This window comes from Ricinus communis, chromosome 9, assembly GCF_019578655.1.
Source record: "Ricinus communis isolate WT05 ecotype wild-type chromosome 9, ASM1957865v1, whole genome shotgun sequence".
NCBI lineage: Eukaryota > Viridiplantae > Streptophyta > Magnoliopsida > Malpighiales > Euphorbiaceae > Ricinus > Ricinus communis.
Window position 1 is genome coordinate 22,629,232 of NC_063264.1, and position 72,089 is coordinate 22,701,320.

The window sequence follows — 72,089 nt, forward strand, 5'->3', positions numbered from 1 at the left end:
TCTTCTGTACATACAAAAAGTATACAAAGAAGACATAATCATCATGCTTTTATACTCGTGGACGTAAACAATTAGACTTTTCCTAACCATTTTTCTATCTTTTCATTTTTCTTAAAAAGTTTATTATGTGCAGTTGATTTTTTTATATTTAATATTTAATAAATTAGTAATTAAAATATCTTTTAGAAATTAACCTAGTCTTTTATTGGATAGTTAATAATTTTATTATCCAATAATTAATAAAGTCTAAGAAACAAAATTTCTGAATATTTAACCATTATTGCAGTTGAAGATCTCTAGTCTATGGTGTCACTAAGTAGTTTAGGGAAGACAATTGAATTTAACCTTGGTCCCTTAATTGGCTTTGACTCCTTCCGGTATTTGGATTCTAGTGAAATGAATATCATTTCTCCTAATAAATTGATTAATGTAAATGAAAAAGAAAATATTACATTGAAAAAAGTGTTGTAATACTCGCCATATCTGCTAAGAGAAAATAAGGCAAAAACAAATCAATTTCAAAAACTTATTCTCAAAGCTTGCAACTATGAGAATTGTTGGCCATCCAAGCATCTTTGAAGTACGCAGAAGGTACAAGCAAGATGAACGGCTCGACAGTGATTTGAGAAGACTGATAGTTCCTGCTAATGTTGAACAAATTCAGGCGTTGGTGATTCAGGAGGCAAATTGAATTTGATTTGCTTGGTAATTTATTACCTGGCCCTGGCGGGGACAATGTTCCCGTTTCTTTCTTTTTTCCTTTTTCTTTTGGCTGCCTTTTTTTTTTTAAACATGATAAATTTACTCGTAAAAATTAATATTATACTGAAAAATTATATAGGTAGAGGTAAATAAAAATTTTTCAAAAATTTAAAAAAAATGTGTTAATGATAGAACAAATTATTTATTAAAATTAATAATATAATCTTTAGAAAGTCTTTATATCCTAAAAAATACATTATTAGTGAATGAAATTAAGAATTTCATCTATATCTAATTGATAATTCCATAATAAAAAGTATTATATTTTTATGATGAGCATCAGTATTCATATTCATAGGCATGATATTAATTGTTTATTATAATAATATTTATTTGTTATTTCATCAGTTTTTAGATGTTCATTGTTTTAGTGAATAATGTTCATTATTGACTGACACATTTGATAAATTAATCATCCATATCTAATTGATAATTTCATAACTAAAAGTATTACATTTTTATAATGGACATCAATATTCATATTCATAGGCACATTATTTAATGTCGTTCATTTTTTATTCCGTCAACTTTTAGATGTTCATTGTTTTAGTAAATAGTATTCATCATATACTATCTGCATGTTCATAATTTAACTTTGTTAATTCAATAGTTATTACTTTATATATGTTCTTTATATCATTATGAGACATTATTTTTATATGAAAATGATGTTGATTCTTTATGAAAGTTAGACTCACTATTTTTGTGATGGATATCGAAATATTTTTATGATTGACATAAGCACTCATCATTCATAGACATAATATTTATTAATTGATTCAAATGGACATGTATAACATACAGATAATATCAATTGTCCTTACAGTTACTAAACAAAAAAAATTTGTCAAGCTAAAGTTATAATGTCAATTGTCCTTGCAGTTAGTAAACAAAAAAATGTCAAGCTAAAGTTATACTACAAATATTTATATTGTCAGATAAATATCTTTTCAATAAAATAAAGTTGGCAAACAATGAATATGTAATGTTTAAACAATCGACACCCGATGCAGGTTTAATAAACATAAGTTAATGAACATTGTATAGATTTAATGGCATAAATAATTTTAAAAAAGACGTGCGCCAGTGTTTCTGACGCACATGTGGTGTTTGGGTCAGATCACAATACCCTATAGTCCAAGGCTCAGATATAAAGCCCCAATTTAATTAAGGCGAGAGTCAAATGAATGAAAAGTGTAGAGTCCAACTAATAGAATTGGACTTGAATTTAACCAATACTAAAATGATTAGAATTAACTCTTTAGTTAGTTGGGTATAAACTTTTATAAATTATTTGCATTATTTATTCTTTTAGTGATCTATAATCACTAACACATACAACCCTTGATGAAACGTACTGATTCGGAAAAGATCGATCACCAACTCTCTCGGAAAGAATCACATGAATCCCAATAATAGAGATGAAATTTTAATGTTTGAATATGGCTTATCCTATTTTGGTATATTACTACCACTTTAACTCTTGGTCCGATACAAAATTAGTTATATATAAATTTTTAGGAATTTTTTTAAGTATAATGATTAATTAATAGTTCAAATTGAAAATAATTTTAGGTTTAGTTCAACTGTTCTAAATTTTATTTTAAAAAAGAAGGGTTTGATTATTCCAAAGTGAATATTTTAATTGATTTTTCTAAAAAGTCCAAATTTTCTTTTTGGCTTTGTGCTAAAAAATAGTACTGTTTTAGTAAATTTTCATTGGTTTTCGGGCTCTCACCCAAATAAATGGTATTAGAATTTTAAATGTTCTGAAAAAAGTATAAAATTAAAATTTCTTTAGATAGATTCAGTCTCACACATTATCTATAGACTAAGTTAATTGTATAATGACATGTGATTTTATTTATTAATTGTTACATTTTTTATTATTGGTTTTTAGTTGTGAGTTTTTAATGGCAATAAATGAATCAATGAATACAAATACAATAATTAATAAGTAATGTCATATATAATTATGTAATTTATATATGACAAGGCTGTCGTGTGCCTATAAAAAAATAACCTAACTAGACCTTCTAACTATGTAGTCGGGCAAGCAAGGGTCGAATCCCTAGAGACTGAAGTAGTAAAAACTAGCTAATCTTGACTTCAATTAGTACTAAGTAAGTAACCAAATCAACAATTGAGGAAGAATTAATCTAAGTCAAATTAATACAATTAATAATAATGAGAATAAATTCAAGGATAAAAAGCACCTAGAGTTAAGGATCCCCACTAGCACAATTAACGCAAAAATAAGTTCCTACCCTAAACTAATTAAATAAATGTTCATAAGGAAAGGTAAACCCTATAAAATACCATAGATCTCTCCCGAGTATCAATGGCTTCCCTAATATGCAATCAAAACCTACTCCCGTGGAATCATGCAAATTAAAGACATTAAGCTCAATACTCTGACTTCCTAACAATCCATCCTACCTACTCCCGTGGAGAATTTCATGTCCTTAATTGAAATATTCAAATCCGTCAAAACCCAACTCCCGTTGTGATAAAGACAATGGAATCATAACAATACTAATTATCCCTAATCTAGTATTGGAATATGCACAATCAATTAAGCAAGAGCAATTAAACAATTAATTTGAAGAATTAAAGGAACAAATCATATATCAATCATGGCTAGGGTTCACTTAACCCTAGATTAGAAAACTACTCACTCATGATAGTTAAATAAATAAAATAGATTATAAAAGAAAATATAATTAATAACAACTTAAAAAGGAAAATACTTGGATTGATAATTGAATGATGAGATCTTTAATAAATCTTCAAAGTACAAAGAAAAGTAACATAAAATAGAGAAAGAAAACACAGCCTAAAACTAAGGAGAAAATGAGAAGGGGGCTCTCCTTTCAAGTTCTTTTCACAATCTATTTATATTATAGGATATCCAGGAGTTTGGCTAGGTTTTCACCTTAAAAATTCAAGTAGACAGGTATCCAAAATGCAGTTTAATAGATCCAGCCACGGCCAGGCCGTAGCATCGTATTGTAGGCCGCGAGTAGGGGGCGGAGTGGATTGTTTCTTTGCTTTATCGTTGGCCTTGAAACCCAAGTCGCAGAGTGGCCGCAGGATAGCTTCCCTTGCTCGTTTCGCGATATAAGATCCTCCTAAGCATGAGTATCTCTTTGACATCGTGTTTGACCATGAATGACTCTAAAAAAATCCTCGCCAAGGCCTAGCAACTCGAGCTAATTCCTACAAAAATAAAAAAATAAACCCGAGGAGAGAAATATCGAAAGCAACGAATAATAGCTCTAAAAGATTAAAAATATGAAGATAACATGAAGAACAACGTATATATATAGCATATAAATGCGTATATTATTGCGTTATCAAATTCTCCCACACTTAACCTTTACTCGTCTTCGAGGAAACAAAATAAAAATAAGAAAAACTATACTAATAAAGCAATAAAATCCTAACTCACTGTCGTAGGAATCACGGTTGCACTTAGCATGTGCAACAAACCCTTTAAACCCCTAGGTTACCCTAGCGGACGAGTAAGGTCTCGTGAAGGTTTTCAGATGGCCTACCTACAAAGATGAATAATGAACATCCAAACCAATAAATTCAATCAAGTAACAACTACGAAAACTTAAAATCATTTTAGGAACTATGTTAATGTCACAAATCAACGAACATGGAATGAGACAGTAAGTCGATAACACTCTTCAATGGCCAACTAATCTTACCGCTTCCTTCCCCTAACTCAGTCATATGCATGTAGCTTCTCACTTTAGTTATGTAAAAGAAAACAAATTGAGTCTCTCATGTGTTTAAAAAGGTAGCAGCATCATCACTCAACCTATTCTTCATTCACGCGTGTCGACACTTTTGTAGTCTTCCTCTTTAGACTTGCCTCTCGTCTTTCTCCACTTATTTTGGGGTGGCACAAACACGGGGGTCATGAGTTCCTTGTAATAGGGTAGGCTTGGTTAAAATAGGGTAAGACAACGTTATCTAGGGATGTGATGCTCAAATCCTAATAAAAGAAAATAAAATCTACTCCGACCAACACAACTATTTCCAAATGTTAGGTTCATTTTCTTTTTTCTTTTTTTTCTTTTCTTTTTTTTATTGGGAAATTATGTGCTTCTTTCCCGAACTTTTTCACTTACTTCTTTTCTGTCTTTTTTTTTTATTTTCTTTCTTTTTTTTATATCGGGAAATTATGTGCTTCTTTCCCGAACTTTTCACTTTTCTTTTTTGAAAATAAACTAACATTTTATTTGAGTAACAAACTTTACAACTTTTCTTTCGTATCACAATCTCCATATTGACATATAAAGTATACATTGTAGTAGCATACTCCACAAAATCCAAACAAAACATACAAAAGGGCTTTAAGGCATGTAATTTAGGGCGTCAAGAAATGGGATTGAAGCTCAACATGGTTCAGCCCAGAGGGGAATGTAAAATAAAAAGAAAAACGAGCGAATAATCCTAATCCTAAAATTTGAGGCTCTAACTACCTAAAGGAATCTTCAGTCATCCCCCCATATATGTGTCACAAAGTCTCGAATAGAACCAAGACAAGTCTAAGAATCGTACTACATAAGAGGAAAATATCTAATCACAGATGAAAAGCAGAGACTGATTCAGATGTGTCAATCTATATGGCTCAAATTCCTCACAAGTTACTCAAGATACATGCATTAGTCGAGTCGGGTGCCTGGAAGATAATTCTAGCCACAACCCATTGCCAAGAAAGGATTTACACATCATTACTGAATTATTCAATCCAGTGTCAATCAACTTATGACAAGAACTATAGAAAAATATTTTTCTTTTGAAATTACTTGCTTCATAAATTGGCTTGGAATGTTCAAAATTCTTTTTCTTTTCATTTATTTTTTTAGCAACACCAAAAAACTAATACATACACTAATACCCTTCCCCACACTTGAATGTTGCAGTGTCCACAGTGCAAAAGCAAAATATAAACATAAGTAAAAGGGGAGAGGTACTTACAAAACCTCACTGAAGAAGGGGACGAGGGTTCGAAAACCCTTGTGACTTCATCCAAGTATTTAGATTCTCCAGAGCTACAAACATGGATGACAAACTTTCCTTGAGTTTCTTTAGCTTGTCCTTGATATCATCAACTGAATTTTGGAGCTTTTCAAGGGCTCTCTTGATCGACGTAGATGAGGAAATAGCACCCTCAGAAGTACTAGGTACAATTGGTGCCTTGGGAAGAATAGGCGGTGGTAAATGCTCAATGACCTCTATCTTAGCCCTGTCAACGTCGATGCCCTTGTCAGAAACAACATGACCCAGAACGACACCCTCAAGAGGCGTAGTACTCTCTTTAGACTCCCTTGGTTTCAACACTTCCTTGATAAGCTCATCAGCTGCTAGCACTCGTGTCTTCTCCAAGAGCCTCTTGTACTCTCTTGTTTCCCAATCCTCTTCATCTGCAACCCTCGTTAAGACCATCTGCAATGAATCATCGAGTTGTAAATCCACGGCCTTAGCTTCCACTACTTCATCTAAAGCATCCACCCTATAGATTGTTTCCTCCTTAGAAGGAGAACCTATAGAACTTGCGAGTGAATACTCCATCTTCTCATCACCCACTTCAAAGGTGATTTTCCCATTCTTCATGTCAATAGTGGCTCAAGCAGTGGCCAAGAGGGGTCTCCCTGGAATGATAAGGACTTGCTCATCTTCTTCCATCTCCATAACCATAAAATCACAAAGGATAAAGAATTTCCCAACTATAAGTGGCACATCCTCAAGAATACCGAAAGGAAATCTCACCGATCTGTTTGCCAATTGTAGGGAGATGCGCGTGGGTTTTAATTCACCCATCTGAAGTTTCTTACAAATTGATAGTGGCATAAGACTGACACTTGCCCCTAGATCATATAAAGCCTTCTTTATTTCGATGTCACCTAGCTTGACTGGAATGGAATAGCTCCCTGGATCTCCTAGCTTCTTTTGAAGCTTATTCTGCAATATAGCACTGCATTCAGCTGTAAGTGAGACCGTTGCATTCTCTTCAATTTTCCTCTTGTTAGAGAGCATGTCCTTCAGGAATTTAGCATAGGAGGGCATCTCTGAGATTGCATCCAAGAATGGGATGTTGATCGGCAACTTCTTTAGAATGTCTAGGAATTTCCCATACTTCTTTTCTAGCTTTGCTTGTGCCAATCGTTGTGGGAAAGGTACAAGTGGCTTGTAAGGTTCAATGACATTGGGCTTCTTTTTCTCTTCAATTTTCTCTTTTTCTATCATCTTCTCATCTTTAACCATCACTTCCTCTACTGCAACTGTTTTCTTTTGAACTACTTTCCGTGGAAGGTCTTCTAGCTCTCTACCATTCCTCAAAGTTACAACATTAATTTGACCCTTAGGTGGTTGCTCGGTGTTACAAGGAAAATGACCGGAACCTTTGAAGATTGACCCACTTGTTGAGCAAGTTGGCTCATCTGATTCTCCATGAGCTTGGTTTGAGCTTGAATCTATTGAACTGTAGCAGTAAGGAGACAATTCTGTTTTAACTGCTCTTCCCAATACTTGTCTTGCTTAGCCTGTGAGGCTGCAAGAGTTTCAACCAAAGCTTCTAGATTGGACTTAGGTTGTGGTTGTGGTTGTGGTGAGGGAGGCTATTGATTGTAGTTTTGATGATTGAAGGGTGGTCTATTTTGAAAACCTGGAGGATGATTGAAGTTGTTGCGAGGTAGTGGTGGGTTCAACTGATTTTGAGTGTTCTTGTAAGAGAACGCTGAGTTTTGTTTCCAACCTTCATTATAAGTGTTGGAGTAGGTATCATAGGGTCTCCTTTGCTGGTTGTTGTTATAGAGAGCGTTAGCTTGCTCCATTAATATCTCAGCATATTGACACTCACTTGCAATATGTTCCTGTACTCCACATGTCTTACAAGATGCTACCACAGATGGCCCTGCTCGAAGTTGATCAACCTTAAGTGACAAAGCCTGCACATTACTAGTCAAGAGAGTCATTGCATCAACATCATGTTTACCCCCTTTCTTTGCACTGTTTCTCCCACCTGACTGAAAGTTATCATTAGCAGCCATTTTCTCAAGCAATGCCTTAGCCTTAGTAGGGACCTTTTCAATAAAATTACTATCCAACACAGCGTCAATGTAAATCATGTACTCATATGTCAACCAATTGTATAAGGTCTGAATCAATAACCACTCTTGAATTCCATTATAAGGGCACTTTCTCTGCAGACGCTTGAACCTTCTCCAATACTCATATAACGACTCATCATCTAGTTGACGAAGAGTGCTCAACTCAGTCCTTAGTCTTGTAGTTTTCTTTTGACCTAAGAACTTGGCCAAAAATGCCTTTACTAGCTTGTCCCATGAATCAAAAGTACCAATGCCTTCATCTTTTAGCCACTCCTTTGCCCTATCCCTCAGAGAAAAAAGGAAAAAGGCGAAGTCTAATTGCATCATCACTGACATTATTAAGCTTAAAAGTGTCACACTTCTCTAAAAAACTATCAATATGATTAACAGGACAGTCATTAACTCCCTCTAAAAAGGAATCATTGGAGATTAACTGAATAAACTGAGGTTTCAGTTCGAAGTGTGTTACAGTAACTGCAGGTCTAAAAATGCTAGACATCGTAGCGGTAGTTGCATCCGGTACACCATACTTCCAAAGAGGTTTAGTAGCCGGTGGTTCAACCATTGTTTCCTGTTGCTTGTTCTTATTGCTTCTCCTTTTACTTCCTTGCTTACGTACAGTAGCCTCGATCTCAAGATCAATAGAGATTAAATCTCTTGAACCTATTCGTCTAGTTTGCATGCAATAAGAAGGAAAACTAGAAACAAAAGATCAAGAGCACAAGGAATAATAGCCGAAGCACTACAAAACCCAAAGCTTAGCAAAAATAAATCAAAATTAACTATTTTAATACCGTCAGACCCCTGCAACGGCGCCAAAATTTGACAAGGCTGTCGTGTACCTATAAAAAATAACCTAATTAGACCTTTTAACTATGTAGTCGGGCAAGCAAGGGTCGAATCCCTAGAGACTAAAGTAGTAAAAACTAGCTAATCTTTACTTCAATTAATGCTAAGTAAGTAACCAAATCAACGATTGAAGAAGAATTAATCTAAGTCTAATTAATGCAATTAATAATAATGAGAATAAATTCAAGGATAAAAAGCACCTAGAGTTAAGTATCCCCACTAGCACAATTAACGCAAACATAAGTTCCCACCCTAAACTAATTAAATAAATGTTTATAATGAAAGGTAAACCCTATAAAATACCATAGATCTCTCCCGAGTATCAATGGCTTCCCTAATATGCAATCAAAACCTACTCCTGTGGAATCATGCAAATTAAAGACATTAAGCTCAATACTCTGACTTTCTAACAATCCATTCTACCTACTCCCATGGAGAATTTCATGTCCTTAATTGAAATATTCAAATCCGTCAAAACCCAACTCCCGTTTTGATAAAGACAATGGAATCATAATAATACTAATTATCTCTAATCTAGTATTGGAATATGCACAATCAATTAAGCAAGAGCAATTAAATAATTAATTTGGGAAATTAAAGGAACAAATCATACATCAATCATGGCTAGGGTTCACTTAACCCTAGATTAGAAAACTACTCACTAATGATAGTTAAATAAACAAAATAGATTATAAAAGAAAACATAATTAATAACAACTTAAAAAGGAAAAGGAAAATACTTGGATTGATAATTGAATGATGAGGTCTTTGATAAATCTTCAAAGCACAAAGAAAAGTAACATAAAATAGAGAAAAAAAACACAACCTAAAACTAAGGAGAAAAGGAGAAGGGGGCTCTCCTTTCAAGTTCTTTTCACAATCTATTTATATTATAGGATATCCAGGAGTTTGGCTAGGTTTTCACTATAAAAATTCGACTAGACAAGTGTCCAAAATGCAGTTTTGCAGATCCAGCCACGGGCAGGCCATGGCGTGGCATTGTAGGCCACGAGTAGGGGGCGGAGTGGACTGTTTCTTTGCTTTATTGCTGGTCTTGAAAGCCAAGTCGCGGAGTGGCCGCAGGATAGCTTCCCTTACCCATTTCTCGATATAAGATCCTCCTAGGCATGAGTATCTCTTTGACATCGTGTTTGACCATGAACGACTTTACAAACATCCTCACCAATGCCTAGCAACTTGAGCCAATTCCTACAAAAACAAAACAAAATGAACCCGAGAAGAGAAATATCGAACACAACGAATAATAGCTCTAAGAGATTAAAAATGCAAAGATAACATGAAGAACAACATATATATATAGCATATAAAATGCATATATTATTGCGTTATCAACACATAATGTAGTAAATTGAATCTATCTAGAAATTACCAATTTTTTAATATAAGGCGCGTTAGCGCTTTCGTTTTCAATAAGGACATTTAGGGTGTAAATAGGTGTACAAAATAAAATATAACTGTGGTGGAACGATTGAAAGAAACAAGGCTAGGTTAGTAGCAAAAGGGTTCACCCAAACTTATGACATTGATTACCAAGAAACCTTTACACCAATAGCAAAAATGAACATTGTCCATATTCTACTATCTATAGCTACTAATTCAGGATAGGATCTATTTCAAATGGACGTTAAAAATGCATTTCTTCAAGGGACCTTGGAAGAAGAGGTTTATATGACTCTTCCCCCGCGCCACAAATCCACTTCAGATCCTTCTTTGATATGCAAACTAAAAAAGGCGATCTACAGACTAAAGCAATCTCCAAGAGATATTTATCAATTCGAGAAAACGACCCCGTAAGAGGGGTATATTTGTCAATATGAGAAAACAACCCCGTAAGAGGGGTGTATTTGTCAATATTAGAAAACAACCCCGTAAGAGGGGTATATTTGTCAATATTAGAAAACAACCCCGTAAGAGGGGTATATTTATCAACATTAGAAAACAACCCCAAAAAAGTGGTATATTTTTTAATATGAGAAAACAACCCCGTAAGAGGGGTATATTTGTCAATATTAGAAAACAACCCCGTAAGAGGGGTATATTTGTCAATACGAGAAAACAACCTTATTAGAGGGGTAGATTTATCAATATTAGAAAACCACCCCGTAGGTGGGGTATATTTGTCAATTTGAGAAAACAACCCAATTAGTGGGGTATATTTGTGAATATGAGAAAACAACACCGTAAGAGGGGTATTTTTATCAATATTAGAAAACAACCCCTTAAGAGGGGTATATTTGTCAATATTAGATAACAACCCTAAAAAGTGATATATTTTTAATATGAGAAAACAACCCCGTAAGAGGGGTATATTTGTCAATACGAGAAAACAACCCCGTAAGAGGGGTATATTTGTCAATATGAGAAAACAACCCCGTAAGAGGGGTCTATTTGTCAATATTAGAAAACAACCCCATAATAGGGGTACATTTGTCAATATTAGAAAACAACCCTGTAAGACGGGTATATTTGTCAATATTACAAAACAACCCCGTAAGAGGGGTATATTTATCAATATTAGAAAACAACCCCAAAAAAGTGGAATATCTTTTAATATGATAAAAAAACCCCATAAGACGAGTATATTTGTCAACATTAGAAAACAACCCCGTAAGAGGGATATATTTGGCAATAGGAGAAAACAACCCCGTTAGAGGGGTACATTTGTCAATTTTAGAATACCACCCCATAAGTGGGGTATATTTGTCAATATGAAAAAAACAACCATGTTAGTAGGGTATATTTGTCAATATGAGAAAACAACACCGTAAGAGGGGTGTTTTTGTCAATTTTGGAAAACAACCCCGTAAGAGGGGTATATTTGTCAATACTAGAAAACTACCCCAAAAAAGTGATATATTTTTTAATATGGGAAAACAACCCCGTAAGAGGGGTATATCTATCAATAAGAGAAAACAACCCCGTAAGAGGGGTATATTAGTCAATTCGAGAAAACAACCGTAAGTGGGGTATATTTGTCAATATTAGAAAACAACCCCATAAGAGGGGTATATTTGTCAATATTAGAAAACAACCCCGTAAGAGGGGTATATTTGTCAATACGAGAAAACAACCCCGTAAGAGGGGTATATTTGTCAATATGAGAAAACAACCCCGTAAGAGGGGTGTATTTGTCAATATTAGAAAACAACCCCGTAATAGGGGTATATTTGTCAATATTAGAAAACAACCCTGTAAGAGGGGTATATTTATCAATATTAGAAAACAACCCCGTAAGAGGGTATATTTATCAACATTAGAAAACAACCCCAAAAAAGTGGTATATTTTTTAATATGAGAAAACAACCCCATAAGACGAGTATATTTGTCAACATTAGAAAACAACCCCGTAAGAGGGGTATATTTATCAATAAGAGAAAACAACCCTGTTAGAGGGGTATATTTGTCAATATTAGAAAACCACCCCGTAAGTGGGGTATATTTGTCAATTTGAGAAAACAACCCCATTAGTGGGGTATATTTGTGAATATGAGAAAACAACACCGTAAGAGGGGTATATTTGTCAATATTAGAAAACAACCCCGTAAGAGGGGTATATTTATCAACATTAGAAAACAACCCCAAAAAAGTGGTATATTTTTTAATATGAGAAAACAACCCCATAAGAGGGGTATATTTGTCAATACGAGAAAATAACCCCGTAAGAGGGGTGTATTTGTCAATATTAGAAAACAACCCTGTAAGACGGGTATATTTGTCAATATTACAAAACAACCCCGTAAGAGGGGTATATTTATCAATATTAGAAAACAACCCCAAAAAGTGGTATATCTTTTAATATGATAAAACAACCCCGTAAGACGAGTATATTTGTCAACATTAGAAAACAACCCCGTAAGAGGGATATATTTGGCAATAGGAGAAAACAACCCCGTTAGAGGGGTACATTTGTCAATATTAGAAAACCACCCCATAAGTGGGGTATATTTGTCAATATGAGAAAACAACCACGTTAGTGGGGTATATTTGGTAATATGAGAAAACAACACCGTAAGAGGGGTGTTTTTGTCAATATTAGAAATCAACCCCGTAAGAGGGGTATATTTGTCAATATTAGAGAACTACCCCAAAAAAGTGATATATTTTTTAATATGGGAAAACAACCCCGTAAGAGGGGTATATCTGTCAATAAGAGAAAACAACCCCGTAAGAGGGGTATATTAGTCAATTCGAGAAAACAACCGCGTAAGTGGGGTATATGTGTCAATATTAGAAAACAACCCCATAAGAGGGGTATATCTGTCAATATTAGAAAACAACCCCATAAGAGGGGTATATCTGTCAATATTAGAAAACCCCCCGTAAGAGGGGTATATTTGTCAATATGGGAAAACAACCCCGTTAGTGGGGTATATTTGTCAATATGAGAAAACAACACTGTAAGAGGGGTATTTTGTTAATAATGGAAAACAACCCCGTAAGAGGGGTATATTTGTCAATATTAGAAAATAACCCTAAAAAAGTAATATATTTTTTAATATGAGAAAACAACCCCGTAAGAGGGGTATATTTGTCAATAAGAGAAAACAACCCCATAAGAGGGGTATACTAGTAAAGACGAGAAAACAACAGCGTAAGTGAGGTATATCTGTCAATATTAGAAAATAACCCTGTAAGAGGGGTATATTTGTCGGTATGAGAAAACAACCCTAAAAAAGTGGTATATTTTTTAATATGAGAAAACAACCCCGTAAGACGAGTATATTTGTCAATATTAGAAAACAACCACGTAAGAGGGGTGTATTTGTCAATATTATAAAACATCCCGTAAGAGGGGTATATTTTATCAATATGAGAAAACAACCCCGTTAGTGGGGTATATTTGTCAATATGAGAAAATAACACTATAAGAGGGGTATTTTGTTAATATTGGAAAATAACCCCGTAAGAGGGGTATATTTGTCAATAATAGAAAACAACCCTAAAAAAGTGATATATTTTTTAATATGAGAAAACAACCCCGTAAGAGGGGTATATTTGTCAATAAGAGAATACAATCCCGTAAGAGGTGTATATTAGTCAATACGAGAAAACAACCGCATAAGTGGGGGTATATTTGTCAATATTAGAAAACAACCCCATAAGAGGGGTATATCTATCAATATTAGAAAAGAACCCGATAAGAGGGGTATATCCGTCAATATTAGAAAATAACCCCGTAAGAGGGATATATTTGTCAATATGAGAAAACAACCCCAAGAAAGTGGTATAGTTTTTAATATGATAAGACAACCCCATAAGAGGGGTACATTTGTCAACATTAGGGAGATCCCCGCTAGAGGGGTATAATTCTCAATACGAGAAAACAACCCCGTAAGAGAGGTATATTTGTCCAGACGAGAAAATAACCCTGTAAGAGGGATATATTTGTCAGTATTAGAAAACAATCCCAAAGAAGTGGTATATTTTTTAATATGAGAAAAAAACCCCTTAAGAATGGTTTATTTTTTAATATGAGAAAACAACCCCATAAGACGGTTATATTTGTCAATATTAGAAAACAACCCCGCAAGAGGGGTATATTTGTCAATATTAGAAAATAACCAAAATCAGAGCGGTATATTTGTCAATATGAGAAAATAACCCCGTAAGAGGGGTGTATTTGTCAATGTTAGAAAACAACCCCGTAATAAGGGTATATTTGTCAATATGAGAAAACAACCCCGCATGAAGGGTATATTGGTCAATATTAGAAAACAACCCCGTAAGAGGGGTATGTTTGTCAATATTAGAAAAGAACCCCGTCAGAGCGGTATATGTGTCAATATGAGAAAACAACCCCGTAAGAGGGGTATATTTGTCAATATTAGAAAATAACCTAGTAAGAGAGGTGTATTCTTCATTATTAGAAAACAACCCCGAAATAGGGGTATATTTGCCAATATGCAAAAACAACCCCGTAAGAGTGGCGTATTTGTCAAAATGAGAAAACAACCCCGTAAGACCGGTATATTTGTCTATATTAGAAAATGACCCCGTAAAAGGGGTATATTTATCAATATGAGAAAATAATCCCGTTAGAAGGGTATATTTTTCAATATTAGAAAACAACCCCCTAAGAGGGGTATATTTGTCAATATGAGAGAAAACACCGTAAGAGGGGTATTTTTATCAATATTAGAAAATAACTCCGTAAGAGAGGTATATTAGTCGGTATTAGAAAACAACCCCAAAAAAGTAGTATATTTTTTAATATGAGAAAACAACCCCGTAAGAGGTGTATATTTGTCAGAAAACAACTCTATAAGAGGGGTATATTTGTCAATATGAGAAAACAACTCCAAAAAAGTGGTCTATTTTTTAATATGAGAAAACAACCCAGTTTGAGGGGTATATTTGTGAATATTAGAAAACAACCCTGTAAGAGGGGTATATCTTTCAAAATGAGAAAACAGCCCTAAAAAAGTGGTTTATTTTCTAATATGAGAAAACAACCCCATAAGAGGGGTATATTTATCAATATGAGAAAACAACCCCGTAGGAGGGGTATATTTGTCCTTATTATAAAACAACCCCGTAATAGGGGTATATTTGTCAATATCAGAAAACAACCCGTAAGAGGGGTATATTTGTCAATATTAGAAAATAACCCAGTAAGAGAGCTATATTTATCAATATTAGAAAACAACCCCATAAGAGAGGTATATTTGTTAATATTAGAAAATAACCCAGTAAGAGAGCTATATTTATCAATATTAGAAAACAATCTGGTAAGATGTGTATATTTGACAATATTAGAAAACAACCCCGTAAGAGGGGTATATTTGTCAATATTAGAAAATAACCCCTTAAGATTGGAATATTTTTTAAATGAGAAAATAACCCCGTAAGACGGGTATATTTATCAATATTAGAAAATAACCCCGTAAGAGGGGTATATCTGTCAATATGAGTAAACAACCCAGTAAGAGTGGTATATTTTTTAATATGAGAAAACAACCCCGTAAGAGTAGTATATTTGTCAATATTAGAAAACAATACCAAAAAAGTGGTATATTTGTTAATATGAGAAAACAACCCAGTCAGAAGAATATATTTGTCGATAAGAGAAAACAACCCCGTAAGACTGGTATATTTGACAATATTAGAAAACAACCACAAATAAATGGTATATTTGTCAATATTAGAAAACAACTCCGGAAGAGGGTTATATTTCTCAATATTAGAAAACAATCTAAAAAAAGTGGTATATTTGTCAATATGAGAAAACAACCCAGTCAGAGGAGTATATTTGTCAATAAGAGAAAACAACCCCATAAGATGGGTGTATTTGACAATATTACAAAACAACCACAAAAAAGTGGTATATTTGTCAATATTAGAAAACAACTCCGTAAGAGGGGTATATTTGTCAAAATCAGAAAACAATTCCAAAAAAGTGGTATATTTGTCAATATGACAAAACAACCCAGTCAGAGGGGTATATTTGTCAATAAGAGAAAACAAACCCGTAAGAGGGGTGTATTTGACAATATTACAAAACAGACACAAGAAGTGGTATATTTGTCAATATAAGAAAACAACCCCGTAAGTGGGGCATATTTGTCAATATTATAAAACTATCCCAAAAAAGTGGTATATTTTTATTATGATAAAACAACCTCGTAAGAGGAGTATATTTGTCACCCGTAAGAGGGGTATATTTGTCAATATGAGTAAACAACCCCGTAAGAGTGATATATTTTTAATATGAGAAAACAACCCCGTAAGATGGGTATATTTGTCAATATTAGAAAACAATCCCAAAAAAGTGGTATATTTGTCAATATGAGAAAAGAACCCAGTCAGAGGAGTATATTTGTCAATAAGAGAAAACAACCCCATAAGAGGGGTATATTTGACAATATTAGAAAACAACCACAAAAAAGATGGTATATTTGTCAATATGAGAAGACAACCGCGTAAGAGGGTCATATTTATCAATATTAGAAAACAATCCCGTAAGAGGGGTGTATCTTTCAAAATGAGAAAACAACCACAAAAAAGTGGTATTTTTTTTAATATGAGAAAAAAACCCCGTAAGATGGGTATGTTTGTCAATATTACAAAACAATCCCGTAAGAGGGGTATATTTATCAATATTAGAAAACAATCTAATAAGAGAGCTATTTTTGTCAATATTAGAAAATAACCCTGTAAGAGAGGTATATTTCTCAATACCAGAAAACAATCCCGGAAGAGGGGTATATTTGTCAATATTAGAAAACAACCCCATAAGAGGTATATTTGTCCATATTAGAATACAACCCCGTAAGAGGTGTATATTAGTCAATACTAGAAAACAACTGACAAATGGGGGTATATTTGTCAATATTAGAAAACAACCCCATAAGAGGGGCATATCTGTCAATATTAGAAAACAACCCCATAAGAGGGGTATATCCGTCAATATTAGAATATGTGTCAATATTAGAAAACAACCACATAAGAGGGATATATCTGTCAATATTAGAAAACAACCCCATAAGAGGGGTATATCCGTCAATGTTAGAAAACAACCCCGTAAGAGGGGTATATTTGTCAATATGAGAAAACAACCCCAAGAAAGTGGTATAGTTTTTAATATGATAAGACAACCCCGTAAGACGGGTACATCTGTCAACATTAGAAAGAACCCCCGCTAGAGGGGTATAATTCTCAATATGAGAAAACAACCCCGTAAGAGAGGTATATTTGTCAAGACGAGAAAACAACCCCGTAAGAGGGGTATATTTGTCAGTATTAGAAAACAACCTCATAATAAGGGTATATTTGTCAATATTAGAAAATCACCCCGTAAGAGAGGTATATTTGTCAATATTAGAAAACAACTCCGTAAGAGGGGTATATTTATCAATATTAGAAAACAATGCCAAAAAGTATATTTTTTAATATGAGAAAACAACCCCTTAAGAATGGTATATTTTTAAATATGAGAAAACAACCTCAGATGTATATTTGTCAATATTAGAAAACAAACCCGTAAGAGGGGCAGATTTGTCAATATTAGAAAACAACCTCGTAAGAGGAGTATAATTGTCAATTTTAGAAAACAACCCCGTAAGAGGGGTATATTTGTCAATATTAGTAAACAACCCCATCAGAGTTATATTTGTCAATATTAGAATACAACCCCGTAAGAGGTGTATATTAGTCAATACTAGAAAACAACCGCGTAAGTGGGGGTATATTTGTCAATATTAGAAAACAACCCCATAAGAGGGGTATATCTGTCAATATTAGAAAATAACCCCATACTCCGTCAATATTAGAAAATAACCCCGTAAGAGGGGTATATTTGTGAATATTAGAAAATAACCCCATAAGAGGGGTATATCTGTCAATATTAGAAAACAACCCCTAAAGAGGGGTATATTTGTCAATATTAGAAAACAAACCCGTAAGAGGGGCAGATTTGTCAATATTAGAAAACAACCCCGTAAGAGGAGTATAATTGTCAATTTTAGAAAACAACCCCGTAAGAGGGGTATATTTGTCAGTATTAGAAAACAACCTCAAATAAGGGTATATTTGTCAATTTGTCATTATATTAGAAAACAACCCCGTAAGAGGGGTATATTTATCAATATTAGAAAACAACCCCAAAAGTATATTTTTAATATGAGAAAACAACCCCTTAAGAATGGTATATTTTTTAATATGAGAAAACAACCCCGTATGACGGGTATATTTGTCAATATTAGAAAACAACCCCGTAAGAGGGGTATATTTGTCAATATTAGAAAACAACCCAGTAAGAGGGGTATATTTGTCAATATTAGAAAACAACCCCGTAAGAGGGGTATATTTGTCAATATTAGAAAACAACCCCGTAAGAGGTGTATATTTGTCAATATTAGAAAACAACCCACAATATTAGAAAATAACCCCATACTCCGTCAATATTAGAAAATAACCCTGCAGAGGGGTATATTTGTGAATATTAGAAAATAACCCCATAAGAGGGGTATATCTGTCAATATTAGAAAACAACCCCTAAAGAGGGGTATATTTGTCAATATTAGAAAACAAACCCGTAAGAGGGGCAGATTTGTCAATATTAGAAAACAACCCCGTAAGAGGAGTATAATTGTCAATTTTAGAAAACAACCCCGTAAGAGGGGTATATTTATCAATATTAGAAAACAATCCCAAAGAAGTGGTATATTTTTTAATATGAGAAAACAATCCCTTAAGAATGGTTTATTTTTTAATATGAGAAAACAACCCCGTAAGAGGGGTATATTTATCAATATGAGAAAACAACCCCGTAGGAGGGGTATATTTGTCCTTATTATAAAACAACCCCGTAATAGGGGTATATTTTTCAATATCAGAAAACAACCCCGTAAGAGGGGTATATTTGTCAATATCAGAAAACAACTCGTGAGAGGGGTATATTTGTCAATATTAGAAAATAACCCAGTAAGAGAGCTATATTTATCAATATTAGAAGACAACCCCATAAGAGAGGTATATTTGTCAATAGTATAAAATAATCCCGGAAGAGGGGTATATTTGTCAATATTAGAAAACAACCCCATAAGAGTTATATTTGTCAATATTAGAATACAACCCCGTAAGAGGTGTATATTAGTCAATACTAGAAAACAACCGCGTAAGTGGGGGTATATTTGTCAATATTAGAAAACAACCCCATAAGAGGGGTATATATGTCAATATTAGAAAACAACCCCATACTCCGTCAATATTAGAAAACAACCCCGTAAGAGGGGTATATTTGTCAATATTAGAAAACCACCCCCTAAGAGGGGTATATCTGTCAATATTAGAAAACAACCCCATAAAAGGGGTATATCCGTCAATATTAGAAAACAACCCCGTTAGAGGTGTATATTTTTCAATATGAGAAAACAACCCCAAGAAAGTGGTATAGTTTTTAACATGATAAGACAACCCCGTAAGAGGGGTACATCTGTCAACATTAGAAAGAACCCCCGCTAGAGGGGTATAATTCTCAATATTAGTCAATATTAGAAAACAACCCCCGCTAGAGGGGTATAATTCTCAATATTAGTCAATATTAGAAAACAACCCCCGCTAGAGGGGTATAATTCTCAATATTAGTCAATATTAGACCACCCCGTAAGAGAGGTATATTTGTCAATATTAGAAAACAACCCCGTAAGAGGGGTATATTTATCAATATTAGAAAACAATGCCAAAAAGTATATTTTTTAATATGAGAAAACAACCCCTTAAGAATGGTATAGTTTTAAATATGAGAAAACAATCTCGTAGGACGGGTATATTTGTCAATATTAGAAAACAAACCCGTAAGAGGGGCAGATTTGTCAATATTAGAAAACAACCCCGTAAGAGGAGTATAATTGTCAATTTTAGAAAACAACCCCGTAAGAGGGGTATATTTATCAATATTAGAAAACAATCCCAAAAAAGTGGTATATTTGTCAATATGAGAAAACAACCCAGTCAGAGGAGTATATTTGTCAATGAGAGAAAACAACCCCGTAAGAGGGGTATATTTGATAATATTAGAAAACAACCACAAAAAAGATGGTATATTTGTCAATATGAGAAGACAACCCCGTAAGAGGGTTATATTTATCAATATTAGAAAATAATCCCATAAGAGGGGTATATCTTTCAAAATGAGAAAACAACCACAAAAAAGTGGTACTTTTTTTAATATGAGAAAAAAACCCCGTAAGATGGGTATGTTTGTCAATATTACAAAACAATCCCGTCCGAGGGGTATATTTATCAATATTAGAAAACAATCTAATAAGAGAGCTATTCTTGTCAATATTAGAAAATAACCCTGTAAGAGAGGTATATTTCTCAATACTAGAAAACAATCCCGGAAGAGGGGTATATTTGTCAATATTAGAAAACAACCCCATAAGAGGTATATTTGTCCATATTAGAATACAACCCCGTAAGAGGTGTATATTAGTCAATACTAGAAAACAACCGCGTAAATGGGGGTATATTTGTCAATATTAGAAAACAACCCCATAAGAGGGGCATATCTGTCAATATTAGAAAACAACCCCATACGAGGGGTATATCCGTCAATATTAGAATATGTGTCAATATTAGAAAACAACCACATAAGAGGGATATATCTGTCAATATTAGAAAACAACCCCATAAGAGGGGTATATCCGTCAATGTTAGAAAACAACCCCGTAAGAGGGGTATATTTATCAATATTAGAAAACAATGCCAAAAAGTATATTTTTTAATATGAGAAAACAACCCCTTTAAGAATGGTATAGTTTTAAATATGAGAAAACAACCTCGTAGGACGGGTATATTTGTCAATATTAGAAAACAAACCCGTAAGAGGGGCAGATTTGTCAATATTAGAAAACAACCCCGTAAGAGGAGTATAATTGTCAATTTTAGAAAACAACCCCGTAAGAGGGGTATATTTATCAATATTAGAAAACAATCCCAAAGAAGTGGTATATTTTTTAATATGAGAAAATAGATATTTTTTAATATGAGAAAACAATCCCTTAAGAATGGTTTATTTTTTAATATGAGAAAACAACCCCGTAAGAGGGGTATATTTATCAATATGAGAAAACAACCCTGTAGGAGGGGTATATTTGTCCTTATTATAAAACAACCCCGTAATAGGGGTATATTTTTCAATATCAGAAAACAACCCCGTAAGAGGGGTATATTTGTCAATATTAGAAAATAACCCAGTAAGAGAGCTATATTTATCAATATTAGAAGACAACCCCATAAGAGAGGTATATTTGTCAATAGTATAAAATAATCCCGGAAGAGGGGTATATTTGTCAATATTAGAAAACAACCCCATAAGAGTTATATTTGTCAATATTAGAATACAACCCCGTAAGAGGTGTATATTAGTCAATACTAGAAAACAACCGCGTAAGTGGGGGTATATTTGTCAATATTAGAAAACAACCCCATAAGAGGGGTATATATGTCAATATTAGAAAACAACCCCATACTCCGTCAATATTAGAAAACAACCCCGTAAGAGGGGTATATTTGTCAATATTAGAAAATCACCCCCTAAGAGGGGTATATCTGTCAATATTAGAAAACAACCCCATAAAAGGGGTATATCCGTCAATATTAGAAAACAACCCCGTTAGAGGTGTATATTTTTCAATATGAGAAAATAACCCCAAGAAAGTGGTATAGTTTTTAACATGATAAGACAACCCCGTAAGAGGGGTACATCTGTCAACATTAGAAAGAAGCCCCGCCAGAGGGGTATAATTCTCAATACGAGAAAACAACCCCGTAAGAGAGGTATATTGGTCAAGATGAGAAAACATCCCTGTAAGAGGGGTATATTTGTCAGTATTAGAAAACAACCTCATAATAATGGTATATTTGTCAACATTAGAAAACCACCCCGTAAGAGAGGTATATTTGTCAATATTAGAAAACAACCCCGTAAGAGGGGTATATTTATCAATATTAGAAAACAATGCCAAAAAGTCTATTTTTTAATATGAGAAAACAACCCCTTAAGAATGGTATATTTTTAAATATGAGAAAACAACCTCGTAGGACGGGTATATTTGTCAATATTAGAAAACAAACCCGTAAGAGGGGCAGATTTGTCAATATTAGAAAACAACCCCGTAAGAGGAGTATAATTGTCAATTTTAGAAAACAACCCCGTAAGAGGGGTATATTTATCAATATTAGAAAACAATCCCAAAAAAGTGGTATATTTGTCTATATGAGAAAACAACCCAGTCAGAGGAGTATATTTGTCAATGAGAGAAAACAACCCCGTAAGAGGGGTATATTTGACAATATTCGAAAACAACCACAAAAAAGATGGTATATTTGTCAATATGAGAAGACAACCCCGTAAGAGGGTTATATTTATCAATATTAGAAAACAATCCCGTAAGAGGGGTATATCTTTCAAAATGAGAAAACAACCACAAAAAAGTGGTATTTTTTTTAATATGAGAAAAAAACCCCGTAAGATGGGTATGTTTGTCAATATTACAAAACAATCCCGTAAGAGGGGTATATTTATCAATATTTGAAAACAATCTAATAAGAGAGCTATTTTTGTCAATATTAGAAAATAACCCTGTAAGAGAGGTAAATTTCTCAATACTAGAAAACAATCCCGGAAGAGGGGTATATTTGTCAATATTAGAAAACAACCCCATAAGAGGTATATTTGTCCATATTAGAATACAACCCCGTAAGAGGTGTATATTAGTCAATACTAGAAAACAACCGCGTAAATGGGGGTATATTTGTCAATATTAGGAAATAACCCCATAAGAGGGGCATATCTGTCAATATTAGAAAACAACCCCATAAGAGGGGTATATCCGTTAATATTAGAATATGTGTCAATATTAGAAAACAACCACATAAGAGGGGTATATCTGTCAATATTAGAAAACAATCCCATAAGAGGGGTATATCCGTCAATGTTAGAAAACAACCCCGTCAAAGGGGTATATTTGTCAATATGAGAAAACAACCCCAAGAAAGTGGTATAGTTTTTAATATGATAAGACAATCCCGTAAGACGGGTACATCTGTCAACATTAGAAGGAACCCCCGCTAGAGGGGTATAATTCTCAATATGAGAAAACAACCCCGTAAGAGAGGTATATTTGTCAAGACGAGAAAACAACCCCGTAAGAGGGGTATATTTGTCAGTATTAGAAAACAACCTCATAATAAGGGCATATTTGTCAATATTAGAAAACCACCCCGTAAGAGAGGTATATTTGTCAATATTAGAAAACAACCCCGTAAGAGGGGTATATTTATCAATATTAGAAAACAATGCCAAAAAGTATATTTTTTAATATGAGAAAACAACCCCTTAAGAATGGTGTATTTTTAAATATGAGAAAACAACCTCGTAGGACGGGTATATTTGTCAATATTAGAAAACAAACCCGTAAGAGGGGCAGATTTGTCAATATTAGAAAACAACCCCGTAAGAGGAGTATAATTGTCAATTTTAGAAAACAACCCCGTAAGAGGGGTATATTTGTCAATATTAGTAAACAACCCCATCAGAGTTATATTTGTCAATATTAGAATACAACCCCGTAGGAGGTGTATATTAGTCAATACTAGAAAACAACCGCGTAAGTGGGGGTATATTTGTCAATATTAGAAAACAACCCCATAAGAGGGGTATATCTGTCAATATTAGAAAATAACCCCATACTCCGTCAATATTAGAAAATAACCCGGTAAGAGGGGTATATTTGTGAATATTAGAAAATAACCCCATAAGAGGGGTATATCTGTCAATATTGGAAAACAACCCCTAAAGAGGGGTATATCCGTCAATATTAGAAAACAACCCCGTTAGAGGGGTATATTTGTCAATATGAGAAAACAACCTCAAGAAAGTGGTACAGTTTTTAATATGATAAGACAACCCCATAAGAGGGGTACATCTGTCAACATTAGAAAGAACCCCCGCTAGAGGGGTATAATTCTCAATACGAGAAAACAACCCCGTAAGAGAGGTATATTTGTCAAGATGAGAAAACAACCCCGTAAGAGGGGTATATTTGTCAGTATTAGAAAACAACCTCATAATAAGGGTATATTTGTCAATATTAGAAAATCACCTCGTAAGAGAGGTATATTTGTCAATATTAGAAAACAACCCCGTAAGAGGGATATATTTATCAATGTTACAAAACAATGCCAAAAAGTATATTTTTTAATATGAGAAAACAACCCCTTAAGAATGGTATAGTTTTAAATATGAGAAAACAACCTCGTAGGACGGGTATATTTGTCAATATTAGAAAACAAACTCGTAAGAGGGGCAAATTTGTCAATATTAGAAAACAACCCCGTAAGAGGAGTATAATTGTCAATTTTAGAAAACAACCCCGTAAGAGGGGTATATTTATCAATATTAGAAAACAATCCCAAAGAAGTGGTATATTTTTTAATATGAGAAAATAGATATTTTTTAATATGAGAAAACAATCCCTTAAGAATGGTTTATTTTTTAATATGAGAAAACAACCCCGTAAGAGGGGTATATTTATCAATATGAGAAAACAACCCCGTAGGAGGGGTATATTTGTCCTTATTATAAAACAACCCCGTAATAGGGGTATATTTTTCAATATCAGAAAACAACCCCGTAAGAGGGGTATATTTGTCAATATCAGAAAATAACCCGTGAGAGGGGTATATTTGTCAATATTAGAAAATAACCCAGTGAGAGAGCTATATTTATAAATATTAGAAGACAACCCCATAAGAGTGGTATATTTGTCAATAGTATAAAATAATCCCGGAAGAGGGGTATATTTGCAATATTAGAAAACAACCCCATAAGAGTTATATTTGTCAATATTAGAATACAACCCCGTAAGAGGTGTATATTAGTCAATACTAGAAAACAACCGCGTAAGTGGGGTTATATTTGTCAATATTAGAAAACAACCCCATAAGAGGGGTATATATGTCAATATTAGAAAACAACCCCATACTCCGTCAATATTAGAAAACAACCCCGTAAGAGGGGTATATTTGTCAATATTAGAAAACCACCCCCTAAGAGGGGTATATCTGTCAATATTAGAAAACAACCCCATAAAAGGGGTATATCCGTCAATATTAGAAAACAACCCCGTTAGAGGTGTATATTTTTCAATATGAGAAAACAACCCCAAGAAAGTGGTATAGTTTTTAACATGATAAGACAACCCCGTAAGAGGGGTACATCTGTCAACATTAGAAAGAACCCCCGCTAGAGGGGTATAATTCTCAATACGAGAAAACAACCCCGTAAGAGAGGTATATTGGTCAAGATGAGAAAACAACCCTGTAAGAGGGGTATGTGTGTCAGTATTAGAAAACAACCTCATAATAATGGTATATTTGTCAATATTAGAAAACCACCCCGTAAGAGAGGTATATTTGTCAATATTAGAAAACAACCCCGTAAGAGGGGTATATTTATCAATATTAGAAAACAATGCCAAAAAGTCTATTTTTTAATATGAGAGAACAACCCCTTAAGAATGGTATATTTTTAAATATGAGAAAACAACCTCGTAGGACGGGTATATTTGTCAATATTAGAAAACAAACCCGTAAGAGGGGCAGATTTGTCAATATTAGAAAACAAACCCGTAAGAGGGGCAGATTTGTCAATATTAGAAAACAACCCCGTAAGAGGAGTATAATTGTCAATTTTAGAAAACAACGCCGTAAGAGGGGTATATTTATCAATATTAGAAAACAATCCCAAAAAAGTGGTATATTTGTCAATATGAGAAAACAACCCAGTCAGAGGAGTATATTTGTCAATGAGAGAAAACAACCCCGTAAGAGGGGTATATTTGACAATATTAGAAAACAACCACAAAAAAGATGGTATATTTGTCAATATGAGAAGACAACCCCGTAAGAGGGTTATATTTATCAATATTAGAAAACAATCCCGTAAGAGGGGTATATCTTTCAAAATGAGAAAACAACCACAAAAAAGTGGTACTTTTTTTAATATGAGAAAAAAACCCTGTAAGATGGGTATGTTTGTCAATATTACAAAACAATCCCGTAAGAGGGGTATATTTATCAATATTAGAAAACAATCTAATAAGAGAGCTATTTTTGTCAATATTAGAAAATAACCCTATAAGAGAGGTATATTTCTCAATACTAGAAAACAATCCCGGAAGAGGGGTATATTTGTCAATATTAGAAAACAACCCCATAAGAGGTATATTTGTCCATATTAGAATACAACCCCGTAAGAGGTGTATATTAGTCAATACTAGAAAACAACCGCGTAAATGGGGGTATATTTGTCAATATTAGAAAATAACCCCATAAGAGGGGCATATCTGTCAATATTAGAAAACAACCCCGTAAGAGAGGTATATTGGTCAAGATGAGAAAACAACCCTGTAAGAGGGGTATATTTGTCAGTATTAGAAAACAACCTCATAATAATGGTATATTTGTCAATATTAGAAAACCACCCTGTAAGAGAGGTATATTTGTCAATATTAGAAAACAACCTCGTAAGAGGGGTATATTTATCAATATTAGAAAACAATGCCAAAAAAGTGGTCTATTTTTTAATATGAGAAAACAACCCCTTAAGAATGGTATATTTTTAAATATGAGAAAACAACCTCGTAGGACGGGTATATTTGTCAATATTAGAAAACAAACCCGTAAGAGGGGCAGATTTGTCAATATTAGAAAACAACCCCGTAAGAGGAGTATAATTGTCAATTTTAGAAAACAACCCCGTAAGAGGGGTATATTTATCAATATTAGAAAACAATCCCAAAGAAGTGGTATATTTTTTAATATGAGAAAATAGATATTTTTTAATATGAGAAAATAGATATTTTTTAATATGAGAAAACAATCCCTTAAGAATGGTTTATTTTTTAATATGAGAAAACAACCCCGTAAGAGGGGTATATTTATCAATATGAGAAAATAAAGCTTACAGCGAAAGCAATGTCTGGACGAGTATATGATAAGTAAATCAGTTTTCTAACCAACCTCTGATATCTTCCTGTGTCTACTGAAACACTATTCTTTACCTCCCCAAGTCTAGAATTAGCTTCAATTAGAGTGTCAGAAGGTTTACAACCACTCATTCCAGTTTCTTTCAAGAGATCTAGAATATATTTCAGTTGTGAGACAACAATGCCTTTCTTTGACTTTGCCACTTCCATTCCAAGAAAGTATCTTAGCTGGCCTAAATCTTTCATTTCAAACTTTTTGGCTAGGTTTTGTTTTAATATGCTTATTTCAATTATATCATCTCTAGTCAAAATTATATCATTTACATAGAAAATTAAAATAGAAATTTTGTCTTCAATAGAACTTTTTATGAAAAGAGTATGATCAGATTGACTTTGTTTATAACCTTGACCTTTAACAAACTTTGTGAACCTCTTGAACTATGCTCTAGGAGATTGTTTAAGGCCATATAAAGATCGCTTTAGCTTACATACCTTGGCCCGTAGGAGGGGTATATTTGTCCTTATTATAAAACAACCCCGTAATAGGGGTATATTTGTCAATATCAGAAAACAACCCCGTAAGAGGGGTATATTTGTCAATATTAGAAAATAACCCAGTAAGAGAGCTATATTTATCAATATTAGAAAACAACCCCATAAGAGAGGTATATTTGTCAATAGTATAAAACAACCCCAAGAAAGTGGTATATTTTTTTATATGAGAAAACAATCTGGTAAGATGTGTATATTTGACAATATTAGAAAACAACTCCGTAAGAGGGGTATATTTGTCAATATTAGAAAACAACCCCTTAAGATTGGTATATTTTTTAATATGAGAAAACAACCCCGTAAGACGGGTATATTTATCAATATTAGAAAATAACCCCGTAAGAGGGGTATATCTGTCAATATGAGTAAACAACCCAGTAAGAGTGGTATATTTTTTAATATGAGAAAACAACCCCGTAAGAGCAGTATATTTGTCAATATTAGAAAACAATACCAAAAAAGTGGTATATTTATTAATATGAGAAAACAACCCAGTCAGAGGGGTATATTTGTCGATAAGAGAAAACAACCCCGTAAGACGGGTATATTTGACAATATTAGAAAACAACCACAAATAAATAGTATATTTGTCAATATTAGAAAACAACTCCGAAAGAGGGTTATATTTTTCAATATTAGAAAACAATCTAAAAAAAGTGGTATATTTGTCAATATAAGAAAACAACCCAGTCAGAGGGGTATATTTGTCAATAAGAGAAAAGAACCCCATAAGATGGGTGTATTTGACAATATTACAAAACAACCACAAAAAAGTGGTATATTTGTCAATATTAGAAAATAACCCCGTAAGAGGGGTATATTTGTCAATATTAGAAAATAATTCCAAAAAAGTGGTATATTTGTCAATATGACAAAACAACCCAGTCAGAGGGGTATATTTGTCAATAAGAGAAAACAACCCCGTAAGAGTGGTGTATTTGACAATATTACAAAACAAACATAAGAAGTGGTATATTTGTCAATATAAGAAAACAACCCCGTAAGTGGGGCATATTTGTCAATATTACAAAACTATCCCAAAAAAGTGGTATATTTGTCAATATGAGAAAACAACCCAGTCAGAGGGGTATATTTGTCAATAAGAGAAAACAACCCCGTAAGAGGGGTATATTTGACAATATTAGAAAACAACCACAAAAAAGTGGTGTATTTGTCAATATTAGAAAACAACCCCGTAAGAGGGGTATATTTGTCAATATTAGAAAACAATCCCAAAAAAGTGGTATATTTTTAATATGATAAAACAACCCCGTAAGAGGAGTATATTTGTCACCCGTAAGAGGGGTATATTTATCAATATGAGTAAACAACCGCATAATAGAGGTATATTTCTCAATACTAGAAAACAATCCCGGAAGAGGGGTATATTTGTCAATATTAGAAAACAACCCCATAAGAGGTATATTTGTCAATATTAGAATACAACCCCGTAAGAGGTGTATATTAGTCAATACTAGAAAACAACAGCGTAAAGGGGGGTATATTTGTCAATATTAGAAAACAACCCCGTAAGAGGGGCATATCTATCAATATTAGAAAACAACCCCATAAGAGGGGTATATCCGTCAATATTAGAATATGTGTCAATATTAGAAAACAACCACATAAGAGGGGTATATCTGTCAATATTAGAAAACAACCCCATAAGAGGGGTATATCTGTCAATGTTAGAAAACAACCCCGTAAGAGGGGTATATTTGTCAATATGAGAAAACAACCCCAAGAAAGTGGTATAGTTTTTAATATGATAAGACAACCCCGTAAGACGAGTACATCTGTCAACATTAGAAAGAACCGCCGCTAGAGGGGTGTAATTCTCAATACGAGAAAACAACCCCGTAAGAGAGGTATATTTGTCAAGACGAGAAAATAACCCCGTAAGAGGGGTATATTTGTCAGTATTAGAAAACAACCTCATAATAAGGGTATATTTGTCAATATTAGAAAACCACCCCGTAAGAGAGGTATATTTGTCAATATTGGAAAACAACCCCGTAAGAGGGGTATGTTTATCAATATTAGAAAACAACGCCAAAAAAGTATATTTTTTAATATGAGAAAACAACCCCTTAAGAATGGTATATTTTTAAATATGAGAAAACAACCTCGTAGGACGGGTATATTTGTTAACATTAGAAAACAAATCCGTAAGAGGGGTAGATTTGTCAATATTAGAAAATAACCCCATAAGAAGGGTATATTTGTGAATATTAGAAAATAACCCTGTAAGAGGGGTATATCTTTCAAAATGAGAAAAGAGCCCCAAAAAAGTGGTATATTCTCTAATATGAGAAAACAACCCCGTAAGAGAGGTATATTTATCAATATGAGAAAACAACCCTGTAGGAGCGGTATATTTGTCCTTATTATAAAACAACCCCGTAATAGGGGTATATTTGTCAATATCAGAAAACAACCCCGTAAGAGGGGTATATTTGTCAATATCAGAAAACAACCCATAAGAGGGGTATAATTGTCAATATTAGAAAATAACCCATTAAGAGAGCTATATTTATCAATATTAGAAAATAACCCCATAAAGAAGGTATATTTGTCAATAGTAGAAAACAACTCCAAGAAAGTGGTTTATTTTTTTATATGAGAAAACAATCCTGTAAGATGTGTATATTTGACAATATTAGAAAACAACCCCGTAAGATGGGTATATTTGTCAATATTAGAAAACAACCCCTTAAGAATGGTATATTTTTTAATATGATAAAATAACCCCGTAAGACGGGTATATTTATCAATATTAGAAAATAACCCCGTAAGAGGGGTATATCTGTCAATATGAGTAAACAACCCCGTAAGAGTGGTATATTTTTTAATATGAGAAAACAACCCCGTAAGAGCAGTATATTTGTCAATATTAGAAAAAAAAACCAAAAAAGTGGTATGTTTGTTAATATGAGAAAACAACCCAGTCAGAGGGGTATATTTGTCGATAAGAGAAAACAACCCCGTAAGACGGGTATATTTGACAATATTAGAAAACAACGACAAAAAAGTGGTATATTTGTCAATATTAGAAAACAACTCCGAAAGAGAGTTATATTTTTCAATATTAGAAAACAATCTAAAAAAAGTGGTATATTTGTCAATATGAGAAAACAACCCAGTCAGAGGGGTATATTTATCAATAAGAGAAAACAACCCCATAAGAGGGGTGTATTTGACAATATTACAAAACAACAACAAAAAGGTGGTATATTTGTCAATATTAGAAAACAACCCCGTAAGAGGGGTATATTTGTCAATATTAGAAAATAATTCCAAAAAAGTGGTATATTTGTCAATATGACAAAACAACCCAGTCAGAGGGGTATATTTATCAATAAGAGAAAACAACCCCGTAAGAGGGGTGTATTTGATAATATTACAAAACAAACACAAAAAGTGGTATATTTGTCAATATAAGAAAACAACCCCGTAAGTGGGGCATATTTGTCAATATTACAAAACTATCCCAAAAAAGTGGTATATTTGTCAATATGAGAAAACAACCCAGTCAGAGGGGTATATTTGTCAATAAGAGAAAACAACCCCGTAAGAGGGGTATATTTGACAATATTAGAAAACTACCACAAAAAAGTGGTGGATTTGTCAATATGAGAAGACAACCCCGTAAGAGGGTTATATTTATCAATATTAGAAAACAACCCTGTAAGAGGGGTATATCTTTCAAAATGAGAAAACAACCCCAAAAAAGTGGTATTTTTTTTAATATGAGAAAACAACCCCGTAAGAGGGGTATGTTTGTCAATATTACAAAACAACCCCGTAAGAGGGGTATATTTGTCAATATTAGAAAACAATCCAATAAGAGAGCTATTTTTGTCAATATTAGAAAATAACCCCGTAAGAGAGGTATATTTGTCAATATTAGAAAACAATCCCGGAAGAGGGGTATATTTGTCAATATTAGAAAACAACCCCATAAGAGTTATATTTGTTAATATTAGAATACAACCCCGTAAGAGGTGTATATTAGTCAATACTAGAAAACAACCGCGTAAGTGGGGATATTTTTATTAATATTAGAAAACAACCCCATAAGAGGGGTATATCTGTCAATATTAGAAAACAACCCCATACTCCGTCAATAATAGAAAACAACCCCGTAAGAGGGGTATATTTGTCAATATTAGAAAACAACCCCATAAGAGGGGTATATCTGTCAATATTAGAAAACAACCCCATAAGAGGGGTATATCCGTCAATATTAGAAAACAACCCCGTTAGAGGGGTATATTTGTCAATATGAGAAAACAACTCCAAGAAAATGGTATAGTTTTTAATATGATAAGACAACCCCGTAAGAGGGGTACATCTGTCAACATTAGAAAGAACCCCCGCTAGAGGGGTATAATTCTCAATACGAGAAAACAACCCCGTAAGAGAGGTATATTTGTCAAGACGAGAAAACAACCCCGTAAGAGGGGTATATTTGTCAGTATTAGAAAACCAGCTCATAATAAGGGTATATTTGTCAATATTAGAAAACCACCCCGTAAGAGAGGTATATTTGTCAATATTAGAAAACAACCCCGTAAGAGGGGTATATTTATCAATATTAAAAAACAATGCCAAAAAGTATATTTTTTAATATGAGAAAACAACCCCTTAAGAATGGTATATTTTTAAATATGAGAAAACAACCTCGTAGGACGGGTATATTTGTCAATATTAGAAAACAAACCCGTAAGAGGGGCAGATTTGTCAATATTAGAAAACAACCCCGTAAGAGGAGTATAATTGTCAATTTTAGAAAACAACCCCGTAAGAGGGGTATATTTATCAATATTAGAAAACAATCCCAAAGAAGTGGTATATTTTTTAATATGAGAAAATATATATTTTTTAATATGAGAAAACAATCCCTTAAGAATGGTTTATTTTTTAATATGAGAAAACAACCCCATAAGACGGGTATATTTGTCAATATTAGAAAACAACCCTGCAAGAGGGGTATATTTGTCAATATTAGAAAACAACCCCATAAGAAGGGTATATTTGTCAATATTAGAAAATAGCCCCAAACAAGTGTATATTTTTCAAAATGAGAAAACAACCCTGTAAGAGGAGTATATTTGTCAATATTAGAAAACAACCCCGCAGGAGGGGTATATTTGTCAATATTCGAAAACAACCCAGTAAGAGGGGTATATTTGTCAATATTAGAAAACATCCCTGTAAGAGAGCTATATTTATCAACATTAGAAAACAACCTCGTAAGAGAGGTATATTTGTCAATAGTAGACAACAACCCCAAGAAAGTGGTATATTTTTTTACATGAGAAAATAATCCAGTAAGACGTGTATATCTAACAATATTAGAAAACAACCCCGTAAGAGGGGTATATTTGTCAATATTAGATAACAACCCCTTATTCTCCTATTAACAAATATACCCTTGTGACTGGGTTGTTTTCTCATATTGACAAATATACCACTTTTTTGGAATTGTTTTCTAATATTGACAAATATACTCCTCTTACGGGGTTGTTTTCTCATATTAAAAAATATACCACTCTTATGGGGTTGTTTACTCATATTGACAAATATACCCCTCTTACGGGTGACAAATATACTCCTCTTACAGGGTTGTCTTCTCATATTAAAAAATATACCACTTTTTGGGGGTTATTTTCTAATATTGACAAATATACCCCTCTTACGGGGTTGTTTTCTCTTATTAACAAATATATCCGTCTGACTGGGTTGTTTTCTCATATAGACAAATAAACCAATTTTTTGGGATCTATAGATAATTCTTAATATAAATCCTAATAATTATAGAAAATGACTAAAATGCGCCTTGGGCCTTGTAAAACAGTCCATCGTCTTAATCTTGAGCCTTGACACGAACATGTCCAATTAAGCTTCTTTTTTAGTATTTAGCTCCATATTTTTCTCTCTTGATTAATATTACCTGAAAATATGCAATTAGGCTTAAGTGAGGTAAAAACACATAATTTTCATCATATTATATATAGAAATCATACTATTAAAGCTCTAAAATACCTTAAATATCTATATATAATTTGGACCTATCAAATACCCCTACACTTAAACCTTTACTTGTACTTAAGTAAATAACAATTGAGAATTAACTTTTACAAAAGTCATGAAGGACATTCATACTTAGCTTCAAGATATTAATTAGAAGAATCTCACTAATGCAAAGATCATGTCAACCCAAGAACACTTGAATCATAATAATTTTCTTTAGAGAAAATAAACTCAATCATTGTTAATCAAAAGACTCAAGCGTCCAATCCTTCACAGGTGTTTCACAACATATAGTCTAACTCATCTTCAAAGGATATAACTATGATGCATAATCCAAATTATGATAACCTTATTCAAGAGGCAAAACCTTCATTCATAAAGAAGATATCAGCAGGCATTTATATATTTTTTATATCACTTGCTTTTCAAGCTCTTATACTTCTTTTTCTTTTCTTTACACCACTTGGATTTTAATTTTTGACACTTGCGATATTTCTTTCTTTCTTGAGATGTTATGCCTTTTTACGCAAATACAAGCATGGGTGATGAATGCACCTGGTTACTCAATAAAACATACATCAAGATGCTTTACATAATCATAATCTTAATTGCCTTCTTACGCAAAAATTGACCTTGGTCATGAAGATCCTTGGTTACTAAAATTAGCAAAGTAGAATTATATGACTTAAAGCTTTAACTTGCCCATATCATATCTCACAAACTTAGGCAAGCCAATTTAGTAACAAGAATATCATAATCTAAATCATACACTTCTAATTACATTCAACTCAAATTTTTCAAATTATTCATCATGTCCATATGCAAAGAATATATACTTGATCATTTAAGTGCAAATAACTATTGAGTTCACATTTATACATGTTAAAAGACTAACTCAAGAGTCCAAGAATCTTAATATAATAGCATTCTTTCATCGACTCTTATATAGAATAATAAGAAAAAGCTAAGTGAAAAATTTTAAAATTTTGCAAAAGTTCACCAAAGTTGTTAATTCTCATGGCATGGCATGTAAAGTTTAATTGAAGAAATATTCTATTTCCTTCCCCCACACTTAAATTTGACATTATCCTCAACGTCATTGCATATATAAAAATAAAGATCAAGAATAGAGGAGAAAGATAGAACACTTCGCTGGAGTTTTGCAATGCATGGTAAGCCATAAACTTGAATTCCAATCTCCACCATCCAAACCTCAGAAGCACACTTGAACACACATTATTGATAATTATAAGAGAAATAAAGGAATAAAGAATAAACTAATCCTAAATATACTAGAAAGATTAAATCCTAAGATAAATTAAAAGTTAGGTCCTAAAAAGAAATAAATATAAATTCTCGAATAAAATTTAAAATAAAGTCCTAAATCAATGATATGACTATGTGTGTGCAAGAGATGGATATGTATTATTAAGAGGAAAAGAAATATTAAATTTGGTTGTTTATAGTTTAAGAAAGTGTTTTAACTTAAAAATGACTCAATTTTTGCACATGTGTCAACTACCTTTTATTTTTCAAGTTAAAAATTTAATTTGAAGCCAAAATTGGCTAAGAAAGTGGTGGAGTCGCATGTTTTGCATTTGGCGGCTGTTCCGCGAGCTCATAGCGTGGGTGCTGGTACCGCTGCTACGCAACTTGCGGCCCGTGCCTCGAGGGTGGTTCCGCTGCGTATGGCCCACGACCTCGAGACTGGCGACCTTGTGCTGCTGCCATGATTGTCTTCTTCACCGAGAGTCCCATGACTCGTGGCTGGCTGCTGCTGCTGCTTGATTGTTTCCGGCCCGTGTCGTCCCTATCGTGCCTCTACTATGGGCCCGTGTGAAAATTCTTTGCCGCAACGTGACTCGCTAAAAAATAATTTTTTTTTAAATGGGTTTACTTGCTTCATATGGAGAAATATTGCCTTTTGGGAATCAAAGAATGTAGGAATGCTTACTTTTCCTTCATAGGCCTACAAGGTAAAAATAAACACAAAAACTTACAAATAAAATAAAATAAAAATAAAAATAACTTAAATGCATAAAAATAAAAATATATTTGCTAAGTTTATTGTCTATAGCTAGACATTCCTGATTATGCTCATGGTGGGCGTTCATTAGCACACTCTACCTCTTGGTCATAAGTCATTCCTTTCAAGTATGGCTTCATACTTTTAATGCGAACATCTAAAGTATCACGAAAGCTCTTATTAATTAAGAATGGAATATCATCATATAATTGTTCATAAATAAGAGAATCTAAATAATTATATGAACACTTATTAATAGTAGTTTAGGAGATAAAGTTAGAGAATCAAACACTTTAAATTCTATAATTTCTCCTAAAACTGTCATGGTAAGTTTTCCATCATGCACATCAATCACAGTTCTAGTAGTTGCTATAAAAGGTCTACCAAGGAGTATAGTCTGCTCTTTATCCCTTGCTGGTGTGTTTTCCATGTCGAGCACTACAAAATCAACAGAAATTATTAACGTACCTACTTGAACTAGCAAGTCTTCCATTATACCTCTAGAATATTTTATTGATTTATTTACAAGTTGTAGAGACATAGTGGTAGGCTTCAACTCTCCCAAGCTAAGTTGTTCATATATCGAATAGGTCATCAGGTTGATGCTTGCTCCCAAATCTAACATGGCTTTTGTAACCTTTTTGTCACCTAATGTGATATCAAGGTTGAAGCTACTAGAATCCTTAATCTTAAGGGGCAACTGATGCTGAAACATTACACTTGCTACATATCGCCTTTTGTTGGTGTTCAATTCTTTAAAGAACTTTGCATAAATTGGCTTATTTCTAATAACATTCAATAAGGTAAATTAGTATTGAATTTAGAGAGCATCTCAATATTTTCAAAAAAAAAATTATCCTTTTTGCTTTCTTTAAATTGGTTTAGAAAAGGAATAAGTGGTCTATAAGGCTGAGCTGCCTTACGAAGTTCAAGTCTAGAAAATGCTTCCTTTTCTTTCTTCTTAAGCATAAAATTAAGCTTTACTTTTTCTTCCTTTTGCATACTCTCCTTATTGATTTGCACTAATCCATCATTTCTAGGTGTACCTGCATAAGAAGAAGAATTCCTTTTAGTTTCCATAGCAATATTATCAACAATATCACCTTTTTTAATAGTAGTAATAGAATTGGCTTGTTCATGTTGACTTGATGTGTCTAAGTTAGTACTTGCAAGTGCACGAACCGTTCCTGTAGTAAGGGTAAGTTCACCCTGAGGTCGATCTCCTAAGGAACTATGAGGCCATTTATTATAAAGACTAATTATCAACACAAGGCAATAAAAGTAAATCTAAACACTCTAAACTGATACTTTGAGAGAATAATATTCATAAAGTAAAGTAACGAAGCAATGCAAATGCCAATGAATGAGACAATATTTAGTCTAGCCATTTACTTAGTAATCTCCTTGTTTTACTTTAAGCCTAGATCTAATGAATGAGATGGTGATATGCCTTTTCCTTTAGTCACTCAAACTAATGATACAACTAAACTTTCTTATACCTACATAGATTGAAGCAAAGTTGGTGTCTCTAATACATTCAACCTAAATATGGTTCATAACAATTATTACTGCTAAATTAATATGATGGTGAATTAACAGTAATAACTGAAATTAATAAAGATATGAACGTAAAGAAATTATTCATTAAATAAATAAATAACAAGATTCATACAAAAGTAAAAAGGCTGAACTAAATATTTATGAAAACTAGTCTAACATATTTAGCCCAATGACCATGGTATTAAATAGAAAGACATAAAATAATAAAGTAAATCTCCCTCTAGATCTAGAATTTCTTTAAGTAGGAAGATGATTGATCCTCACTCTTCACTTCTTGAAAAGTTCCTTAAATCTTAAAAAGGGTAATGAAAACTAAACTAAAGTGTTTATGAAAGAACTATAGAGAAAATAATGGTGGACAGATGTAGAGAACAGATAGGAGATAGCTGTCCTCCTCCTCCAAAATTAGGTTTGTACAGATATATAAATAGAAGGGTCCTCCTCTAAATATGTCTTCCTAGAGATGTATACTCAATATAAGTCTATCTAATATATAAAACTTTAAGTATCTTTATCTCCACCAAATATTGTCCTATAAATAACTTTTAATCTAAATCCTAATAATTATACAAAACGACTAAAATGTCCCTTGGGCCTTGTAGATAGCAGCCTATGCGTTTTAATCTTCAGCCTTGACACAAAATGTCTAATTAAGCTTCTTTTTGAGTATTTAGCTCCATATTTTCTCTCTTGGTTAATATTACCTGAAAATAGAAAATTAAGCTTAAGTGAGGTAAAAACACATATTTTCACCATATTAAATATAGAAATCATATTATTAAAGCTCTAAAATATCCTAAATATCTATATATATAATTTAAACCTATCAGCGAATGATCACAGACAAATACTTTTAAGGAAACAGAGAACGACGAGTGAGGCATGCCCAAATATTGTGATTCAAGATTTGGACTAATGGAATCTCTATCATTCCTTATTCCTTTAGGCATAGGGGCACCTAATGACATAAGGATTAACGTAAGGAATCATGAGAATGAAATTGACAAGCTTGATCGATGGCATTGGGGCTTAGCTTGATGATCATGCAGGACGAGAAGTAAATCCACTAGCATAAGGGAGAAACCATGTTGTTTTCAACTAATCCAAGCATAATACAATTGGGAATGCGAGTGTTTTGATGTTTAGGACACATATAATGAAGTAATTTGGTTCGAAATGTTAACATATAGGCCTACGTAGATTTTCCATTAGATTTGTTATGCTAGTTCTTAAAATTAGGGACTACGGGAGTTATTGACTAGTCAACTCCTCTTTTGTTCTTGATTTGACTTCAGTTTATTCATCTTTCTTTATTTATTTATTCATTTTTAGCTTCTAATTTCTTCTTCTTATGGAATGAGGGTTTTCGCACTATAAAACCACATGCAACCAAATACTTGAGTCTAATGAGCATATTACGTCAGTTTTTTACCTTGTGAAAAATCAAGTTATGGATTCTTTCAAGAACTTTGTGGACTTATCAATATTCATGCTAGTAAGCATAGACTTATTGCTCACGTCCTTCCTTTCTTTTGTGTTCTTTGTTACCCTTGCATTTAAATCAATTTGATTTGATTCTTACACTTAGCCGTATGGAAGAGAATAAACAACTTTTGATTTCTTTTCTTATTGGATCCGAAACCCTATCTATATAATAATCTTGTTCGTCTCTATTGTGCCGCTCTTTCTAATCTACGTATAATATGATATTTTGGTTTTATCTAGGGAGCATAAACACGATCGTTGAGTGAAAGTGCATGGAAGTGGCAATCATAGGCACTAATCTAATACTTGGACAGATGCAAAGAAAGAAAATTATTTGATCAAGTACACTTTCCGAATGATCATAGATGAAACTTTTGGACGATAGAAGGAATAACGAGAATTGAGCCACGATCAAATATTATGATTTAGGATTTGCACCATTGGGGTCTTTATCATTTGTTATTTCTTTAAAGACGAGGACTCTAGATGACACAAGGATTGGCATAAGGAATCAAGGGAACACATTTGGGAAGCTTGATCAGTGACATTGGGGCTCAGCTTGATGATCAAGCGTAATGAGATGTAAATCCATGCACGTAACGGAGAAATCATATTGCTTTGGATTAATCAAAGCAGGAATTCGCATGTTTCGATGTTGAGTATTGTTGTCATTCTCTAAATGATCGCAGACGAACCTTTTAGATAAAAGAGGGAACAACATGAATAGAGGTGGTAAACCACTTGGGACTTCATCCGAAAAGATATCCTTAAATTCATGCAAAAGAGACATAAAAGAACTAGGCAAAGAAGGGCTAAGGTCGTCAATGTTCAAGCAAGCCTCTTTGTATAAAAGTACATATATGAGCTGCCTTAAAGTAAAGCTTTTGTCACATCTCTTTCTTTTGCATAAAAGCTCATTTATCCCTCTTTCTTATCCACACTCAACTCTCCTTTTGCATGCGCATCACTCTCTTTTTATTGTGCATCTTCTCATTCTCTCCCTTTTCCGCTCGTGTCTCACTCGTCTCATTATTTTCCACACAACTCTCTTCTTTCTTAAGCACCTTTTTTCTTTCATGCGCTCTCTCTCTCTCTCTCTCTCTCTCTCTTTCTTATCATCTTTTAATCTTCATATACTGTGTTGGGGGTTAAAAGTATAAAGGTAATAGGCTTATTAGGCATAACAAAAGAGTACCTATTTGAAAACCTAACATCAATGACCTTCCTATCGTATTGCCAAGGACGCCCCAAAAGGATGTGGCTCGCATGCATAGGCACTACATCACATAAAACCTCATCTTCATACTTGCCTATGGTGCACACCATTCTCACTTGCTTATTTACCTTCACTTCTCCACAATCATTCAACCATTGCAAGGTGTATGGTCGAGGATGCTTTATAGTAGGCAACACAAGTTTCTCCACTAATAAGGATGTGCTTTCTTTCATACAAGTTTTGCCATATGGAAGAGAATAAAGAACGTGTGATTTCTTTCCTTATTGGATTCGTAATCCTACTTATGTTTTCATTCTATTCATTTTATTTGTGCATATCTTTCTAATCTTTGTCTAATGTGATGAATTGGTTTTATTTGGCGAGCATAAACACGAGAATGTTGAGCGAAAGCGCTTGGAAGCTATAGTCATAAGCACTGAACCAATGCCTGGACAAATATTAAGAAAAAAAATTAGTTGATCGAGTATTGATGTCATCATCCGAATGATCGCAGACATATCTTTTGGAGAAAAGCAGGAATGACATAAATGGAAGCACATCTAATTATTCCGATTCAAGATTTGCTCCATTGGGGTCTGCATTATTCTTTGTTACTGTATGCATGTGTACTCTTGATGACACAAGGATTGGCATAAGGAATTATGGGAATGCAATTAACAAGCTTGACTGATGCCATTGGGCTTAGCTTGATAATCAAGATTAACCAGAATATAGCTCAAAATATTGTTTAAACTCAAAATATTCATTCATTAACCTTGAATAATGCGGCTACACTTAGTTTGTATAGAGAATGAAATAAACATAATTCCTAAATAGCATAAAAAAATAAACTAATTAGGAATTAACTAAATTAGATGGTAAATAAAAGTTTCCTATATGACAAAATAAGCACATTGGTTAAATAAGCAATCTTTACTAAAGAAGACTTGACTAATCAACTAAAGATAATTTCCTAAGTAAGGAAATATGCGGCTGCCCATATAGCTTCCTTTTTAGAAGAGTGGCACATATTAGGTTTAGCACATACATAAGAGGCGCTAGCTTAGTATCCTCTTGAAGCTTTTTTCCCCTTATTTCCTCTTAAAGGAAATTCATCCGCCCTTTTCCTTATGAGTATTTTAGCCCAAACTAGCTTTTCTCAAGGCCTAACATATTGAATTAGGTTATTAAAACGTTTGACTAACTCTAATTTTTGAAGTTAGTTTGGCCCAAATTTATTCAACAAGCCCATTTAAGGCCTCTGATGTGCGTAATATACACACATCATGGGATTTTTAAGATTGATTTTATGGAAATTTGGATGTGAATTGGTCCTAACACTCACCCTATGCATCTGTTTGTGTGCATTAGGTTTAAAAGAAGTCAAAGAATAATAAAGGGAAGAATTGGAGCATAATTGGACGTCAAAGCTATCGAAACAAGCTAAGAATGTGCTTGAGGAAGCTGAACATGGCCATGTTGGTTTCAACACTGCCCGTGTTCCCAACATGGGCACCAACAAAGCCGTGTTGGGTGCGTTAAACATCAAAGAAAAAGAAGTTTTTAGGGAGCACGACCATAGAGAGTAACACGGGCATAAACCACATCCCATGTTGGGAACACGGGCATCAACACGGCCGTGTTGGCGGCGACATGGGGAATTAATTAAAAGAAAGAAAAGAGGAAAGGAAGGAGCGGGGGAGAACGTCCCAAACCCTAATATTTCTCTCTCTAAGGGTTTTCTAAGCTGGAACCAAGGGAAATGGAGACTTGGATCAAGGTTTCAATCGGATTCCCTTCAAAGATTGAAGATTGGGCGAGGTTCGTTGATTGGTTTTCAAATCAAGCAAGAGGAACAAGAATCGATTCAATTCGAGCAAGAGGAATTGGGGTTGTTTACTCTCATCCAAGGGTGTAATCGGGTTTATCTACCTTTACTCATTGTTGTAATTGAATTCTTCTATATTTTGATAATGAACATGATTAGCTAGATTGATTAAATCCATTGGGATTTCTTTACTATGTTGGCTTAGTATTATATTGTTGGATTGTTAGGGTTAGTTTTGTATTCTTCTTGCTTTCAGTATTAATAGAATAATGCATTATTCATGAGACGTTGTGAATTGTGTGTTTAGATTGCTTTGTGCGATTGAGAAGTCTATTTGGCAATTGGAATTTTGAATAGCAAGAACTGGTTAATAATCGCTTAGAGATAAGGATAATTAACTAGCCGGATTAAGAATTAACAAAGCTTAATAGAGGCGGATTAAAGCTTAATGCTAATTTAAGAATTAATCGTTAGGAAGAGATTCCAACTATAGGTTATTAGATTTAGGAATTCGGTTACCTCGAGAGAGAAACTGAATTCAGTTAAGAATTCATCCAAGGGTAGCATAATTAGACTCACCAATCCTTTATCATTTGTTTGATTGCCAACTAGTTTAGATTCCCTTTGGGTTTGCTTTCTTGTCTTGGTTATTTTAGTTATCAATTACTCATGCATCTCCCTTAGAACTTAGCTTGTAGCTATTAGTTAATTTAGAAATTATTCATCATTCATTTTAGGTTAATATAACAAAGAACAAAGGAGTAACTCTAGGCTTTCACTTTCCCGAGGAATACGACCTTGATACTCGCAATTAGTACTAGACTGCATCGATAGGTACACTACCTTAGATTGTAGCTAACACAAGTAGCACACATCAGCCTCCTTCATTCTTTTAGCTCTAGCTCTTTTAATTGCACCTCCTTTGACGAATAATGGATCCTTTGAATTTGTAATTGGTCTTGGAGTAGAATTTGGCCCTTAACTTGAAGTTGGATAATGACTTGGCTTTAACTCTTGATTCACTTTCCAGATTTTAAGAGCCAGCTTAACGAAAATAAGGAGAAATTTGCATGGGCCTACCTAACAATATTCAGACCTGAATTACTACATTATATGGATCCTAAATATCAAAATGCTCATAGTCCCCCTTGTACTACACTTGGATGAGTCGAAAATAACATGATTTCTCCTTAACACACGTGGATTTATGTCTCATCCTGTGTCACCATCAAGCTAATCCCAAATGCCATTGGTCAAGCTTATCAATAGCGTTCCTATGGCTCCTTATACCTATCCTTGTCATCAGGAGTTCTAGTGCTTAAATGAATAAAGAATGATGGATCCTAATGGAGCAAATCCTGAATCAGAATAATTAGGCGTGCCTTGATACTTGTCTCTCCCTCTTTCCTTCAAAAGATTCATCCTTGATCATATAGAGAAGGATATCAATACTTGATCAACTAATTTTGTTTCTTCGCATTTGTCTAAGCATTCGATCGATGCCTATGATTGTTGCTTCCACACGCTTTCACTCAATACTTATGTTTATGCTCCATAAATAAAACCAAACCATCATACTAGATAGAGATTAGAAAGAAATGCACAAAACAAACGAATAAAATAAGATCATAAGTAGGATCTTGGATCCGATAAGAAAAGAAATCAAGTTGTTTATTCTCTTCCATACGGCCAAGTATAAGGATAAAGAAAATAAAAGAAAGGAAGGACGTGAGCGAGAAGTCTATATTCGCTAGCACAAATATTGATATCCACTAGCATGAGTGTTGATAAATCTGCAATGCTCATGCCCCAATATTTCAATTCAGGATTTGCACTGTTGGGATCTCCATCAATTTGATTTAATTCTTATACTTAGCCGTATGAAAGAGAACAAAGAACTTTTGATTCCATATTCCTCTATGTAATAATTTTGTTAGCCTCTTTTGTGCCACTCTTTCTATTCTTTGTCTAGTATGATGGTTTGGTTTTATTTGAAGAGTATAAACACGAGTGTTGAGTTTATATCAATTCGATTTGATTCTTAAGCTTAGCCGTATAAAAGAGAACAAAGAACTTTTTTGTTTAAATCAATTCGATTTGATTCTTATGCTTAGCGGTATAAAAGAGAACAAAGAACTTTTTATTTCTTTCCTTTTTTCATTTCTTTGTGCCCCTCTTTCTAGTATGATGGTTTGGTTTTATTTAGGGAGCATAAGAAAGAGCATTGAGTGAAAGCGCATGGAAGCAGCAATCATAGGCACCGATCCAATGCATGAGCGAATGCGAAGAAGGAAAATTAGTTGATCGAGTATTGATATCATTATCAGAATGATTGCGGATGAATCTTTTGGAGGAAAGAGGGAATAACGAGAATCGAGGCACTCTTACATATTTCAATTTAGGATATGCGTCATTGCAATCTACATCATCCCTTGTTCCTCTACGCATGAGGACTATTGATGACACAATGATTGGTGTAAGGAATATGGGAAAGCAATTAACAAGCTTGACCTATAGCATTCAGGCTTAGCTTAATGATCACGTAAGACGAGATGTAAATCCACACGTGTAAGCGAGAAATAATATTGTTTCAATTAATCCAAGCATATACAGTAGGAATGCGAGCGTGATATGGATCGGCCAAGACTTAAAGATGTTGGTTTTGATGGCCTTGACGATAAGGGCAACAAGACAGAATCAAGGAAAGATTCAGTAATTGCCACAAGGGCCAAATACAAGGTCAGTGGTCAAGAAGCTTAAAGATTCCTTAAATGGCTACATGTAAGAGTGGGCTAACAATGGAAGTCTAATAGGATTCGGCCCAATTGAAATTCATTAATAATAGGTTTGTTTAAAGTTCTTAAAGTCCAAGTTTATGAAGGCTAAATGGGCTTTGTTTAATGTTCTTATGAAGGCTTTGTTTAGCTCTTAGTATCTATTTGGTTAGTAGTTAGAGTTTCCTAAGCTTGTAAGGAAACTCATATTAGGTCAGATTAGTTAACTAAAAGTTCTATTCTACTTAGGAATTTGGATATGTCTTTAAAACATGTCAAATTAGAACTTGAAAAGCTAAAATTGCTTATATCTTGTGTTCTTGTTTGAATGCAAGACTTACTTATCAAGGAGTTGATCAATTCTTATGGCGTACTTGGAATTAAGGCTTAAGGGACTTAATTTTTCTTAGATTCTAACTATTAACATCTTATAATCTGATTAGACGATCCTAGGGTTTGATTTCAAGTTGTTCTTTGGGTTTTCAAGTTAGTGACTTACAGATTCATAAGGATTAGAGTTCATGGTTTTTATTCTTGGAGGTTCTTTAACATTTGGTATCAGAGCTTTTGGCTATTGAATCAAGTTATCCTGCCTTAATATTATTTTATTGTGCTCTTTAAGTTTCCAAGTTATTTGATTTGTTTCTTGATAACAATCTTGACTGTTCTTGTTTAGCTTCTTGATAACAATCCTGACTGTTCTTGTTTAGCTTGTTTTGAGATTCAAATAAAAGAAAAAGAAAAAAATGAAAATAGAAAAGAAAAGAAAAGAAAGAAAAAGAAAGACAAAAAGAAAGTAAAAAAATCAAATCTTGAAAGAATTCGATCTCTAAGTGTGATTCTTGAAGAATCTTGATTTTTGATAAGGTTATTGACTTTGTCTTGAATTCAGTTAGTGTTTTAATAAAACCCTAATTCTAATTTCATGTTTCATGATGATATTAGGATTATTATGAGTCATAGCATTGCTAGAATTTATAGGTTTCCTAATCCTTAAAGGATTCTTAAGCTAGATACACTATATCTTGAAAGGAATCCCTATTTACAACGGAATATGCTGCTGACTTATAGAGAACTACCTAATACTCTTTCCTTTTTTTTTGATACTTATACACACGTTTTTACGGTGATTTTCCTTCATTATTTTTGTTCTTTTTCCTTTGCAAATTCTTGTTTTTATTTTCTCTTCAAGATTGGGCAGATTTGGCATTCTTGGTAATCATAAAGGTAACTTCCAATCTTGAATGAATTTCCTTGAATTTTTACATCCTAGATTGTTTCTTTTTCATGTTATTTGAATATTTTTTATTTTTCTAACATTCTTGAACACTAAACTCTTGTTCTTATTGCTGTTTGGTTTCGAATTCAAGATTCTTGACCAAAAATACTTTCTTGATTCTTGAACGGTTTTCCTTAAATCTTTGCATCAGTAAACGATTTTCCTTAAATCTTTGTTTAGTGTGCTTAAAGTCCAAGTTTATGATGGCTTTATTTAGCTCTTAGTATTCTATTTGGTTATATGTTAAAGTTTCCTAAACTTGTAAGGAAACTCATATTAGGTCAGATTAGTTAAAGAAGAGTTCTAGTTTTCTTAGGACTTTGGATATGTTTTTAAAACATGCCAAATTCATGTGCCTTTTTCAAATTATGATTAATTGAAGTTTCTACTTTCTTTCAAGCCAAAAGTGCTTGTATCTTATGTTCTTGTTTGAATGCAAAACTTACTTATCAATGAGTTGATCTATCCTTGTGGCGTACTTGGAATTAGGGTTTAAAGGACTTAGTTTTCCTTAGGTTCTAATTCTTCATCATCTTATAATCTGATTAGACAATCCTAAGGTTTAATTTCAAGCTGTTCTTTAGGTCTTCAAGTTAGTGATTCACGGGTTTATAAGGAATAAAGTTCATTGGTTTCATTCTTGGAGGTTCTTTAATAGAGGATTTTCATGTTTGGGATGCATTAAATGAAGTAATTTGTTTCAAAGGATTATTAGGTAAGCCTACTTGAATTTTTCCTTATTTTTTCGCTAAGCTAGCTCATAAAATTTAGAACTACGAGAGTTGTTGACCAGTCAACTCCTCTTCGGTTCTTGATTTGACCTTAGTTTATTCATCTTTCTTTATTTATTTTTTTCATATTTAGGTTCTAGTTTCTTCTTCTAGTAGAATGAGGGCATTTGCACTATAAAAACTATATGTAACTAAAGACTTGAGGCTAGTGAGAATATTATTTCAGTTTTCCATCTTACATAAAATTAAGTTATGAGTTCTTTCAAGAACCATATGGACTTATGAACACTTGTGCTAGCAAACATAGCCTTATCGCTCACGTCTTTCCTTTCTTCTGTGTTCTTTGTCTACCCTTGTGTTGAAGTCAATTTGCTTTAATCCCTATGCTTAGCCATATGGAAGAGAACAAAGAACCTGTGATTTTTTTCCTTATTGGATCGTAAACCCTACCTATATTATCATTTTGTTTGTTTCTTTTGTGTCTTTCTTTCTAATCTCTATCTAGATAATGGTTTGGTTTTATTTAGGGAGCATAGACAAGAGTGTTGAATGAAAGCGCATGCAATCGGCAATTATATGCACCGATCCAATGCTTGGACAAATGCAAAGAAAAAAACATAGTTGATCGAGTATTGATATAATTCTCAGAATGATCGTAGATGAATCTTTTGGAGGAAAGAGGGGGCCGAGTACTGATGTGCGTAAAATACACACATCTAAATGGGGTTTTTAAGATTGATTTTATGGACATTTGGATGTGAATTGGTCTCAACACTCACCTTATACATATGTTTGTGTGCATTAGGTCCAAAAGAGGTCAAAGGATGAAAAAGGAAAGAATTGGAGCATAATTGGACGTCAAAGGCTGCCGAAACGAGCTAAATCGAGCATGAGGAAGGCCGAACATGGCCGTGTTGATCTCAACAGCCGTGTTCTCAACAGTCCTGAAACATGGCTGTGTTACCAACACGGGAACAAACACGGCCGTATTGGACATCAAAGAAGAAGTAGATTTTAGGGAGCACGGCCATGAGAGTAACACGACCAGGAACACCATCCCGTGTTGGGAACACGGCCAGGAACACGGCCGTGTTGGAGGCAACAGGGGGTATTAATTAAAAGAATGAAAAGAAGAGAAAGGAGGAGGCTAGGTTAGAGCGTCCCAAAACCCTAATTTTCTCTCCTAAGGGTTTTACGGTGAGACCAAGCGAAAGGAGACTTGGATCAAGGTTTCAATCAGATTTCCTTGAAGGATCGAAGATTGGGCAAGGTTCGTTGATTGATTTTCAAATCGAGCAAGAGGAACAAGAATCGATTCAATTGGAGCAAAAGGATTTGGGAACATTTACTCTCGTCCAAGGGTGTAATCGGGTTTTCTCTACCTTTGCTTATTATTGTAATTGAATTCTTGTATATTTTGAGAATGAACATGATTAGCTAGATTGATTAAATCCATTGGGATTTCTTTACTATGTTGGCTTGATATTATATTGTTTGATTATTTGAGTTGGTTTTGTATTCTTCTTGTTTTCAGTATTAATAAGATTATGCATTATTCATGAGACGTTGTGAATTGTGATGTTTAGATTGCTTTATGAGATTGAGAAATCCGTTTGGCAATTGGAATTTTGAATAGCAAGAACTGGTTAATAATCGCTTAGAGATAAGGATAATTAACTAGCCGGATTAAGAATTAACAAAGCTTAATAGAGGCGGATTAAAGCTTAATGCTAATTTAAGAATCAATCGTTAGGAAGAGATTCCAACTTTAGGTTATTAGGTTTAGGAATTCGGTTATCTCGAGAGAGAAACCGAATTCGGTTAAGAATTCATCCACGGGTAGCATAATTAGACTCACCGATCCTTTATCTTTTGTTTGATTGCCAACTAGTTTAGATTCCCTTTGGGTTTGTCTTCTTGTCTTGATTATTTCACTTATCAATTACTCCTGCATCTCCCTTAGAACTTAGCTCGTAGTTAATAGTTAGTTTAGAATTTATTCATCATCCATTTTAGGTTAATATAACAAAGAACAAAGGAGTAACTCTGGGCTTTCACTTTCCCGAGGAATACGACCTTGATACTCGCCATTAGTGCTAGACTGCATCGATTGGTACACTGCCTTAGATTGTAGCTAACACGAGTAGCACCCATTAAGTTTTTGGCGCCGTTGCCGGGGAATTATATGAAAACTAGAGTGAAATTTGCTATTTGTTAATTTAGCCATTTTTTTTCTTTCTTATTATTTTATGATTTTTATTTTTATTTGTTTATTTATTTTATTTTATTTGTACATATTTATTTAGCTTAAGTTTATGATTCAGATAGTGAATGATAAGGAGGTTCAATGCTAAACTCAAACTCTTTGTGTGACGCATTGGAAAATGGGATTAGGAACCAAGAGAGTGCTAAAAATTGGGATGCCCGTGCATCTTTAGATGCTCGAGTGGAATCGTTTTGCAGGGCTACCGATCAACTCTCTTCTCCTATCCTTTCATCTCAAGTCTTTTGTGAATTTTGTTGTGGTTTACATGTGTGTAATGATTGTCCATTTTATAGTGATGTTGCTCATTGTTCTTATAAATGTGAACAGGTGAATTATACGGGAAGTTGGCTAAATGACTCGTATGGAAGCACCTACAATCAATTGTGGAGCACTCATTCACCCTTTGGATGGAGCTTAGATGGCCAAGAACCACTAGGAATTCAGCAACTACATCAGCAGCCTAAAGTTGCACCTTCAACTCAAGATGAAGAGTTAGTGTCAGAGGAGCTGATGATGAGGTTCATAACAGGTCTTGAGGAAAGATTCCAACAAACAGAGAGGATACTTGAAGATCAACAAGCCTCGATTAACAACATAGAGCATCAAGTAGGCTTAATCTTCAAGTTACTAGCGGAAGAGCAATTGAGAACTCCATCAAACGCTGCTGAATCCGAGGAACATTTGAGCGCCATCACTTTGCGTTCAGGTGAGAATTTTTCTGGTTTATCTATTATGTTTGACGATGATGCTTATGTGCAGGACGACTCTTTGAACATGGAGATAGAACCGGAAAGGAAGAGGCAAACATGATCCTCCGAAAGACTACCAACAAGAATACACAGTTGATGATCTTTGAGTTGCGGTTAGAGGAATTTTTGGTGGATTTTCCACAAGTCCCTTCGATGATGGAAGATGAGCACGAGTTGTCCAATGAAGAAGTCTTGGAGGAGCTCGAGTTTCTCCTAGCAAGTGAACCAAGCCAAGGACTGAAGAAAACCATCAACACTCCGAAGAAATTGCTCAACCGTCGATCCTTCCAATTGTTGAAACTCTAGCTTTCAAATTGGAAGAGCCCTGAAACATCATGACTACGTGCAAATATATGAGGAGCGAGTTTTGCCCATCATCTTGGCGACTTGCTTGGTATGCGGGAAGAGGAAGTTGACGATTATCCCTCTAAGTGGATATTTGAAGCCATTTGCTTGGAAGAAGGATGGATGGTCGCCAATCCCCACCGTTTGCTTTTCACCATGAGTCCAGCTAAGAAGACTCATCACATCAAAAAGAAGCGCTTTTGGGAGGCACCCCAAATTCTATTTTTCAATTTGAATACTTTACCCTTGCATTGTGAACTTAGTTGATTAGGTTTTATAGTTGGTTTTTGTTAAGTTTTATTTATGTTGAGTGTATGAGTTGAGGACTTATTGGTTTTGCAGGTGAGAATGAGTGAGAAAGTGCTGAGAATCGCAACTTTTGCATTTCCTGGAGAGAAACACGGGACGTGTTCACAACCGTGTTTGTGAACACGTCCTGTGTTCTAATTGAAGAAAATCAAACTAAGATGAACACGACCACAAAAGCTAACACGGTAATTTATGCCCTGCCGTGTCCATAACACGTCCCCGTGTCCAAGACCGTGTCCATGACACGGGCGTGTTCTCAGAAGTGGTAAGTCAGCACGTTTTAATTCGCTTAACACGGCCCGATATCCTGACCGTGTGCATGAACACGTCCCCTGTTGAAGAACACGGGCGTGTTCCGCACACTGCTTATATATAGCACTTCATTCAAAATCTTTAAAAAAAATTTTTACTCTCCTTTAGTTTGGCAATTATCTCCTCTCTTACTCTTTCACTTCTTATTTCTCATTTCGAAGGCTTTGGATATTGCATTTGTCAAGTAAGTACCCTCCAACTTCATTTTTCATTATTTTATTTTGATATTAGTTCAAATTTATATTTTCTTTGTGTTGGAATTTTGTGTTTCAATTTTTTTTATTTTTTTATTTTTTTTATTTTCTTATTTTATTATTTGGTGTATGCATTTACATTCATGTTTGTGCTTAATTTTCTTTTATTTTCTTTAATATAGTTTATATACTTAACTTGCTCATATTTTCCATTTTTCTTTTCTACCATTATTCACGATTGTAATTAATTCCTTATTTTTCTCTTTATTATTATCGTCGGCCGCTAAACAATACGCTCTATCATAGATAGCCGAGTTTGTTTGTGTCTGTTTTATATTAGCATGTTGGTTTGCCTTGTGATGGATAATGGCGAAGTAAACTCCATATGGATGAATTGCAAATTTAATTGGTTAGCATTGCTCGGCAGTGTTGTGGATTAAATTTTCTTTGCAGGACATTGAGCGGTTTAATTTTATCGAGTTAAATCGTTTGGTTTGTTCATTTTATGCCGTTATCTTGCCGAATTTTGTTGATCCTTAGTACTAAAAGTTTCCTTTTCGGGTACCATGTCCACCAGACGAGGATCGAGGAGTTTACAAGAGGAGGCGGACCGATGGTTCCTCTTCCTCTCAATAATCAGGCTAGTTCGGGCCAAATTAGACCACCGTACGCCATCGATTCCTACTTTTCCAAGGGCAGCCCACCGTTGAGTAGAGATATCAATCGATGAGGCACAAAGATTTAGGAAAGGGGCGTGGGATAGGCGGCGACCTTGGGCTGTCGGACTTGCAGTGCGGTCCGCCGATATCTTGAGACGCCCCCATTTCAACATTTCTTTGACATTGTTGAACCAACATATAGGGAGTTGACTGTGGAGTTTGCCAGCACTTTCTTTCTGCAAAGCCAGTTGCGAGACTTCCAACAACCGGATGCGATCAGTTTCAGACTAGCAAGGCGGACTTTCACGATGAGTGTACAACAGTTTGGGGTACACTTAGGCTTGGTGAGGGAGGATGCGGTTGGAGGTTTATAGTCACTTTATATTCGCAGATGTGGGGTGAGATTTGATGACAGGGGTTCTGATGCCGGCCGATCAAAGCGTCGACTTGCTGAGGGCTAGTACTTGCATGCATTCTTTGGCTAGGACCATCAACGGTAGGGGAGATAGTGGTGGTGTAGTTACCCAGCCAGACCTGTTTATACTTTACAGCATGCACCAGCACCAGTCTGTCGACATGGAGTACTTATTGGCCAGACAGATCAGTGCCTTCTGCAACAACTCAAAGAAGGTATTTTTCCCGTTTTGGGACTTACATTACTCGACGGGCTAGGAGCTTAGGAGTTTTGGAGGAAGCGATACCACATTTGGCGAGCCGGGGGGTGATGGAAACGTTGGGACTTCCCCGGATGGTTAGTATGGGGATGGTGACTCGTAGGCAGGGTCCGCTAGGACTAGAGTATAGACTAAGGAATGCTCTCTTGGCGGCGACTTTCAGAGAGGAACGACCTGCCCTACGAGCCCATGGTACACGGGATGTCCCACCTTCTTCCGATATTCAGGGTATTCCTCCGGACCGTCTACTTGACTCCTTCGGGTCTTCTTGACTATTTTAGGAGTCTCCCCAATTGAGTTTAGAGAGCTGCGACAGAGTGCGAGAGGTTGGCGGAGGAGCGGCGGCATTTCATTCGACAAGAGGCTTTTCAGCGGGACCTTTTGGGGTCGGTGAGTTTGAGCCGGATGATGGCTCGGTTTGAGAGGCAGAGGGCTATGCTTCAAGCCCCGATTGAGCGAGGGAGGTAGGTCGAGGCCTCTATGGCCAATGATATGTTCGATGATATTTTGCTACAAACTTTGCACATCCGCAGGCCGAGTTCCGAGGCGAGCCATTTTGACATCCCTCTAGCGGATGATCTAGCCCTCCCTCTCCGGTGAGCACCCTTCAACATAGCGACTGACGAGCCTCCTATTGACACTGCTCTTGCTGATCCACCCGACCGCATGTGACACTACTTCCGATCCTCAGAGAGCAGCCACTCCTCCACCACAAACCAGCCAGCACCCTGATATACCTGTTGATGCACCTCTTTTCACTCCGGAGCTATAATCAGGGCAGTGTTAGTTTCTTTTTCCTTTTTCATTTCATATATTTTGTACACTGAGGACAGTGTGTCCTTCAAGTGTGGGGTGGGTGATATTTATCCCATCTTAGTTATTTGTTTATTCTTTGTGCATTTTTTTGTAAAATTTTGAAAATTTTTCACTTTGTTTCGATGCTCTTACTATTGACTTGATTTTGAAATCCTGTTTATGTCCATGTGATCGGGTAAAACCGATAGTGTTGAGTTTTGCGGAAGAGTGTAAGATAATTAGTTTGAGTTTTGCACTAAGTTGCTTTGGTTTATTTAATTCTGTTTTGATGATTTTTGTTTGGAACCTACTCAAAAGCACACTTGTGAGAAATTGAGCCTAAATTGTAAGCATACACTTTATATGCTTGTAATTATTTCTTCTTGAGAGTGCCAAGTACTGTCTTTACTTTTAGGACTTGTTCGGTAATGCTTATGAGAGCCACAAGGAGAGTTTAACACTTTGGTATGATAGAGGCACTTAGGTTTTTCATTCTAGCCAAATAGCCTTCATTCGTTTATTGATTCTGTAGATAACCCCCTCTTTCACCATTTTCTATCATATTTCATTGCCACTTAGTTTTATTCTGCTTTGGGTTATGATTTTGCACATGAGTTATTTTTATTGGGAATTTTTATCTTGGGAATAGCTTTGGAATCTTGTAGCAGCTTACTTCAATCCAAAAAGAAATTCACTCTATTATGTGAATGTTCTTCCCTTATGAAAAAAAAAAAGAAAAAAAAAAGAAAAAAATAGAAATAGAAGAATAAGAGGGAAAGGTGATGAAAAGAAAGAAAGTAAGTGAGCCAAACATTTGGACTTGATTCCTATTTCCCACCTTGGACTACTGTTCATTGTTTATCCCTTATAATTTTTGTGGCTTATGTGCAGGTCATGTAATTCATTGCAAAACACCATAGGTTCAACTCTGACCAAATTTACCTACCCCTACCTAATCCCCATTACAACCCTTATAAAGACCTCTTGACATGGTTGTTGACTCTCCATAAGTGGTAGGAGTAGGATTTAAGAGCAAGCATATAGTAAGTAAGGCAGTAGTTGATGCATTGAGCAATTAAACACTATCCTTTAAACACTTTGAATGATTTAGAGTGAATCTGGTGAGGAGTTGGTTCTGAATAATTTTGTTGAGACAGTATTGTGTGAATTATTGGCATCTTGGTTGTGATACTTGAATTGATTGCTTCTTTTCTTTTTGTTTGACTTACGCTTGTTAAGGATATGTGCAGGAGCTCTCTAGCTTGTCTGTCAGTTTAAGTGTTGTTCCTTAGTAGTTTATTTTCCTTATTTTACTTTTGATTGCTTGAGGACAAGCAATGAGCTAAGTGTGGGGTTATTTGATGTGCGTAAAATACACACATCTAAATGGGGTTTTTAAGATTGATTTTATGGACATTTGGATGTGAATTGGTCTCAACACTCACCTTATACATATGTTTGTGTGCATTAGGTCCAAAAGAGGTCAAAGGATGAAAAAGGAAAGAATTGGAGCATAATTGGACGTCAAACGAAGCGAGCTAAATCGAGCATGAGCAAGCTGAACATGGCCGTGTTGATCTCAACACTGGCCGTGTTCTCAACATGATCACAAACATGGCCGTGTTACCAACACGGGAACAAACACGGCCGTGTTGGACATCAAAGAAGAAGTAGATTTTAGGGAGCACGGCCACAGAGAGTAACACGACCAGGAAAACCATCCCATGTTGGGAACACGGCCAGGAACACGGCCGTGTTGGAGGCGACAGGGGGTATTAATTAAAAGAATGAAAAGAAGAGAAAGAGAGGAGGCTAGGTTAGAACGTCCCAAAAACCCTAATTTTTCTCTCCCTAAGGGTTTTCTGAGCTGAGACCAAGGGAAAAGGAGACTTGGATTAAGGTTTCAATCAGATTTCCTTGAAGGATCGAAGATTGGGCAAGGTTCGTTGATTGATTTTCAAATCGAGCAAGAGGAACAAGAATCGATTCAATTGGAGCAAAAGGATTTGGGGCTGTTTACTCTCATCCAAGGGTGTAATCGGGTTTTCTCTACCTTTACTTATTGTTGTAATTGAATTCTTGTATATTTTGAGAATGAACATGATTAGCTAGATTGATTAAATCCATTGGGATTTCTTTACTATGTTGGCTTGATATTATATTGTTGGATTATTTGAGTTGGTTTTGTATTCTTCTTGTTTTCAGTATTAATAAGATTATGCATTATTCATGAGACGTTGTGAATTGTGATGTTTAGATTGCTTTATGAGATTGAGAAATCCGTTTGGCAATTGGAATTTTGAATAGCGAGGGCGGTTAATAATCGCTTAGTGATAAGGATAATTAACTAGCCGGATTAAGAATTAACAAAGCTTAATAGAGGCGGATTAAAGCTTAATGCTAATTTAAGAATCAATCGTTAGGAAGAGATTCCAACTTTAGGTTATTAGGTTTAGGAATTCGGTTATCTCGAGAGAGAAACGAATTGATTAAGAATTCATCCACGGGTAGCATAATTAGACTCACCGATCCTTTATCTTTTGTTTGATTGCCAACTAGTTTAGATTCCCTTTGGGTTTGTCTTCTTGTCTTGATTATTTCACTTATCAATTACTCCTGCATCTCCCTTAGAACTTAGCTCGTAGTTAATAGTTAGTTTAGAATTTATTCATCATCCATTTTAGGTTAATATAACAAAGAACAAAGGAGTAACTCTAGGCTTTCACTTTCCCGAGGAATACGACCTTGATACTCGCCATTAGTGCTAGACTGCATCGATAGGTACACTACCTTAGATTGTAGCTAACACGAGTAGCACCCATCAAGTACCGAGGCATTACCCAAATATTTCAATTCAGGATTTGTACAATTGGAATCTCAATCATTCCTTATTCTTCTAGGCAAAGAACGCCTGATGACACAATGATTGACATAAGAAATCATGGGAATGCAATTGACAAGCTTGACCGATGGATTGGTGCGTGACTTGATGATCAAGCAGGATGACACATAAATCCATGCACATAAGGGATAAATCATACTGTTTTCAATTAATCGAAGCGTAAATTAAGTGGGATGCGTATAATGAAGTAATTTGGGTTGGGTATTATTATTACATAGGCCCACACGAATTTTCCCTTATTTTCGTTAAGCTGGCTCTTAAAATTCAGGACTACGAGAGTTGTTGACCAGTCAACTCCTCTCTCGTTCTTGATTTCACTTTAGTTGTAATTGGGAATATAAGCATTTTGATGCTTGGGGCGCATATAATGAAGTAATTTGGTTCGAAGTGTTATTGGGTAGGGCCATGCATATTTTCCCTTATTTTCATTACGCTTAAATATTCTAATTCAGGATTTGGACCAATGGGATCTCCCTTATTCCTTGTTCCTCTAGGCACCAGGGCACATGATGACAAAAGATTAGTGTAAGGAATAATGGGAACGTAATTGATAAGCTTGACCGGTGGCATTAGGGCTTAGATTGATGATCATGCAGGACAAGACGTAAATCCACTCACGTAAGAGAGAAATCATGTTGTTTTCAACTAATCCAAGCGTCATACAATTAGGAATGTGAGTGTTTTTATTAAGAACCTTTATGAATAGAATATACGAACTCTAATAGTTATGAATCCATATATCACTAACCTAGAAACCCAATAACAAATTGAATCAAATCCTAGGATCACTCTAGATCATATTATAAAGTTGATCAATAGAATTAGAACCTAAAGAAAACTAAATTTTTTAAGTCTAATCCTAGCATGCCATAAAGATAGATCAAATTTTTGATATGTGTTAGATACATTAAATAAGAATGCAAGAATTCAAGTAAAGGTTACTAGAACAATGAAATATGATTAATAATCAAAACTTGATGTAAAATAGGGCTTGGTTCACGTTAAATAGACTTGAAACAAACCCTAAAACAAAACTAATAGGAAAAAGACTATTATCCCCTAAATAAGCTTAATGTTTAATAATAAAACTAAACCAAGGCCTACAAGCATATTTTGGCCTTATCTCATAGGCTTAGACCTCCAATAGATTGAATAAAGCCCAATCTTAATGCTCCTTAATAGTTTTTGATCTTGGGCCTTCAAATGTACTCTCCTTGCTAGCCCAATCTTGTGTATAGCCATTTAAGGTTTGTTGCAACTTCTTGGCTCTAGACCTTGTTATTGGGCCTTGTGCCAAGCTTAGCCCATCTTCAGCATCCTTAGCTTTGTTTACGTGCTCCTCATCAAGCCCATCATCGTCAAGCTTTTCTTGTTCTAGCCCATTGACATCAGTTTTAATGTTTGGAATGCATATAATTAAGTAATTTGGTTCACAGTGTTATTAGGTAGGCCCATGCGAATTTCTCCTTGTATTCATTAAGCTGGTTCTTAAAATTTGGGACTACGAGAGTTGTTGACAAATCAACTTCTCTATGGTTCTTGATTTGCCTTTAGTTTATTCATCTTTCTTTTTTTATTTATTCATATTTAGCTTCTAGTTTATTCTTCTAATAGAATGAGGGCATTTGTACTATAAAAACTGCATGCAACCGAATAGTTGAGGCTAGTGAGAGTATTATTTCAGTTTTCTACCTTATAGAAAATCAACTTATGGGTTCTTTTAAGAACCTTATGGACTTATGGAAACTCATGCTAGCAAACATAGACTTATCGCTCACGTCCTTCCTTTCTTTTGTGTTCTTTGTCTACCCTTGTGTTTAAATCAATTCGATTTCATCCTTACGCTTAGCCGTATGGAAGAGAAATGATAGTCTATTTGTGTAGCTACAATCTAAGGCAGTGAACCTATCGATGCAGCCTAGCACTAATGGCGAGTATCAAGGTCGTACCCCTCGGGAAAGTGAAAGCCCAGAGTTACCACTTTCTTCTCTGTTATATTAGCGTGAAATAAATGATGAATAATTTCTAAATTTATTAATAACTACAAGCTGAGTTCTAAGTGAGATGTAGGAATGAATGGATAAATGAAACAACCAAGACAAGAAAGCAAACCTAAAGGGAACCTAAACTAGTTAGCAATCAAACAAAAGATAACAGATTGAGAAGTCCAATTACGCTACCTATTGACGAATTCTTAACTGATTTCAGTTTCTCTCTCTCGATAATCGAATTCCAAAACTCAAGAACCTAAAGTTGGAATCTCTTCCTAACGATTGATCCTTAAATTAGCATTAAGCTTTAATCTGCCTCTATTAAGCTTTGTTAATTCTTCATCCGGCTAGTTAATTATCCTTATCTCTAAATGATTATTAACCAGTTCTTGCTATTCAAATTTCCAACTGCCAAATGAACTTCTCAATCACACAAAGCAATCTAAACACCACAATTCATAACGTCTCATGAATAATGCATTATCTTATTACTACTGAAAGCAAGAAGGATAGAAACGTAAACTCAAATAATCCAACAATTTAATACTAAGCCAACATAGTAAAGAAATCCTAATGGATTTAATCGATCTAGCTATACATGTTCATGTTTGAAAAAACTAGGAAATCAATTACAATGAAAGAATAACAAAAATGAAACATATACACCCTTTTCTCTCGAATTGGATGAACAGCTCCAAATCTGAATTAGCACTATGATTGGTCTCCCCAATTGCCTCTTGATTTGCTCTACTACTGTTTTGCACTCGGAACCTTGCGATTCTGGGATTCTCCTTCTCTGCAACTCTCTCCCGAACTCAGTACTCTGCAAAAACCGAACCAGCTGCCAAAACTCTCTCTGCTCCTCTCTAACCCTAGCTCAAGAAATCATTTTCCTTATATAATTGTCCCAGCACGGTCATGGTCAGGGCTGTGCTTGTCAGCACGACCGGAGTCTAGGCCATGCTGAACCTTCGGATCTTGAAAATTAGGTGTTCTTCCTGTCCGTGCCCTCGCTAGTGCTAAGCCACCACGGCCCATGCTGGAGGCCATGATAGCCTCGGACACCGTGCCAAAACACCATATTTGAGGATCAAAGGCTAATGGATTGAGCACGGCCTTGACCTAGGCCGTGCTCAATGTTTGAAATGCGAGCCCTTGTCTAATTTTGATGAATTCCCGTCCTTTTTTGCATGTATTGATCTAAAATTGCTCAAACACTGATGATGGACCTATAAATTCTCCTAAAATGCAAAAGAACACATAACACGGGTGATATTGGAATAAAAGCACAATAATTGCTAAGAAAATACACAATAATATGCAAGCAAATATGTGTAAAACTATGCATATCAAATCACCCCACACTTAAGCTATTACTTGTTCTCAAGCAATTAACAACTCAACTCACAAAACTGCAGTTAGTAAGTCCTTACAGTTTATACCCCTAGTCCACAATAGATAGTACTCAACACATCTCAAAGAAAACTTAATCATAAATCAAATTGCAAATCATTAACAGAGAATGGAAATAATATTTACGCATGAATAACTTAAATAGCAACTCAATACAAAGGATCACTCATGTCACTCAAAGTGTATATAAGGTGAAAAACAAATCCCTCAAAGCAAATGCACAAAACCCGCTCACTATAAGCTTGCTCATAAATCATATCTTCGCTACTGTGAATAAGTAAATACCAAAATTGAAGGGTCTTTATTAAGGTTGTAATGGGGCTAAGGTAAAAGTACAGAGATTTGAGAAAGAAGTGTGAAAATGCTAGAAATCTTGCAATAAACAACAATATACGCTCAAAGGTTTAAATGCCTAAAAAAACAAGAGGAATTATTCACTAAAATTCTCACTTCATAGAATAACACTCGAAAATGCTCTAAATCCAATAAAGAGATAAATAATTAAAGAATTTTGTTTATTTTCTTCTTCTTCTTTTTTTTCATTTTTTTTAATAATAAACTAGCAACTTATAAGAGAACTACTGCATACGTAAAGAATAAAAATACAGTTTGGATTGAAGGGAGCATCTAAAATATCAAAAAGACAAAGTGAATTTGCCAACATAATAACTGGCATCTTAATCCCACATAAGGGTGAGCAAGTCACAAAAAGAAATTCTAGCATAAGGGTAAAGGAAAGACAAATGTAAAGAATGGTATAATTGAAGTGTATAGGTGTAAATTATGAAGAAAAGGTTAAGGCTCAAAACTGGCTAACTAATGAAAACATAAAGGGTAGGCTTTTGGCCAAATGTAGTGAATCCTTACTTGCCCAAATCATCTCATGGTATTCACAAATTCATGTAACTTTAACAAGGAATACAAAGCAAGTTCTAGAAGCAAAGTCAAGTACAATGCACACTCAAACAAGAAATATAAAGAGCATAAATATAATGAATGCTTAACTGGCTCAAAATCTCACTTTGAGGTGTGGTATTAGGTGCAATTGGTTCGCAACATCATTAATTGAATCATTACTTAAGGGACACATGCATATGACATTATCAACATTCTAAGTTAAAATTCGACAATTTAAAAAACAATGAAATAACACCGGTTTAACCCAGCAGGACAGATGTGTAAAACACCATCAATTGTTTTCCAAGGACAATGAACAACAAAGAAAAGTAACTATAATTCTATAAATCAAATAATCAAATGCAAAATGAAACAACCAAGACAAGAAAGCAAACCCAAAGGGAACCTAAACTAATTGGCAATCAAACAAAAGATAACAGATTGATAAGTCCAATTACGCTACCCGTGGATGAATTCTTAACTGAATTTGGTTTCTCTCTCTCGATAACCAAATTTCTAAACTCAAGAACCTAAAGTTGGAATCTCTTCCTAACGATTGATCCTTAAATTAGCATTACGCTTTAATCCGCCTCTATTAAACTTTGTTAATTCTTAATCTGGCTAGTTAATTATCCTTATCTCTAAGTGATTATTAACCAGTTCTTGCTATTCAAATTTCCAACTGCCAAATGAACTTCTCAATCACACAAAGCAATCTAAACACCATAATTCATAATATCTCATGAATAATGCATTATCTTATTAATACTGAAAGCAAGAAGGATACAAAACTAAACTTAAACAATCCAACAATTTAATACTAAGCCAATATAGTAAAGAAATCCCAATGGATTTAATCGATCTAGCTACACATGTTCATGTTTAAAACAACTAGGAAATCAGTTACAATGAAAGAATAACAAAAATGAAACATATACACCCTTTTCTCTCGAATTGGATGAACAACTCCAAATCTGAATCAGCACAACGATTGGTCTCCCCAATTGTCTCTCGATTTGCTCACTATTTTGCATTTGGAACCTTGCGATTTCAGGATTCTCCCTCTCTGCAATTCTCTCCTGAACTCAGTACTCTGCAAAAACCGAACCAGCCATCAAAACTCTCGCTGCTCCTCTCTAACCCTAGCTCAAGAAATCGTTTTCCTTATATAATTGTCCCAGCACGGCCGTGGTCAGTGTAGCACCCCAACTCCCAACTCATACATCCAATTGTATAGCAATATATATATATATATTTTTAACTTTATAAACATAATTTACCACTTAGTTGCAATATACATTCATACAATTTAAGTGGCATAACATACTTAATATATATAAGGAATATTTATACATTAGTTTAATTCACACAAGTACCCAAAATGCCCCAATGCTTGAGATAACTCCTTTGGTCCACCTGATAATACTGACTGATGCAAAAAAGAGCAATGCACAGCTAAGGTTATTTACAACTGCACTAACCTGAAAGAAAATTGCTAAGGAATGAGCTAGCGACTCAAAAGCATTTAATTTACTAAACTATAGTATATTAGGCTAGAATTATCAAGTCTTTATCAATACAAAAAATTATACCAACACTCAACTGACAATCACACAGTCAACCATTTCAATTATTCTCATAAACAAATAATTTCATCTCACATAATGCAAATAATCTCAAACTCAACCAAGTCAAATAATTCAATTCCACATTATTTCTATCAAATTAGGATCAGATGACTCATCCTCACATTTCCTCACATTTTCACATTTCAGTGACCACTTGACAAGACTATCCCCCTGGCTCAGTCTTGCCATCTCACATACTCGGGTAGCTATCCGCCCGGGTCAGCTTTCCCTATCACATAATATCCGATCAAGAGTCATCAATCCTTAATCACAATCAATTCACTTCACAACACATCACAATCAATTCACTTTACAACAAGCCAAAAACATAACCATTATGAACTCAGTCAACCAAGAGATTATCAAGTAATCAAACAGCAGTTCCTACTCAATATACACAAAGTTTAGTCTATTAAATACTTACCAAAATTTTAGGATAACAAAGTAATCCTATTCTTTTTCTCTTACCACTTCCTTGCCTTTGGATGAACCTATTCACATATTCAATACAAATACAATTCAATCACAAGGCATAAATATACATATCTTTACTATCCATAAAACATCACATTTCAACAAAATAACATATATTCTAGATATTCATATGATGCATGAGATGAATGACAACAAATCAACATATTTATTGATGAAGGCAGCTTGTAGGTACTGATTTAGAAATTATACCAAAACTTATGTACAATTAATAAAAATCTCATGTTTTCCAGAATTACACTTCTATTTTTATAGAGACCATAGCAGAAAGAATCACTTCAAAATCATTGGTATAGAAATAGTTATGGCATTTTCAATACAGCTGCTCCAATTTCCATTTAAACAGAACAAAAAAAAGTTTCCTATTAAATGACCAGTCAAAAGAATAAATTTTCTGATGAAACTCTACAGATATAAAATTAACATTATAAAGTTTCTATAGACACTAATTTTACTCAATTTGGACTTCTCTAGCTCAAGCTGTGAAACACACAATTAACAACAAATTTCTGAATCCTAAGTCAGATTTCTGCTTAAAACAGTTTCGAGCAGGCCATATTAAGTTCAACGTATCTCACGTTATACTCAATAACAAATTATGAAAATTTGCAGACATATACTAGATATATAAATGAACAACTTTCACGTTTAACTCTTTACTTGGTTCAGCCTCTAAATGCCTCAAACTGTCAGCACAAAAACCAGGTCACTTGCTGAAGCACAAACAGAGCAGCAGCAAATCGAACCTTATAAGTTCATACTCACTCAACGATCTGCAAAACCATTTTACAGAGATATTCTTGAAACATATACCTACAACTTTCATGTTTGGAAATTTTCTAGATTAAACCTCTAAGGTCACGAAATCAGAAGTGAAAAATATACATATCTTTACTATCCATAAAACATCACATTTCAACAAAATAACATATATTCTAGATATTAATATGATGCATGAGATGAATGACAACAAATCAACATATTTGTTGATGAAGGCAGCTTGTAGGTACTGACTTAGAAATTACACCAAAACTTATGTACAATTAATAAAAATCTCATCTTTTCCCGAATTACACTTCTATTTTTTAGAGACCATAGCAGAAAGAATCACTTCAAAATCATTGGTATAGAAATAGTTATGGCATTTTCAATACAGCTGCTCCAATTTCCATTTAAACAGAACAAAAACAAGTTTCCTATTAAATGACCAGTCATAAGAATAAATTTTCTGATGAAACTCTACAGATATAAAGTTAACATTCTAAAGTTTCTATAGACACTAATTTTACTCAATTTTGACTTCTCTAGCTCAAGTTGTGAAACACAAAATTAGCAATAAATTTATGAATCCTAAGTCCGATTTCTGCTTAAAACAGTTTCGAGCAGGCTATATTAAGTTTAGTATATCTCACGTTATACTTAACCAACAATTATGAAAATTTGCAGCAATATACTAGATATATAAATGAACAACTTTCATGTTTAACTCTTTGCTTGGTTCAGCCTCTAAATGCCTCAAAATGGCAGCACAAAAACCAGGTTACCTGCTGAACCACAAACAGAGCAGCAGCAAATCGAACCTTATAAGTTCATACTCACTCAACGATGTACAAAACCATTTTATAGAGATATTCTTAAACCATATACCTACAACTTTCATGCTTGGAAATTTTCGAGATTAAGCCTCTAAGGTCACGAAATCAGAAGTGAAAAATTTCTTCCCAGAAATTTCAGCTTCAAGATCACAACTAATAGCAGTCTGACCCAAAAGTCAAAATGCGTGGGCCTACCTAATAACAGTCTGACCCAAAAGTCAAAATCCTTGCATTCCCACTTGTATGATGCTTGGATTAATTTAAAAAATTATGCTTTCTCCCTTACGCATGTGGATTTATGGCTCGTCCTGCTTGATCACCAAGTTAAGCCTAATGCTAACGGTCAATCTTTTTGAATTGCATTCCCATGATTCCTTATGCCAATCTTTATGTCATAAATAGTCCTCGTTCCTAAAGGAACAAGAAATGATGAAGATCCCAATGGTGCAAATCTTAGATCAAAATATTTGGGCATGCCTCAATTTTCCGCGTTTCCTCTTCCCTCCCAAAGAATCATCCGCGATCATTCGGAGAATGATATTACTGCTCCATCAACTAATTCTCTTTCTTCGCATTTGTCTTATCATTGTGTGTATGATTGCCTCTTCCACATACTTTAACTCAACACTCATGTTTATGCTCACTAAATAAAATTAAACCATCATACTAGACATAGATTAAAAAGAGAATAATAAAAGAAACAAACATATGAGAACCTAAGTAGGATTTCATACCTGATAAGGAAAGAAATTGCAAGTTCTTTATTCTCTGCCATGGCTAAGCATAAGGATTAAATCGAATTGATTTAAATACAATGGTAGAAAAAGAACATAAAATAAAGGAAGGATGCGAGCGATAAGTCTAAGTTCACTAATGTGAGTCTTTATAAGTTTGCAATGTTCTTGGAAGAGCCAATAACTTAATTCTCCACAAGATAGAAAACTGAAATAATATGCTCACTAGGCTTAAATATTCTATTGCATGCGGTTTTCATAGTGGAAAAGCCTTATTTCATAAGAAGAAGAAACAAGAAGGTAAATATGAATAAGCAAATAAAGGAAGATGAATAAACTAAAGTCAAATCAAGAACTAGAGAGAAGTTGACTGACCAACAACTCTTGTAGTCCCAAATTTTATGAGTCAGCTTAACAAAAAAATGGGATAATTCGCATGGGCCGATCTAATAACATTCAAGCCCATAATCATTTAATTATTGCAAATTATATGGCCTAGGATTTAAGTGTAGGCAAGTTAAGTTTTTCCACCAAACAAGTGCTATAAGCATTAGTACAACTCCCATTGTTAATGATTAAGCAATATACCTTATCTTGAATTCGACACCTTTGATGAAAGATTTTGTCACATTGCTCATCTTCCTTTTCCTATTTTGCTTGCACACTTAAAGAATGCCTTGCAACTAGACTTTTCATCAACGTCCCTCAAGTCATCTTCTATGTCGCTTGCATCTTTAAGAGGTGGGATCTCATCCTTCTCATCTTCACTATCATACTCTCTATTAACAAGAACCATGGTCTTCTTATCTAGAAAATGTCATTGCATATGTCCTCTCCCCTTGCACTTAAAACACTCAATGTTGCTTGTCTTGGGTTTAGGCATCTGAAATTTATTTACACTCCCTCCTTCCTTTCCCCCATTATTATTGGCAAACTACGCTTGAAGGTGTTTTTGTCTCCACTTTTCCAATTTTGCTTCTAATTGGATGTTATAGTAGACGAGCTATGCTTGGGAGGTCTTCCTTTCAATTACCTTTCCACTTTGCGTGCCATGTGGTTCATGTCTTCTAACTCCACATATGGATGCAATTCCACAGCATTAGCAATTTCCTTATTTATCCCGCTCAAGAAACGAGCCATGGTTTGCTCAAGGCCTTCCTCAATCTTAGCACGGATGAATGTCACCTCCATCTCTTAAAAATACTCCTCAACAGTTCGCCTCTTTGAAACCTTTAGTTGATCCCACCACACTAATGCATAATCTATAAACTCAATAGCAGTAAGTTTGACTTTCTCTTTCTTAGAGTAATTATGATAATCGAACACAAAATCCACCTTCTTCTCCCATGCTAGATATGCTTTAGGGTCACTATTGCCATGGAAAGTAGGAATCTTCATTTTTATACTCCCAAGGTTGTTATCTTGCCTTCTACGCCCTTGTATATTATCATCAATGGACTCATTATCTTCATTATAGCATCTCCCCCTACGAGCTTGTTTAAGTGCATGTTGGTTTATGTTATTGATGTTGTCATTAGTGGCATTTTGATTTGTTTTCACTCTATCCACTCGATTACTAAAATCTTATACTTGCCTCTCCCTATACAATCCAAACACTCACCACTTGCCATGATAACCTATAATAATAACTCAAAAGCTGCAAAGAGACCTCACAAGTAACACTCCCTCACCACTTGCTTTTCACCTCTCGGATTTTTTTCTTATAGTTCTTATGGAACTTAGGCTACTAATTATCAAATTAGGCTCAGTACAATCCAAACAAAGCAAAAACTAAACTTAAGGTTGACTATAAGAATCAAGAAAACGTAACAAACAAAAACAAGAATCAAACAAGACGAAAACAAGAAAACTTGTAATAGGTGTTTACACTACCCCCACAAGCAACTCTAAAAAAAATCATAATTGAAATATGACAAAAGGACTTGAATTTAAGCTCAAGCAATGACTTGATGTGTTTTAGGCCGAATTTAATTCTATAAACCGAACTTTATCACAATTCAAAAGTCTCTCTTTTAGCATTTTTTTCTTTTCTTTTGCTTTCTCTTTTTCTTTCTATATTTTCTATGCCAACTTATAGCTAAACAATATTTTATATTAGATTGCAACAAGTTTACAATAATAAGACACTAAGACTTGCAAACAAACGAATAAAGCAAAGATAGACTTAAAGATAAAAAAATCTGCTAGGATAAAGAAAGAAAAAAGGATAGATTTGTTTTTATATGTGGAAGAATGAATCTAACACTTAAATAAAATAAAAGGAAACAAAATTGGACTTTAAAAAGAACAAGGAATCAAGTTATGGGTTCTTTCAAGAACTTTTTATTTTTTTTCACACTAAAGAAAACAAATCAACTAAAAGATAAAGAATACATACTTGATTGATGAGCCAAAGCTCTAATACCAAATGATACGCACGTGGCTATCTTGTGCCAAACCCGTATTTATTGTTGATGTCTTCACCAAGGATCATTCACCTAATCAAGCAAATAAACTATAACTCCTAACAAGACCCTTAAATAACTTGTACTTAAGAACCTGAATTACAAAGAATTAAAGGTTTTTTAACATAAACAAAGGTTTAGACTAAACTAAGTTTGTAAAATACCAAGCCTTCACTTGATAAATCACCAAGTTCATAAAGAACAAAAGAAGAGAATAACTCCAAAATAATCAATATTGAACCAACCTTTATATATAAATTTATACTAGCTTATATAGGCCTTAGAAAAACCTAATTTGTACTAGCTTATCGCTAATGTCCTTCCTTTGTTTTATGTTCTTTATCTACCATTGTGTTTAAATCAATTCAATTTGATACTTACGCTTAGCCATGGAAGAGAATAAAGAAGTTGCAATTTCTTTCCTTATGAAATACGAAATCCTACCTAGGTTCTCATATGTTTATTTCTTTTGTTCGTCTCTTTCTAATCTATATCGAGTATGATGGTTTGGTTTTATTTGTCGAGCATAAACAAGAGTGTTGAGTTAAAGCACGTGGAAGAGGCAACCATAGGGACCGATCCAATGCTTGGACAAATGCGAAGCAAGAGAATTAGTTGATGGAGTATTGATATCATTCTCTAAATTATCGTGGATAATTCTTTTGGACGGAGAGAGCATGTTAATTGGGTTTTGAATCTAATAATAAGAACTCTAGAATTTTGAAATTTGATATTTTACCAAATAGGGTTTTTGATCTGATTAGAAACATGCCATAGGATTAATATTTAGATCTATATTTCATTTTGATTAGATAATTAGACATGTATAATATGATCTCATGAATGATTTGCCACTTGTTAGTTTACTGCACTTTTATTTTTTAGGGTTTCTATTAGTTTTAAGGTTTTAAGTGTTCAATTGAACTCCTCTTATTTTTATTTTAATGTGTTTTTTCATTTTCTTTCATATTCTAATTAATTTTTTTATTTGTGCATGTGAAATTCGGGTCTAGAATGCAAAATATACTGAAAAAATAATAAAAGACTAGCCTGAAACCCTAGAGCCGATTGGTTGTGCAAGGCCAACCATCATTTTTTTGTTTTTTAACAATTGTTGATTATTTCAACGTTCTGTATAGTTTTTAGGTCTTTTCCTTTCACAATCGTAGTTGTAGGCCGGGATGTAATAATTAGGTTTACTTTCTCACTTTATTTTGTTTATTTTTTACTTATTGTATGGTTAATTAAATATGTATTATATGATTGATTAATTAAAATGGGCCACATAGACTTAGGGGTTAAAATTAGATCCAACATGAATATGATAGTCCTATAGGCTAATCAACATCAACTGGGCCTAAAACCCTAAAATCTTAGTAGATTTAGCGGGCCTAGACATGTTTTAATTAGGATTGGGCTTACTTAGAATTAGGATTAGAATGAATAGGCCTTGTCATAATAAGTAGTCCACTAGGTCTAAATGCTAGAAATTAAAAGCATAGGATATAATTGGGCTAGACTAGGTGGCCTTATACATAATTAACTAGTAAATTAGGCTAACAACTCCAATATGGGCTGGGTTAAATAAAAATGAGCTAGACTTAGGTGAATCATGTGTGTTGTTTTGGTATACATGTGTATAAATTGCTTGCATTTATAGATAATAATTTATTAAATAATAAAATTAAAGATTAATATACATAAATAAGGAAGTTGGCTTCCAGACCATCTCTAGATTTTATGGCGCAAGCATCCTTATAGAATTTAAGAAATGCCACTTATTAGTAGTAATATCCTAGTGGTTACCCGGGTGGGGACTCCCATCTCCACGCTAGTCTTAGTAACTAGTTAGCATGTTTCCAATTTGGTTGAAAAGCCTTATAATGCTGTAGTTGCAAAAGCCACTTGGGTGTGTACCCGAAATCGCTGCCCACAAGGGGTATATTTATAAATATAAGAAATCAACTCCGTAAGAGGGTATATTTTTTGAGGATGTGAAAACACCCCAATAAGAGGGGTGGTCTTTGTAAGCATGAGAAAAGAACACCGTAATAGGAGCACAATTTTACGTATAAGAAAATAACCTAGTAAGAGGGGTATATTTTTTAATATGAGAAAACAACATAGTAAGAGGGGTATATTTTTTAATATGCTACCCTGTAAGAGGGGTATATTTGTGAGTATGATAAAAAAATCCCATAACATGAGTATATTTATGATTACAAGAAAATAACAATCTAAGAGGGGTATATTTATGAGTATGATAAAGCACCTCGTAGAAGTATATTTGTAAATATGAGTGTTAGCGTAAGTCCTTTCATGACTTTGGGGACCCTTAATTTTGATCTTGATAATCAAATTAAGGTGTACTAATTTCGTATTTTGAGTGTCTATTATATAGTGTTAAAGTGGCTTGAACATTGGACATAAGGTCTTAGAGAAAATCAAGTAGCTTTTATGAAACTGCAAAAGTGCGAGGCTGCTTTCAAAAGTACAGGGGCGCTTTTCTCAAAGTCAGTTGGAAGCCTCCCAATCAGACATTGGCAATTAAAAAGTTTTCTGCTTATGAAGCACGAGGGCGCTTGCTTATGTCCCTTAGAGCTAAGAAGGGGGGGGGTTGAATTGGTGACCTCAAATTACAGAAGTAAGAGGCTTTAGGTAAAAACACAAAAGTTTATGGAAAAAGGATGAAGAGATTAAGGGTTAGAGAAGTCTATACAAAACGATTTATAGTGGTTTGGGAACAAACCTCCCTACGTCCACTCCTCTATATCATACTTGAGTATTTTACTATAATCACTTTGATTACAACATTGGGTTTTGCAAGTTCACCCATAACTTGGTGTTTTCAAGGCTCACACTAAACCCCTTCCTTTAGTGTATCAAACTCTCACCAAGTCCCTTAACCCTTGAGTATTAATGGTTACTCAACAACCAATTCCTTGTATTTTTAATATTTAGACTCACACAACAATCCTTTCTAAGCTTTAGTTGAATAAAGATTTCAACTTAATACACTTTACAAAGAAAGAATATGAGTGTAAGAAGTTGAGAAATTAATTTGCAAGAGTTTTGGTATAACTAACACACAAACTTAGTTGTTATCTCTTTAAGAGGGATATTTATACTTATACCAACCCCTTAAAGACATTATAATGAGACCAAAACTCCTTCAATACAATATTTGATGACTTGGAAAAAATTTCCAAAAGTCATGGAAAGCGTTCTCGCACTTCCTAAGAGCGCTTGCGCTTTCTGAAAAGAGATGTTGAAACTCTAATGGTTCCAGCCACATGGCACAGATAGGGTGCCTGTCGTCTCAATGGTTACTGAAATTGCATTAATTGAGAAAACTGCCCCCCGCCACAATAACGCCCTTAAGCTTCCCTTTATCGTGCCTACAAGCGCTCCCGCGCTTTGCATCGCGCTATCGTCTGCCAAAAATTGTCTCAACAACTAAAGTAAGGTGCCATCGTGCTTCTCGAAGCTTTGATACTTTGACTGCCAAGTGTCATGAGATGATTGGGCTTTTGTCAGGTGAACTTTTCAACATCTTATAAACCTTTGATCTTATGAAAAGCGCCCCCGTGTCTTTGAAGCACCCTCATGCTTTTGAGGTAGATTCACAATATTTTCTTTAAAGCTAAAGAATGTTTGGGATAAGCTTGGTTCCTTTGATGCTCTGTCACATAGATACTTAGTCATGATGTTAATGATAACTAATTGTTAGAATCAAAATAGAAATCAATTGCACCTTAAGTCAACAATCTCCCCCTTTTTGATTTTGACAACCAAATTGATTGGAAATTCAAAATTGATAAAGTATATATGCAATTTAGTAACCAGAAACTAATATTTAAAAGCTAAAGGAACAATTTACTTAAGGATTTTTAATAAATGTTACTCCTGCTCAATAGTTGCATTAGTGCCCCTCTGAATTTGTTGTAAGATAAAATTAATTACTTAGGTTAATTGTTAATCAACTCTCTCCCTTTGATCATTAATCACTTTTGAGGATTTAATAGATTTCTCTCCTCTTAATGTAGATTTCTCTCCCTCTTGATGCTAGATCTCTCCCCTTAATTCTAGATATCTCTCCCCTTTGGCAAAATTAAAAAGGAAAAGAGATATAAATTGGCAAGAAGATAGCAAACATATAACAGAGATTTCATTCATAGAAAATGTACATATTTATGATCATAAGATGAGAGACATGTATGAGATGGAAAAATAAAATGAGAAAATAGAAAAGAAAATCAAATCAGTCTTCTTTCTCATCATCCTCTTCTTTTTTTTCCTCTTGATAGACCATGAGCTCCTTTCCTTTGCCACTAGTGCTTGCTTAGGGTGGAGGAGTGGGAGCCTCTTGTTCCTCTTGTTCTTCCTAATCCTCTATATGACAATTAGCCTTTTGTATCTCAACTAAGTGCACATGCAAATGATGGAGGTAATTCTAAGTTTATCCCATTTGCTTTAGGACTTTGTCCTCAAAAGAAAAAGAGGTTTTAGGAGGAAAGGAAGAAGGAGTTAGATCACTAGGGATCCTATGATCTTTCTTTCTTTTCTTTTGATCATCCATATATTCACCAATAAGAAGAAAGAATTCTCCATCCATTTCTCCTTTAGGACCAAGTCGAATGACCTTAGCATGCTCTAGGAAATCTAGGCCAAGTAAAAGTGGTGAAATAGGAGGGGTAAGATAGGTTTTAGTGAGAGGAGTGATGACTTGGAAGTACTTGGCAATCTTGGTGATATGTGAAGAAACAAGTATAGCATCTTTTGAAGTATTGCCAAGGTGAAAGAGATTATCAAGAAAGAATCTTGAAGTCACAATTTGCTTACCGTGAATCATTGTAAAGAGAAAAATGAGATCCTTTTGGAGAACATTTTCAACCCTATTATCTCTTGCATGGATATTGGTGGTGATCA

General features: G+C 34.4%; 1 protein-coding gene across 1 annotated transcript; it reads right to left on the minus strand.

The window, feature by feature from the left end:
• Positions 1-6,405: 6,405 nt before the first annotated feature.
• Positions 6,406-27,499, minus strand: LOC125371220. Its single transcript, XM_048379754.1, has 4 exons — positions 27,288-27,499; positions 8,359-8,587; positions 7,445-8,252; positions 6,406-7,253 (listed from the first exon to the last, which is right to left on the minus strand). The coding sequence occupies exons 1-4, from the start codon at positions 27,497-27,499 to the stop codon at positions 6,406-6,408; spliced, it is 2,097 nt and encodes a 698-aa protein (XP_048235711.1).
• Between the last annotated feature and the right edge of the window lie 44,590 nt (positions 27,500-72,089).

Coding starts and splice junctions, on each gene's coding strand:
- LOC125371220 (XM_048379754.1), bottom strand. CDS start 27,499: ATGAAAGATTTAGGCCAGCTAAGATACTTTCTTGGAATGGAAGTGGCA. Junction 8,588..27,287: donor GACACAGGAAGATATCAGAG/GTTGGTTAGAAA, acceptor TTTTGTTTCTAG/TTTTCCTTCTTATTGCATGC. Junction 8,253..8,358: donor TTTTTAGACCTGCAGTTACT/GTAACACACTTC, acceptor ATAGTTTTTTAG/AGAAGTGTGACACTTTTAAG.